The 60948-nt window shown below is 40.3% G+C and overlaps 1 protein-coding gene across 2 annotated transcripts; it reads left to right on the plus strand.

The window, feature by feature from the left end:
* Window positions 1-37586: 37586 nt before the first annotated feature.
* On the plus strand, window positions 37587-55514 carry PRDX4 (peroxiredoxin 4). 2 transcript variants are annotated; one of them, XM_080794820.1, is made up of 8 exons: window positions 37587-37951; window positions 41726-41843; window positions 45000-45116; window positions 47154-47276; window positions 49518-49648; window positions 50645-50679; window positions 54552-54598; window positions 55402-55514. In XM_080794820.1, exons 1-8 carry the CDS (start codon window positions 37708-37710, stop codon window positions 55403-55405), a joined length of 819 nt encoding a protein of 272 aa, XP_080650946.1. In that variant the 5' UTR covers window positions 37587-37707; the 3' UTR covers window positions 55406-55514. The 2 variants fall into 2 exon arrangements, with proteins under 2 accessions (XP_080650946.1, XP_080650945.1); XM_080794819.1 differs by lacking the exon at window positions 54552-54598.
* The last annotated feature ends 5434 nt before the right edge of the window (window positions 55515-60948 follow it).

Consider the following 60948-nt stretch of genomic DNA (forward strand, 5'->3'; position numbering starts at 1 on the left):
GATCTCAAGTGAAGACACTGATCAAATTCCAATATGACTATGCTCCAAAGTTCTTTGAAAACCCAAAAGCAGGGATCCAACCACGTTTCCACTATTTGATACTACAAGGTGGGAGACAATGACACACTGTGACTTGTCAGCTCTCCATAAATATATTTTTCCAGTGTTTTTTTAAGACCTATAAAAGAATGAAAGAAAAGACCTTAAATCCCAACAGGTCACATTATGACAGGTGAAAAGAGAATAAATATGCAGAAACTGGTATTGGACAAAATGAAGGGCTTCCCACACAAGCAGGCCCAAATTGACTAGATCCCTGAAGCTGTGATAAAATCAGCAACCAATAAATACCAAGTCTTTATAAGGGGCCTTTATATGTCACAGACATGAGGGGTTTGGATGCACCCTGAAAACTCACAGAACGATGGGATGAAAGGGTACTGCCTTACCCAGTGTTTGAAATATGAAAAGTGGATAAAGAATTTACCCATAGAATCTATGATAAAGAATAGAGTGAGGGAATGTGCTATGCATCAGACAGATCCCTGGAAGTCTGTCTTGAACAGGATGTTGAACCTTGGATAGGCGTTTGGCAGAGACCCCAAAGGTCAGAACAATAAATGCCAAGGACCCCATATTCTAAGGTAAAGTACCGTATTATCTTGCTAAACATCAAACCAAAACTGGCCAACAACAATAACCCACTGCCCCCTGCTGACAGATGAAGAATTGAGGTGGAAGAAGAAAACATTGGAGGGAGTTATCAGCATGATAGCCACTGTTGGGACTCATCCCTTTTACTTAACCTTGTAATTAAGGATTCTACTTAAATGGGAGGCACCTGCTATAGAAATGTCACAATTAAAGTCCAGACTGACTTTCATAAAGCATATGCTCCACTGAGAGTTGAGCATTGGTTGATTGGTTGTCCTTGTTCATTATTATTATTATTATTATTATTATTATTATTTAGAATCTAAGCAATCTTCCAATAGCATTTGCCTTCCTGGGATGACACGAGAATGAGTGGTCCATTGAATGTCTCTTGAAGTTTCCCACTGCTGCGTACTTTTTACTGTAAAGTTGGCACTATTGTCTGATTAGATGTGGTTACCAAATACAAATAGAAAACTTAATCCAACTAACAGTCCTTAAAAACAATTTTCCATCTGCTGTGCTCACAGGATTGCTAGTGCCAAAGTCAGAAAAGGAATCAACAGCAATTCATGCCCATCATAACCTTAACAGGACAATATAGCACCAGGTCTGGCACATCAGTTTATGGACCCAAGAATCCCCTCCATAGTTAACTGTAGAGCTAGCATTCTATAAGCACTTTTCTCAGGCTTCCTTGGCCCCATGTGTTAAATCTTGTTTTCAGGCCAGATCCTGAATAGAATACAGATCATCATGCCCTATGCAATAGTCAATCCACTTGACCATGGTCCTTTCCTGGTCAGTTCAGATTGATGAGCTTCTTGATTCAACCGATTTTCATCCTAAGAGTCCCTATTCATGAGCAAGCACATGGAACACAAATAGGAATTGTGCGTCTTGTGCACTTGGCTCATCATGTTCAGCTAAGCAGAGATTGGGCCAAGCACCAGTTCACAATGTCAGCCTAGAGGCAGCTACCAAGGAGTCAGTCAAAATATAACAAGATGCATTTGCAGGAGGGGAGGGTGGTTTCCAGTTAAAACACCATAGACTGAATCTTCACCCACTGAGAATTCCTTTTCCATGCAGAATTGGTTTTATTTGGGTTGTTACAGTCTTTCAATTTTCTGCATCTTGCTACACTCCTTCTACCTTTGTTAACAGATTTATCCACTAAGATCCAATCAGATCCAGGCATCTTCAAGAATTTGGGTGTATCCAGACCTTTTTTCTTGTATCTTTGAGTCTTCTTTAACACTTGGTTTATTTCTTCCTTGTGTACACTACTCTCCCTTAAAAACAGATATTTCTTGGGGAATAAACACATTTTTGGGATTCTCATTTTTAACCCATCCCATGATAGGGAAAACAAGGCTTAACAACCCTTGATCATGCTTTGTCACTCTGTTAATGTCCATCAGCACCCACTAATAAGCCAGCAATAGCTTTTTAAATGGGGTACATTGGGTAGTAGTTTTAGGCAAGCACCATGAACAAACCCCAGGGGTGCTATTGCCTAATGGCCGTATCTTTTTGCCCCAAGTCCCACTCGGCATAAATGTCAGTCATTGACACTTTGGTCAAAACACAATGGAAAGGTAATTGTCCCTAAAAGAAAGGTGATCTGTACAGCTTTTGTATATTTTCTAAGGCAGGTTGTTGGTGAACGCAATGCCTTTCCAATAATTTTATGTAATGGTCTGGGTAGGATACCTATGTGATGCACAAAGTCTGTCCAGTACTGAATGAATGTATCATATTTTCTGCCAAATTTAATTTTCTGGAGGGTTAAGGACACAAATACTATTGAATAAGCTTGGGGTTTTTATCTGGGCATCAGTCCCCATGGTTCACCAGAACTTATCTGGGTTGCTGAACACTAATTCTTGGCAGAGTTAATCTTCTGGCTTGATTCCTTAGGTAATAGACAGTTTGTCTAACAAGGACAATCCACTGTCCTTAGCTCTTCCAATCAGAATAATGTCATCACCTAATAGTACCATAAATTGTCTGGTGAGAATTCCCGTTTTGTAGATCTCAGCCTATCAACTGGTGAGATGTCATGGAAAAGTTTAGGTTGCCTTGTATTACAAGGTAAGCTCCATGAAGGCAAATTGGTTCCCATGACGTGGATGCAGATAAGTGAAGAAAACAGTAACAGGTCCACCAATGCCACTTCATTAGGTGCCATGACCTCCATAATCTGGAAGTGGAGGGCTGAGTAATATAGCTGCACTGAGCTTGCATTCCAGCATAGTGACACATGGAGTACCAGAGGGTTTTTTCACTACCCACACAAAGCTATTTTGAAGCACAGTATAGTGTTCTTTGCTTTTTTTTAATAAAGATTTTATTTATTTGACAGAAAAACAGCAAGAGAGGGAACACAGCAAGGGGAGTGGGAGAGGGAGATGCAGGCTTCCCATTGAGCAGGGAGCCTGAGGCGGGGCTCAATCCCAGAACCCTGGGATCATGACCTGAGCCGAAGGCAGACGCTTAACAACTGAGCCACCCAAGTGCCCCATGGTACAGTGTTCTTAAACATCTCTGCAACTATCAATTTCTTGATCGTTGTAGGGACCTCCTTTCACTCCCCTGCCCTATATTCCCGTATCCAACACTATCTACTGATAACTCGTGACTGTGCTGAGGAAATCTGGTGGGCTTCCATTTGCCCACTCACCCCACTATCACCATTCTATTGTGGCATTTCCCCATTGGGAACAACCCTTACAATCAAAAGAAGTACACCTAATACTCCTCTTCCCACAATATATTCAGCAGTGTAAGTGATAGCATCTTCTATGTGTATTAGCTCAAAAGTACCCACACTTCAGCACACATCAGTCCACAGTCCAATCTGAGAGTTACAGCCACATGTAAGGTGAATTTTTTACCACAGCTATGGAAGTTTCCACGAATCATGGTGACCCTTGCCCCAGTACCCATAACAGCTGAAAGGCTAGACAACTTTGAGTGCCATGAATTCTCCAATACACCTCAACCAGTGGATATGGCCTCTTGTTCCAGTAAAAGAGGGATGGCTCTCAATCTCTACCCTAGACCTCCTTGTTCATAAAAGAAGAAAGCTCCAGGTAGAAAAGTGGAATAGAATAAATTAGATAAACAACAGTCTAATAAGCACAAATCTGAGCAAAGGGTTTATAGGTCTCTTGCCCTCTTCCTATCATCAGAAATTCTCCCTCCTGGGCACCTGGGTGGCTGAGTGGATTAAGCCTCTGCCTTCAGCTCAGGTCATGATCTCAGGGTCCTGGGATCAAGTCCTGCATCAGACTCTGCTCTGCGGGGAGCCTGCTTCCCCGCCCCCTCTCTGCCTGCCTCTCCGCCTACTTGTGATCTCTTTCTGTCAAATAAACAAATAAAATCTTTTAAAAAGAAGAAAAAAAAGAAATTCTCCCTCCTACAGAAGGAAGGTGTCTGTTCTTCATGGAGGACATGTGATCCTGAGAGACTGTGGTGAGCTTTTGCTCCATCTTAAGCAAATAAAACACACCTCATTTTCAGGTGTTCGAACATCACATCCTCAGGAAAACCTTTCCTGACCACTCACTCACCCACCCCAACACTGCACTGGGCAAAGTCCTGTGTAAAGTGATAGAAAATACAGACCACGTGTCATTTCACAGTTGCATATTTATATGAGCATTCCCTCAATTCCTGATAATGCAACTAAAATTTTAGCTCTTAAAAGGCAAAAATACATCTTTTTGGTTAATAAAGTCTCCCAAATAACAGTGCCTGAGACAGAGTAGGCACTCAAAAGTATTCCTGAAATTAAGCAGTTAATATAATATGCACTTCCAAGGTCTTAATTTCCATGATTATGAATAAGATACAGCATGGAAACATAAAAATATATCATAATAAATAAATGTGATAATGACAAAATTCTGGACCATGGCCAGGAGATAGCAGAAGACACTCAGGGATGTACAGACCTTCCTGGGGCTCATGGAATTACATCCCCTTAAGTGACTGTCTACATATGGATGAGCTCTGTTCCATCAGTCAAATACCAATCCACTCCACCCCGAAGAAGGTTTCGCACCAAATGGAGGTGGAAGCCCCATGAGCACCTGCTGATTTTCAGCAGTACACAGGCTCCACCACTAGGAAAGACAATCAAGTATTTGATTTCAGATCAGGGAGAATGTTTCAAATATGTAAAGAACATATGGATATGCACCCACAGTGCAAAAATTAACGTTGCAATGAATGCAGGTGCTGTGAACACATTTCTGAAAGCCTTTATTGAATGAGAAGTTGAACACACACCCTCCCAGGTAAGATACTGGCAGAGGCTACAAAGGCCAAGATGAAATAAATAAAGGTAACATTGTGTGTCAACTCTACTCAAATTTTAAAATTTGATAAACAAATAAATAATAAAGTGATAGGCCACCCTGCAAAGAAATGGATCCAAATGAATTAGCCTATCACTCAACCCAAGTATAGAAAAATCTTTAGTGGGAAGGAGAAAAGAGTTTTCAGAGGGAGTTGTTAACATGCTCGGAATTTTCTCCACCGTCATGAGGGAGGGATGGGGATTGTCTCCCAGTTGCTACAAAATCATTGATAAAGCACTTCAGAAATACTGACTCATATCCATGAAGGTTGAAAGAGAAAGGAAGAACTGGTAGGAACAAAGGATCTGGCTCTGATACTTTCTAGCACAGTACCCTTCCCTAAACTGAATTTCCAGATCTCTAAATTAAGGTGGGCAATTCATATTACACATTTTCTGGGTCTCTCTGGGTCCTGGGGTTTACATTACTCTTCCAGTATCAAGGTCTTCCATAATGTTGTTTTGTGGACCACTGGGATGTTCATTCATGATCCTTAACTCTATCTTATACTCAGGGGATTTCTTCAGCTAATGACAACCACATTATCAGTGCCTCAAAATTACACTCTTAGAAAAGTAACTTACTCACCCACTCTGACCCCACTATAGAGTATACCCTGTGTCCTTGCTATGGACCCTCATTAACAGTCTGGATTTTTCTTTCAGAAAAAGCATCTTACAGTTTTATAAGTATACAATATTTATTAGTAAATTACTGATAATGCCCTAAAAATTGCTCTTTAAAAGCAGAAACACATCCCTGTGCTTAGTGCTTCCTCCCAAATAACAGTGTCTGGTAATGAGTACATAATAAGTGCTCAAAAGTATTCTGGAAATGACATACTAATATAAGATCAAATATTGACTGATCAATTTCTATCAGTGTGACCAGGATGGAGCATTAAAAGGTGAAACGCATCCAAAGAATAAATGGGTCTATGACAGATCTGCCCATCATGGAACAGGTAATAGAGAAAGACATTTGGAGATGGATGAATTTCAGGGGTTTGAAGAATCACATCTGGGGCACCTGGGTGGCTCAGTGGGTTAAAGCCTCTGCCTTCGGCTCAGGTCATGGTCCCAGGGATGGAGCCCCACATCAGGCTCTCTGCCCAGCAGGGAGCCTCCTTCCCCCTCTCTCTCTGCCTGCCTCTCTGCCTACTTGTCATCTCTGTCTGTCAAATAAAATCTTTAAAAAAAAAAATCACATCCCCTGAGTGTCTCTTCATATCGATAAGGCATGTTCCACAAGCCATAAACCAACTCGCACAACCTTGAATTTTTAAGACAATCATAACATATGCCTGGTCAACGAGGAACACTAGAGAGAAAATATATATAAGTTGGAACTGTCACTCAAGCTCTTTCCCCCAAATATAAATGACAATGTTTAGCATCTTCCCCCCTCTCATTCTTAACTCATTCTCTCATTCTCATTCCCTTCTCTCATTCACCCAACCTTGACCACATGTACAAGTGACACACCATCAAAACTTGTCCATATTCAACCAGAGGCTACTTTCAGAGTTCAAATGGGTGCAAAACACACAGGTCTGGGAGACACATTTGTGAATTCCAGCTGGATGAGCCTTACCACACATCTTTTACTTTGAACTCTCACATTTTTACTGAATCTAACATTTTATTTCTATGGTTAATAAGATGTAAATTTTAAGTCTCAGGATTTGTACTAAAATTTTATATTCATCATTTGTTTCAGCTTCAATCCATAGGGAAGGTATTGAAATATATCTCAGATAAAGGTGAAGCAACTGAGGTCTTTCCCACAGCCACCAGGACAATAAGCAGAACCTAAAACACTGATCCCAAAATATATGCTCTTCAGCAAGAGGAAGAGGAGGTTTCACACCATATGAAAGCATTATTTCATGTCCTAAGCAGATAAACCTCCCCTTTCAGGGTTACTCTGAGAATATAGCAGTACCTAGGCATGATCACTTTACTTAAAATAAGCACAGTACAAAAGGAAATGCACCCACAGTGCCTACAATTAAGGATGCAGTGAGCGAAGCTTCTGTGAGACAGACTTGACCCTAAAAGTATGTACTGAACAAGACGTTGAAAGCAGCCACTCTTCTCTTGTAAGAAATATGGCAGAGACTCAAAAAATAAACAAATACCTAGTATAACCATATTCTAAAGGGAGGTGCTGGGCTATGTTGAAAAAAGAACCAAAACTTGTTCTGCTGACATTATCTTATGGCCCCTCCCAAGTTCAGTTAAAAGGAATATAGAATTTCTGGTGAGAGTTGTTGTGGTAGGCCTATATTCAACCATCATGACTCTGGGTCTCCTCCCCCCATTCCCAAAGACATAATTAAACACTCTATGTAAATGAGAATCTCCCTTCTGGGGAACTGCTACATTTAGAACAGAAAGTGACATGTGTTCTACTGAGAACTGAGCAGCAGTCACCCCTTTCTCTTTTCCAGTTTCTTCTATGAGAATCCAAGCAATTCTCCAGTGAGCAGTACATGCTACCTGGCTATTCTACGGAGCATGAACAGCCCAGAAAACATCCAGGGAGCGCAAAATGCTGGGCATGTCTTTCTACATACCAGGCAACGCGGCCTGACTGGAAGCAGTCAATCAACGCAAATACAAAGCAAAGTCCAATTCTGTTGCAAAAATTCCCGTCTGCTCCAAAAATGGATATGGCAATACCATAGTCAGAAAAGGTATCTACTATAGTCCATGACCAATGGTACACTTGAAACAAAAACAGAATACCAGCTCTAGTGTTTCTGGCTATGGGACACAGTGATCCACTTTACTTGACTGCAGTTGGCGCTCTACACGTTTCCAAGATTCCATGGCCTCGGGCAATGGAATCTCTCTGGGTCCTGTTTTGAGCCAGGTCCCAAATTATAAATTAACATGCCTTGTTGCACAGACTCTCTGTTTAGCACTGGTCCTAATCTGGGCATGACACAGTTGATGAGCTTGTTGGTTCTACAGAATTTCCCTCAAAGGGTTCTTATCTATGGTCATATAACACATGAATAGATGGTATGCATTTTTAGTGTTCTGCTGATAATGTTCTCTCCAACAAAGGCTAAAAATTGATCATCTAGCCTTTCAGCTGCCAGCCACCAGCCCACACTACCAGAACATTACCAGCTGCACCTAAGTCAGTAAAAATGCATCAAGATTCCTTTGGGTACTTATTCTCCAAGACAAGTCTCATATCCTAAACTCCACTAACTGAGCAGAATTCCCATTCCAGACACAATTGTAAATGGTTTTCTTTGGTGTTATGCAGCTACACTGGCCCACATCCCTCACTGGATTTTAATTTAGTTGATAAATCCACAAACCAAGCCTAGGCATCTATAAGAAACTTGGTGTACCAAAGACACCAAGAAGCCTGACCTGATGTCCCAGCCCCTGCATCTAAGACAACCATACCTGGAGAGTGACTGGGTACATTTTCCTGGAGCTGTGAGACACCATTAAAGCCCAGTTAACTTCTTTCCTTGATATAGTGCTTCCATGTAAACACGGAGACTCACTGAGCATATGGGATTCTCATTTTACCAATCCTTTGATAGAGATGTGGGGGTATAAAAACCGCTGCTCTTGGGGCACCTGGGGGGTTCAGTCATCAAGCGTCTGCCTTCGGCTCAGGTCATGATCCTGGAGTCCTGGGATCGAGTCCCGCATGCGGCTTCCTGCTCAGCGGGAAGCCTGTTTCTCCCTCTCCCACTCCCCCTGCTGGTATTCCCTCTCTTGTTGTGTCTCTCTCTCTGTGAAATAAATAAATAAATAAAAATTTTGGAAACCTGCTCTTAATGTGTTGCTCTCTTATTGACCATGATTACTCACAAAAAGCCAGCTATCATCTCTGAAATGAAGTACACCCAGTGGTGCTGTCAGGCAAGCAGCAAAAATCAAAGCGCATAGCTACACTTGCAGCGAGCACAGCATAATGCACAGACTTGTCAGAATCACTATGTTGTACACCTGAAGCTAATATAACACCGTGTGTCAACTTCACTTCAATATAAATAAATAAATAAAAACAGCAAAAACGAAACAAAAGCACAAGCAGCACCATTGCCTTGACATACTCAAAGACATGGAGCTGCCAATACTAGACGTCATTTTAATGACTTAATCCTAGGAACACTTCTGGGTGCCTAGTGGCATTAATAGACTATATAATCCATTACTTCACAGACGTGAGAATGTGAACAGTTAAGTCCTAGGAAGGGAAAACAAAACCCCAAACTATGTCATTTCCTTACCTGTGTGGTTGCCGTTCCTTAATATGTAATAGGTTTATCTCCTAGTGCCAATTATAAGGAAATTGAACGCACTATCTAAGATAGACCATCCACTCTCTTGTCACTTCCAATCAAAATAATGTCATCCACAAAATGGTACTGGAACACGTCTGGTGAAGTATTAATCTTCTCTGGGTCTCGACCTATCCACTGGTGAGAAATTATGGGTCTTAACTCCAAACTATGTATAAAGTAATCTGACCCATGAAGGCAAACAGACTTCAATCACATAGGTTTGGTGGGATCTGAAAAAAGCATTAACGTGTCCCACCACTGCACACAAGACCCTTCAGTATGCACACTGAAGTCCTAAAATGTTATGATACCTAGGACTACCAAGGCAAGGAGGTCTGCTTATTGTAATCTATAATGAGGTCCCAAGTACCCTTTGTTTTCTTCTCCAGCTGCCTAGGGCTACCATAAATGTCACAGTCTCTTTAATCACCTCTACCTTCTTTGGTTCTTTGGGCAATGTAGAGGCTTCCTGTTATACTCACCTACACTGCTATCCTGATAGCTCATGGCTGGGCTGGGGAAGTCTAGTGGGCTCTCAGTTGTACTCTCATCCCACTACCACTATTCTATTATTGCATTTGCTACTAGTAACATCTCTTACAATCAAGAGAAGAATTACACATACTTAACTCTTCCCACAATACACTCAACAGTAACTGACAGCAGTTACAGTAATATGTGTGTGTACTGATGAGCTGTGTATTGGGATCAGGCTGGGGAGTGGCCTATACCTCCATCTACTACAGAATGAAGTTTTATGTTCTCCACGTTCTTCACCCTGAAGAGTGAGGAACAAAGATTACTTCTCACTTGCTTCAAGCAAATGATGAAGAGCTTCAGAAAATTCGTCTGACGTCCTGTGGAGTTTGTGAAAAACAGAATAATTAATATCTGGCTCATGCAATCAAGTCAAGAACCTGAAACTAAAACTGTACCTGCTGAAAGGTATAGTGAGAGTGCTGGTTTGGGAATGAAATGCACTTCCATCACATGCAAAAGAAAGGGCTGTGTTTTTTGTGTCCACATGACAACTCCAATGGTTGAGTGGCCCCAGATTGCATTAAAATGAAAGCAATTAAAAGTGTATAGGGGGGGCACCTGGGTGGCTCAGTAGGTTGAGCCTCTGCCTTCAGCTCAGGTCATGATCTCAGGGTCCTGGGATCGATCCCCCTATCAGGTTTTCTGCTCAGCGGGGAGCCCATTCCCCCCCCCCCTCTGCCTGCCTCTCTGCCTACTTGTGATCTCTCTCTGTCAAATAAATAAATAAAATCTTTTTTTTTTAAGTGTATATGGAACATTCTCCAAAACATGTCACGTATTAGGCCAAACACAGGTTTCAACATTTTCAAGAAGATTGAAGTCATACCATGCACCTTTTCTGTCTACAACACTATAAAAGTAGAAGTCGACCACAAGAAAAAATCTGAAAAGATCATAAACACATGGAGGTCAAATAACATGTTACTAAACAATAAATGGGTCAACTAGGAAATAAAGGAAGAAATTCAAAAGTATATGGTAACAAATGAAAATGAAAGCAAAATGGTCTAAAATGTTTGGGATGCTGTGAAAGCAGTTCTAAGGGGGAACTACATAGCAGTACAGGCCTACCTCAAGAAGCAAGAAAAATCTCTAATAAACAACCTAACTTTACCCCTAATGGAGCTAGAAAAAGATCAACAAGAGAAGCCTAGTGCCAGCAGAAGGAAGGAAATAATAAAGATTAGAGCAGAAATAAGTAATATAGGGGCGCCTGGGTGGCTCAGTGGGTTAAAGCCTCTGCGTTCGGCTTGGGTCTTGATCCCAGGGTCCTGGGATCGAGCCCCGCGTCGGGTTCTCTGCTCAGCGGGGAGCCTGCTTCCTCCTCTCTCTCTGCCTGCCTCTCTGCCTACTTGTGATCTTTGTTTGTCAAACAAATAAATAAAATCTTTTTTAAAAAAAGAAATAAGTAATATAGAAACTAAAAAAATAATAGAATACATCAATAAAACCAGCAGCTGGTTCTTTGAAAAAATTAATAAAATTGATAAAACCCTAGCCAGACTTATCAAAAAGAGAAAGGACCCAAATAAATAAAATCACAAGTGAGAAAGGAAAAATAACAACTAACACTACAGAAACATAAACAATCATAAGAGATTATGAGAAACTATATGCCCACAAATTGGACAACCTAGAAAAAATGGATAAATTCCTAGAAACATATATATTGCCAAAACTGAAAGAGGAAAAAATAAAAATTTGAACAGACTGATAACCAGCAAAGAAACTGAATCAGCAATCAAATAATTCTCAACATACAAAAGTTCAGAGCCAGATGGCTTCACAGGTAAATTGTACTAAACATTTATTTTCTTAAGATTTTATTTATCTAGGGACACCTGGGTGGCTCAGTGGGTTAAAGCCTCTGCCTTCGGCTCAGGTCATGAACCCAGGGTCCTGGGATCGGGCCCCGCATTGGGCTCTCTGCTCCATGGGGAGCCTGCTTCCTCCTCTCACTCTGCCTGCCTCTCTGCCTATTTGTGATCTCTCTTTCTCTGTGTCAAGTAAATAAATTTAAAAAATCTTTAAAAAAAAGATTTTATTTATCTATTTGACAGAGAGAAAGACAGCAAGAGAGGGAACACAGGCAGGAGAGTGGGAGAGGGAGAAGCAGGCTTCCCGCAGAGTGGGCAGCCCGATGCAGGGCTCAAACCCAGGACCCTGGGATCATGACCTGAGCTGAAGGCAGATGCTTAATGACTGAGCCACCCAGGCACCCCTCTATCAAACATTTAAAGAAGAGTTAAGTAACTATTCTTCTCAAGCTATTCCAAAAAATAGAAAAAGAAGGAAAACTTCCAAATTCATTCTATGAGGCTAGCATTACCCTGATACCAAAACCAGATAAAGACACCACAAAAAAGAGTACAGGCCCATATCTCTGGTGAACATAGATGCAAGACTCCTCAACAAAATATTAGCAAACTGAATCCAACAATAGCTAAAAAAAAAAATCATTCACCAACATCAAGTGGGATTTATTCTTGGATTGAAAGGGTGATTCAATACCTACAAATCAATCATTTATAAAAGAAAGGATAAGAACCATAGGATAATTTCAATAGATGCAGAAAAAGCATCTGAAAAAGTACAACATCCATCCTTGATTTAAAAAAAAAAAACCCTCCAACAAAGTAAGTTTAGAGGGAACATACCTCAACACAATAAAAGCCATATGAAAAACCTACAACTAATATCATCTGAAATGGGGAAAAACTGAGAGCTTTCCCTCTATGGTTAGGAACACAGCAAGGATGTCCACTCTTACCACTTTTATTCAACATAGCACTGGAAGTTCTAGCCACAGCAATCAGACAACAAAAAGAAAGAAAAGGCATACAAATCAGCAAGGAAGAAGTCAAACTTTCAATATTTGCAGATGACAAGGTATTATATATATAAAACTGAAAAGATTCCACCAAAAAACTGTCAGAATTGATATATGAGTGCTTCAGCAGCACACATACTAAAACTGGAACAATACGGAGAATATTAGCATGGCCCCTGTACAAGAAGGACATGCAAATTCATGAAAAATTCCATATTTTTGAGGCTTTGACACCTCTAGACAGACTTAGGTGCTCCCTGGAGATAAACTCTTAAATGTTTTGTATATTTTCTCAATTAGATCCCTTTTTGGAAGTGTCTGTAGAACAATAAAAATATTTGGCTTGTGAAAAAAAAAAAGAACAGATAAATGAATTCAGTAAAATCACAGGATACAAAGTAAATGTACAGAAATCTGTTGCATTTCTATGTGCCAATAATGAAGCAGCATAAATCAGCTGTAGCAAATTCAGGATACAGCCCTGACTGTATCCCGAGGTATATTTTATATATATATATATATATATAATACATATACATAAATATATAATCAGCCCTTAACCTGTGTTAAATTGGCTGTAGCAACTTCTTTGAAATTACATATATTTTATATATATAATACATATACACAAATATATATAAATATATAATCAGTCCTTAACCCTTTATCATAACAGCTGTATGAAATGTGTAAAAGGGCAACACTCTAGACCAGTCTGGACTTCCACCACCTGTAGACAGTCACAGATGGGTTTTGAGACGTCACTTTCTTCATCTGCAAAATGTGGGTAACAATGATAGTGATTTCAAAAGGTGAATGTAGGGATTGAAGGAGAAACTACACTTGAATGTCATTAGCATAGTGCCTAACCCATAGTAAGACAAGTTGCCATGGACAGGAAACAACAAATGTTGGAGAGGTTGTGGAGAAAGGGGAACCCTCTTACACTGCTGGTGGGAATGCAAGTTGGTGCAGCCACTCTGGAAAACAGTGTGGAGGTTCCTCAAGATGTTAACAATAGTACCCTACCACCCAGCAATTGCACTACTGGCTATATACCCCAAAGATACAAACGTAGTGAAAACAAGGGGCACATGCACCCCAATGTTCATAGCAGCTATGTCCACAATAGCCAAACTGTGGAAAGAGCCAAGATGCCCTTCAACAGATGAATGGATAAAGAAGATGTGGTACATATACACAATGCAATTTTTTAAAAAGATATTATTTATTTATTTGACAGAGATCACAAGTAGGCAGAGAGGCAGGCAGAAAGAGAGAGGGGAGGAAGCAGGCTCCCTGCTGAGCAGAGAGCCCTATGCGGGGTTCTATCCCAGTACCCTGAGATCATGACCTAAGCTAAAGGCAGAGGCTTTAACCCACTGAGCCACCCAGGCACCCTTACACAATGCAATATTATTCAGCCATCAGAAGCAATGAATACCCACCATTCACATCAAGATGGATGGAACTGGAGGCGATTATCTTGAGTGAAGTAAGTCAAACACAGGAAGACAATTATCATATGGTTTCACTCATATGTGGAACATAAAGAATACCACAGAGGATCATAGGGGAAGGGAAGGAAATCCAAAGGGGGAGAAATCAGAGGGAGATGAACCATGACAGACTATGGACCCTGAGAAATAATCTGGGGGTTTCAGAAGGGAGGAGGGTGGGGACAGGAGGTAAAAGGGTAATGGCTATTGAGGAGGGCATATGCTATGATGAGCACTGGGTGTTATACTTAACTTATGAATCACTGAACACTGCATCAAGGACTAATTATGTACTGTATGGTGGCTAACTGAACATAATCTTTAAAAAAAGAGGGGCACCTGGGTGGCTCAGTGGATTGAGCCTCTGCCTTCAGCTAAGTTCATGATCCCAGGATCCTGGGATGGAGCCCCACGTCGGGCTCTCTGCTCAGCGGGGAGCCTGCTTCCCCCTCTCTCTCTGCCTGCCTCTCTGCCTACTTGTGATCTCTCTCTGTCAAATAAATAAATAAAAATAAAATCTTTTTAAAAAGATTAACAGGGGGCGCCTGGGTGGCTCAGTGGGTTAAGCCTTGCCTTCAGCTCGGGTCATGATCCCAGGGTCCTGGGATCGAGCCCCGCATCGGGCTCTCTGCTCGGCAGGAAGCCTGCTTTCCCCCCTCTCTCTCTCTGCCTGCCTCTCTGCCTACTTGTGATCTCTGTCTGTCAAATAAATAAAATCTAAAAAAAAAAAATAATAAAAAGATTAACAGAAGGTGATATGGTAGATTTGTAATTACTTCCCTGATAACACTTTAAACATGAATTACTGTAAACACAAAAAAATGAATAAATAAAGCAACACAAGAAACAACAGGTGTTGGTGAGGATGTGGAGAAAGGGGAACCCTCTTACACTATGATGAGTGCAGAACAAACTGTGCAATCATTCTACAAAACAGTATGGAGTTTCCTCAAGAAATTAAAAATAGAATTATCCTATAGCCCAGCAACTGCACTACTGGGTATTTACCCAAAGGATACAGAAATACTAATTCAAAGGCATACACACACCCTGATGTTTATAGCAGCATTACCTATAATAGTTAAATTATGGAACCACCCCAAGTGTCCATTGACTGATAAATGGATAAAGAAGATGTGGTAGACAGATATGATGGAATATTACTCAGCCATAAAAAGGAATGAAATCTTTCCATTTGCTACGACGTGGATGGAGCTGGAGAATATTATGCTAGGCAAAATAAGTCATTCAGAGAAAGACAAGTACCATATGATTTCACTCAAAAGTGGAATTTAAGAAATAAAACAAACAAGCAGAGGGGAAAAAATAAGAGGCAGACAAATCAAGAAACAGATTCTTAATTATAGAGAACAAACTGATGGTTATCAGAGGAAAGGTGGGTGGATGGCGGGTGTGTAGACTAGATGATAAGGATTAAGGAGTGCACATGCTGCAATGAGTACAGGGGATGAACGGAAGTGTTAAACTACTATATTGTATGCCTGAAACTAATGTAATGTTATAAGTTAACTAACTGAAAATAAAATAAAACTTTAAAAAAATTTTAAATAAAAAACAAGGTGAAATAGAGGTGCCTGGGTGGCTCAGTCGATTAAGCATCCAACTCTTGATTTCAGCTCAGGTCATGATCTCAGAGTCATGAGATCGAGCCCTGCATTGGACTCCACACTAGGTGTGGAGCCTGCTTAAGAGTATCTCTCCCCCTAATGATGCACTATATGTTGGCTCTCTCCCCCTAATGATGCACTATATGTTGGCTGACTGATCATAATAATAAATAAAAAATAGGGGCACCTGGGTGGCTCGGTGGGTTAAACCTCTGCCTTCAGCTCAGGTCATGATCTCAGGGTCCTGGGATCGAGCCCCGCATAGGGCTCTCTACTCAGCAGGGAACCTGCTTCCCCCTCTCTCTCTGCCTGCCTCTCTGCCTACTTGTGATCTCTCTCTGTCAAATAAATAAATAAAATCTTTAAAAAATAATAATAATAAATAAAAAATAAAGTTAAAAATAAAAATAAAAAAATTTTGTAAAGAAGATTCTCTCTCTCCTTCTCACTGCCCCCCACACGAGCATGCTCTCTCTTAAATAAATAAATAAATAAATATCTGGGTATGTAAGAGTAACCAGAAAAGCTATGGGACTACCTGGGTTTTCCTCCCAGACCTAGGAAGAAGAGGTCCCCAACATAGTTTCTATAGGAAAAAGGTAAAGAATAAAGTTGCTTTCTTTTAGACCCCATTTATTTCGTATCAATAGAAACTAGAATTAAGAAAACTGATCAAATTCCAATTCAATAATGCTCCAAAATTACATGACATGCCAGAAGTCACAGTGAGGACTTACAGGAGAGCCATAAAGCCATCCATGCTGTAATATTTGCCACAATGTGAGTGAAAATGACACATTGTGACTTAGCTCTCTACGGATATATTTTTCTAGTGCTTTCTCAGAGTTCTCTGAAATGACAAAAAAAAAAACACTTGGAACCCCAATATGTCTCTTTAACATAAGGAAAACAGAGTACAAATGTGGAAAACTAGTATATGACAGAATAAAGGCCTCCTTACAATGGTTGGCCTGGTTTGACTAGGTAGCTGAAGCTATGGTGAAATTAACAGCCCACAAATACCAAGGTTTTTTTTTTTTTAAGATTTTATTTATTTGACAGAGAAAGAGCGAGCAGGCAGAGGGAGAGGGAGAAGCAGGCTCCCCACTGAGCAGAGAACAGATGTGGGCCTCGATCCCAGGACCCTGGGATCATGACCCGAGCTGAAGCAGACGCTTAACCGACTGAGCCACCCAGGCACCCCATACCAAGTCTTTTTAAGAGGGTTTTAAATAGGGTGCCTGGGGGCACCTGGGTCAGTCACTAAGCAGGTCATAATCCTGGGATCCTGGGATCAAGTCCCCAATCAGGCTCCCTGCCCAGCGGGGAGCCTGCTTCTCCCTCTCCCTGTACCTGTGATATTTAGTATCAGGAGTTGTACTAAGGCTTTATATTTATCACCCCATTTCAGTTTCACACATAGTGAGGGTCATGAAATACCTCTCGCCTATGCTAGAGAAAACTGAGAGTCAGAGAGATTAAATATCTCTCCCACTGGCACAGAATCAATAAACAGTAGGTTTCAACTGGGACTAAGAAGAAGTTTTTCAATATTCAGGAGTTGGGGGTTATGATTATTATTCTAGATTGGGTTTTTAACCACTTGGAAGTGACCATAAGATAGGTTATTTAAAAGTAAGCAAATAACTGCTGGAATTTCCTGAGACTTCTTCCCATACATAAGAAGAACAGATCCCCAAGCCAGCTTTCACACGTAAAGAGAAGTTACTTTCCCTTTATGCCCATGAAGGTAACCTCAGCAATAACACAATTATAGTCACAGCGAACAAATTCCCATCAGAATACACTCCCAATCAACTGGACAGGGGGGCTATCATTCTGGACTATTTGAAAGCCCAAGGCAGGAGGTTACATTATATGGTGACTTCTCACCTATGAACAAACCTACTGTTCTAGTATCTTTTAATTAGACATTGAAAATATGAAAAATAAAAAGGCCTCCTGAGAAAATCCATTGGTACAACAAATTCCCTGGCTTGACACTGGGAGGAGAATTTCACACTGGAGATGATCCTTCAAGAATAAACAGAGGGCTTCTAACCCAGAGAAGAGCTGAATGCAGCCACCTATGTCACTGGCTGTGCATGCAGCCTGGTGACCCAGAAACGGACAGAGTGTAGGGATGCTGTGTTACATCCATAGTACACCCACTGTGTCTTCCTGGATTTCTCCCAGTTCAACCCACTTTTCTCCTGCCCTTCCCCTTTTTGCTTGTTGTCTCTTTTTCCCTATGCCTCTTGGATACTCATTCATTACGTTGAGTAATAGCTACCAAAAAATTCAGTGGTTCTCACACTGACAGCTGGATTCCAATCACAACGACACTTTTCTAACAATGGCTGGGCTGGGAAAATCCTAGTGGAATCTATTTCCACATACTCATCTTCTGTACATGTCATTTCCTAAGTTAGATCTGCCCTCAAACGACCATGGAATACATCCAGGTTCTCCTCCCATCCTTTTCGCTATCAACTTGTCCCATTTTAGCCTGCAAAATCAACTGTATTTTTCCAAGAATCCACTCCGGCCTTAGAAGCCTCTGGAACTAAGAGGTTAAAAATTTCATCAAGTTGAATTTGGCAAAAGCAACTGACATATTGAATGCCCACTCCATGCGGGAGCAGACACCAGAGCCCAATCAAGAGGTATCTGACATGCCACCACCATTTCATTGCAAATTTGGGATCATACTTCCTACCTGGCTACTGGACACCTAACTTGTCATGACCCAGAAGGCAGTACAAGTACAAATAGGGGGAAATGGTTTTTGCAAAATTCCAAGACCACACATGGATTGACTAGACGCTGGAAGCTACAGTGAATTCAAAAGCCAACAAATACCAATCTTTCCAAGGGCTCTTAAAAATATAAAAGATGCTCTCAGAGAATATTCACTAGTCTAAATACCTAACTTGAACATTACTGGAAAGGAGATAATCCAATATAAAATTCTGACAACAACCAGAAGACTTCTAGTCCAGGGAGAGCAGAAGGAAGTCAGTATGTGGCAGGGTCTGTGTACACGCTGACATCTCACAGAATTATGGAGTGAAGGAACACTGGCTTGCCCCCACTTTTGAAATATGTAAAGTAGGTAAGGAAATATACCCACAGTACCTACAATTAAGGGTACAATGAAAGAAAGAGCTATGGGTCAGACACATCTCTGAAAGTCTGTCTTGAACCGAATATTGAAAGTAACTCATCCTGTGATAATAAACATTGACCGAGGCTCCCAAACCCGAACAATAAATGCCTAGAACTCTATATTATAAGGTGAGGTACTATGTTAACTAGATAAAACCTGACCAAAATAAGGTCTGCTAGCATTAACCTACTAAGTGGAAGTGGAAGAAAAAAAGAAAGATTTTGGGAGTTATTGGTGTGACAAGCATTATCTTCATCATCCTGAATCTGGGCCTCCTCCCACTTTCCCCAACCTCATAATCAAACATCCGGGAGACACCTGCTGGGGAAATGCTACATTTAGAGGCCAAACTGATTGAAAAGAGAAAGGGCTGGGTAGAAAGGTGATGCTGAATGTACTAGAAAAACAGTCTGAAGAGCACAGATTTCAGCAAGGGGGTCTCAGTCTCTTGATCCTCCTCTCGTCATTAGCAATACAGATGTGACCAGACAGGCTTGAAACATGGGGCTGGTCATAGATAACCAGGTGATCTTCATTCCTTGTCCTCCAGCACAGCTGGCAGGGTGAAGGAGCTGAGCGCATATCCTCCCATTGGGCATTTTCCCAAATGCAACTGTCATATCCTTTCTTCCTGTTCACTGTACTTACGGACCTCAGTACATTCTACATAACCTACTGCCCCTCATCACCAAATACTTTATCAGTGAGGTACGCTACTGTCCCTACATCCTGTTCCATACTTGACTAGCCAACTTGACTAGTTTTCCGAAAGAGCACTGTGACCTTACCAGCCTCCCGGAGAAAGGAGTTTAAAATCCCATGGAGTCAGTCTGCCAAAACCAGGTGGGACAAAGCCTGATGTGATTTTTCCTCTTTTATAGTAAGACACACTGATGAACTGCTGCAGCCCTGCTGTAGCAGCAACAACTGCTCTCTCGGGAACACAGAACACTTAGTTCGGGAAAGCCATTAGCTGTCCTTTGGCTACATGGGACACAGTGTGTAAAACCACCTACCTGCTTCAAGTATCATAACTGGCAGGTAAGCCCTGAACTTTGCTGCAGATTGTAAGTCTCTGAACTGGGATGGGGGGAGAGGGGGATCCAAGGCCACAGAGAATAACACCTTCAACTTGCCAATCAACAAGATATCATAATACCATGAAAGTGTTGAACATCAGGGAAATTCTTTCCCTGATACCATGTGAATATTCACAATTCAACACAGAACACATTGTAATACCGGTTACATATTAGTACACAGAGCAGATGGTGAATCGGCTGGGCTCACAGGCCTCTCAATGACAAAACCACTTTTAACTTTTCCTCTTTTCACAACAAGTTCTCTCAGATGCTTTCAGACACTCTCTGCAGAGAAAGAGACAGGAGATACTTCTACGCAGACACCACAACACCAGCCTCCTGGAGCTCAGCTGGAAGGCCAGGAGATAAAGGGGGAGAGGGTCATGCGGTGGGAGCAATTGGCCTTAGTAAACACCGATTTGCACATACTTTCAGCCATCTCTGACCCACAAAAAGGTACTTCTAAAAACAATTAGACATTAATTGGATAGGTGATTTTAATTCCACCTCTACCTGCCTAACCCTCCAAACTGTTTCAACAGGTAGCATATGCAATGGCCTCCCTGAAAACCTGTCTTATTCCTAAACTGGCCCAGACACCCTAGAAGAGGTTGGACAATGGGAGGACCATTATGCTCCCCGTCACCCACCATGTAGATAAGGAATGTGTGACCAGACCCTAGGGAGCCACACCTCTCGCAACCTGGATCTCTTCTGATCAGGCCTTACTGTGCTACCACACAGATGAGGAGAGTCTCATCTCATCCACTTATCCAACCAGGGTCAACCCAGGTGCCATGGATCCCTGGCACCTCATCCTTTCTAACATAAAATGCACAATCCCCTGGGGGGAGACCCTACTGACCCTCTCACTCACCTGGATTACAGGATATACTACCAGATCCTAAGGAATCTATCTGAGGCACAAACCAGGCCAGATTGGCCTCTTTTCTAATAAAAAGGCATCATAATTTTGGGGGCCACACATTCCAGACCAAATCTGTCATTTCATGCACAGAGACATGCAAGGCCAAGGCCAGAGCCCAAATTGTTATTCCACTAAAAACACAAAAACCTTTTAATATTTTGACACTTTAATACTTTAAAAAAGAGTAAAATGAAGAATGAGACAAAAGTGCCAGCTTCCCATGATTCTTGTCCCACACACCAAAACAAAGACTGGATAACAAAAGAGTAACTTAAGATCTCAGTGTGAGTTGTAGGATACCCCCTTGTGGAGAACCACCTCTAGGCTGCAGCCAAGCGCTTTTCTATCCTGCAGCTCTGTACTCATATAAGGGCACGACAGAAATTCCCACATCTCAACAGACCCGAATATGATGAAAAAACGGCCTCAAGAAGACGAGGGCTGGAACAGTTGACTCAAGTGCAACCTTTCAGAAAGCTTCACTTGTGTTCCCTGGATTCCTGTAGGAGTAGGAGGAGCTAGAATTGTCCCTGGCAATAAAGGCAGAAGGAGGCTGACATGGGAGAGAACTGCATGTCCCCCAGCTGCGGAAGAAAGAAATATATTTTCCAGAGTTCACATGTAGACCCTGAAAAAAGAACAACACTAGGCATTTTCTCAACCCTCATGAAGAGGGAACAAAGATTACTCCCCCCCACTGCCTCAAACAAATAATAGTTTCAGAAAGCTTGATGTATGTCCCCTGGAGTTAGGGGGACAGTGGGACTAGTGTGTCACTCACAGAAATGAAGTTGAGAACCTGAGACAGGAACCAACTGGCTGTGAAGATACAAGAGAGGACTGGCTTGGAGCAAACAGCACTTCTAATGGCTGCAATGAGAACAGCTGTGTTTTCTGTGGTCCACGCATGCACTCTGCACAAGTGAAGGGACTAAGACTGTCTTAAAAGTAAGGCACCCGAGAGGGACACTTGAAGAGAAAGAAAACCTCAACCCAAGGGAGGCCTACAAAAGCCGGAGTGTTTAGGGAAGTCTAATGTCCAGAGAGAAGCTGCACCCATGGTGCCTTCAGATAAATGGACACAGGCACTAGTCTCTGACACAGGATGAGAAGATACGAGCAGAGCTGCCCTGCAGAGGAAAGGTCTGTGTTTTCCAAAAGTCAGTATGTGCACCCTGAGAAAGTTATAATAGTGGGCATTTTCTCCACCTTCATGAGGACAGGACAAAGATTATTTCCTCTTACCTTAATCAAATATAAACAAGCTTGAGAAAGCTTGACTCGTGTCTTCCTCAGTTAGCCGGACACCAGAACTAATGCCTGACTCGTGCAAAGAAGTCAGGAGTCGAGGGCTGGAAATGTCCAGCTGGAAGCTACAAAAAAAGGGCTAGACTGAAGGAGAACTACACTACGACCGCATGCACAGAAGGATGGTGGTTTCCATGGCTGACATGAGAACCCTGTACAATTGAGTATACCCGGCTGTCTTAAAAGGAAGGAACCAAGGTAGAACACCTAGAGAAGTAACGACCCCAACACAAATGTGGGCCACAAAAGACTAGGGGCTAAGGTGAGTCTAGGGGCCAGTTAGAGCAAAGGCACCTGATGAGGCAGGAGCCAGCAGTTTGAGGTCCCTTTAAGAAGCTCTGAATGTGGAAAAAAAAACAAAACAAAACAAAACAAAGAAAGAAAAGAAAAAGAAGCAGCAGCTCCAAATGTGCCCAGGAAAATGTCAGCTCAGGATTTCACTGTTCACAGCCCCCAAACCACATTACAACTCTACAGACCATGCCAGGGTGTGCTCTTCTCCACACACCTCTCTCCCTGGAGATCACATCTAGAGTGGTGATCGAGGAGTGGAGGGAGAAGTGAAGAGAGAAAAGGCAAAAAGAAATACTAAATCCATCCTATGAACACATATACACACATCACTAACAAGATGACAAAACCCATGAAGGAGCTAGTTGTTTCAGAGAGAAACTCCCAGTATTCAGGATCATAGTGTTTCGTGTTACAGTACACTTCTAGCTGCTTGGAAGTGATCACAGGATGGTTGGTTATTTAAGAGTTAAAAGCTGGCTGTGGGACCTTCTGGAAATTTCCACCCAGACTAGGGATAAGCAGATCCCCAAGGAAGTTTTCATGCATAACTAGAAAGAGAAAAAGGTTATTTTCTCTTTATTCTTGTCAAAGGATATTCAACAGACTGTTGATGAAGACCTATTCCAGAAGAAAGCCTATTTTTTTGAAAAGTTTATGCTTTCCCTCCAACAACTGTAGGAAAACAATATCAAAAAAGTATCTCCAAAAAGAAACATTCTTGGAAAGGGCTGTGCAAATGTGAATAGATAACTCTAGGAAAGGTCACCTCATATGTGAAACAGGAAATGAGGAGGTCCCACTTCACAGCTATGATGCTCAAATGAGAGCATGCCATTTCACCCTTCAGGATATCACCTATATTTTTCCAATAGGATATTATGGCCTTAGCCTCCAAGTGGAAGGAGTCAAAAATTCTGTGGAATCAATCTGTCAAAAGTTTCTGAAAGCTTAAGAGCTTGGGCCAGGGACCCACATGAAGATAGGTCACTTCAAGGCACCTTCACTGCCATGTGCCCAAACTTGGGCTCGGGCTTCCTGGCCTGGTGAGGAGCCCATAGAGCCTGGAGGACTAATTGGTGCTATTCAAATTGCAGAAGGAACATAAAGGCGAGAAACTGGTGTTCACTAAAACAAAGCACTACCTACACTGGCCAGCCAGACTGACTAGACCCATGAAGCTACAGTGAATTCAACAAACAACAAAGACTGAGAATTTTTAAGGGGCCTTTAAATTTACAAAACAGGCTCCCTGAGAGACCCTGAAAGGCTAAACACTGAGGCTTGAAGTGCAGAGACGACATTACAATGGGGATGTTCCTATATGGAAATTTTCTCTGAGAACAATCAAAAGAATTTTGGTCCAGAGACAGATGAAGGCGGTCATATATGTGAGGGGTCTCCATGCACCCTGAAAACTCTTACAAGGATGGAATAAAGGGAGATGGCCTTCCCTCAGTTTACCCCAGCGTGACTTCCCAGTACCCTCCTAGGCCCCTGCTTTTCTCTCGTTTTTTGCCATATTTCAACCTTGTGTTGCATATCAGTTTCTTTAGTATGATGCTGATAGCACTAGCAGCCAAATTAAAAGTAACTAAACAGTAAATTATCAAAATTTGTGAAATTTTATGTCAAAGAACAGTATCAAAAAGTGAGAAGATGATCTGCAAAGTGAGAAAATATATTTGCAAATTATATCTGATAAGGTTGTAATACCCAGACCACACAAAGAACTCTTAAAACTCTACAAACAAAAGACAACCCAGTTAAACAATGGGCAAATATATGAATGGACTTCTCTGAAGACAATATACAAATGGACAAAATGCACATGAAAAGGTGGTTGACCTCGTTAGTCATTAGGCAAATGCAAATCAAACCACAAGAATTACCACTTCACACACACCAGAGTAGCTATCGAACACATGGACAATAACAAGTATTTGCAACCATCTGGAGAAATCAGAATGCTTGAACATTACTAGCCTGCAATGGTGTCACTGCTGTGGAAAACACTTGAAAGGGGCCTTAAAAAGTCAAACAGAGTTATCATACGGTCTAGCAATTCCAGTATACATATACCCAAGACAACCTGGGGCGCCTGGGTGGCTCAGTGGGTTGAGCCTCTGCCTTCGGCTCGGGTCATGATCCCAGGATCCTGGGATCGAGCCCCGCATCGGGCTCTCTGCTCAGCGGGGAGCCTGCTTCCCCCACCTCTCTCTGCCTGCCTCTCTGCCTACTTGCGATCTCTGTCAAGTAAATAAGTTAAATCTTTTTAAAAAAAAAAAGACAACTAAAAAATATGTTCACACAAAAACTTTTCCCCAAATCATCAAGGCAGCATTATTCATAATAGCCAAAAAGTGGAAACAACGTAAATGTCTGTCAGCTGAAGAATAGATAAACAAAATGAGCTTTACAATGGAACATTCTCACCCATAAAAAGAGTGAAGGCAGAGCACAGAGGATTTTTAGAGCAGCAAAAATAATCTGTATGATATTATAATGATGGATATATGTCCTTATTCATCTGTCTAAACCCATGGAATGTACTACACCAAGCATGAATCCTAAGGTGAACTAAGGACTTAGGGTGATCATGATGTGTCAGTCTAGGTTCATACTCAGTAAAAAATGTACCCTTCTGGTGAGTCATTTTGATAATGGGGAGGCTATGCACATGTGGGGGTGGGCAGTATATGGGCAATCTTTGTACCGTCCTCTCAATTTTGTTATAAACCTAAAACTGCTCTAAAAACAAAATCTTTTAAAAAGAGAAATGAATGATTGACTCATGCTGCAACATGGAGGAACCTTGAAAATGTTACAATATATATGTGAAAGAAGTCATTCCCAAAAGACTACATATTGTATGATCCCATTTATAGCAAATGCCCACAACAGGCAAACCCTTAGAGTCAGATAGTAGATTCATGGTTGTCAGGTGACACAAAGTAGAGTGAACTAAGAGTGACTGCTAAAAGGTATGGGGTATCATTTTAAGGTAATAGAAACATTCTGGAATAAGATAGCAGAACCAATTGTATAAAAATAAAAAATCTTTGGATGTATGTGAATTATATTTCAAAAAACTGCAAAATTAAACAGTCATGAACATTTATCAAACTCACTGTTTGTGTGGGTCACAAATTTGGGAACTGCTGAGCTGGGTGGCTCTGCCCAAGGGTATAGCACAAAGCTGCAGTCGAAAGGTCACTTGGGGCTGCTGTCATCAGAATCTTTTGGAGCTGCAAGATCTGATTCCAAGAAGGTGCAGTCACAAGGGTTGCAAGGTGGTGCTGGTAGTTCATGGGAGGCCTCAGTTTCTTTCCACGTGGGTCTCTCCACAAGCTATTTGAGCGTCCTCATGACTTCATGGATTACTTCTAGAATGAGAGAGGGAAAAATGTTGCTACCTCAAGCAAATGATAAAAGGTTTCAGAACGCTTGTGTCTCCTATAGGTTGAAGATCACAGGAACTAGAGTCTAACTCATACAAGTAAAGTCTAGAGGCTGAGGCTGGAACTGTCCTTACCAGATGGCACAATAAAATGGCAGCATTAGATGTAAACTGAACTGCCAGAAAATGCAGAAAAACCTATGTTTCTAGAAAACAAATGTGGACCCCACAAAAGACAGTGGCCTTATTGTTATAAAAGGAAAAGCAGGGGCACCTGGGGGGGGGTGCTAGGTTGATTGTCTACCTTCAGCTCAGGTCATGATCCCAGGGTCCTGGGATGGAGTCCTGAGAAGGGATCCCCACTCAGCAGGAAGTCTGCTTCTCTCTCTCCCTCCGCCCCTCCCCCTATTCTCTCTCTCTCTCTCTCTCTCTCTCTCTCTCGCTCACCCTCTCAAATAAATAATATTTTTTAAAAAATGAGTGAATGGGGGAGGAGCAAGATGGCAGAGGAGTAGGAGACCTAAATTTCTTCTGGTCCCAGGAATTCAGCTAGATAGTTATCAAACCATTCTGAACACCTACAAACTCAACAGGAGATCAAAGAGAAGAAGAGCAACAATTCTAGGAACAGAAAAGTGACCACATTCTAGAAGGTAGGACATGCAGAGTAGTGAATCAGAGGCGATATTTGGGAAGACAGATTACAGAGGGAGGGATCCTCCATCAGTCGGCTCCTCGCAAATGACAGAGCTGCAGGGCACAAAATCAGAACTTTTAGAAGTTTGCTCTGCGGAGGGACATCCCTCCAGTGGCTATGTGGGGGGAGGGGGGGGAACACTCATTTAGACAGTGTGGTCTCAGGACCCTCAGGGTCACAGAAAGACCGGAGGTGCTTGAGTGTGGCAGAGCTCCCAGGTATTGGAGTGGGGAAGCCAACTGCAAAGATGGAGTTGAGAAGGGGCTCTCAGCTTGGGGTTACCTTGAACCATGATCCAAGGCACATTTGGGCCACTGTTCTTTGAGCAGGGACCACACAAGTAGCAGATCCGGAGAGACCCCCTCCTTCCTCCTTTGAGGGGAGCAGCGCACCAGTGCACTGCAGGAATCTGCTGGGTTTGGAGACTCCAAAAGGGGCCACGTGCCAGAGAAAGAAACTCTCAGTCACCAGCCGAGTGAGCACAGAGTGCAGCCGGAGACCAGGGAGACGGGAGGGATTGACTGCTTTTCTCTGAGGGTGACTGAGCCTGGCCCCTGGCAAGGACGGTGCAGTTCTGCCTCAGGCAAAGACATTTGAGAATCACTGCAACAGGCCCCTCCCCCAGAAGATCAGCAAGAACATCCAGCCAAGACCAAGTTTACCGATCAATGAGAACTGCAGAACTCCAGAGCTAGGGGAAAGCAACACAAAGAATTCACGGCTTTTTTCCCATGATTTATTAGTCTTTCAAAGTTAAACTTTTTAAATTTGGTTTTTTTTTAATATTACTCGGTCATTTTCTTTAATTTCCTAATAATGTCCATCTCAAAAATCTCAGAAGTGGTAAAATTGCTTTTTTCCTACTTACAAAACAGTTGTTAATTACAGTTATTAGTGCTATTTTGGAACATCTTTTTTTTTTTCATTTTATTTTATATCTTTCCAGTGTTCCAAAATTCATTGTTTATGCACCACACCCAGTGCTCCATGCAATTCATGCCCTCCGTAATACCCACCACTAGACTCACCCATCCCCCCACCCCCATCCCATTCAAAACTCTGTTTGTTTCTCAGAGCCCATAGTATGTCATGATTTGTCTCCCCCTCTGATTCCCCCATCTCACTTTTTCTGTTTTTTTTTAAATGTTTCCTCTTTCCTATTTTAATCTATTTTAACTATTTTATCTTAATAATACCTTTTTAAAAATATTTTTTAATTTTCATTTTGTACTCATATTCTACCCCTTCATTGTATTTAACCTTATTTTTTTATACATATAAGTTTCTCTTTCTTTAAAATTTTGGGATATGATTTCCTCTAACACACCAAAATATACCCTAAATAAAGCATATGGCTTTGTTCTAGTCTCCAGCCTTGCACTTTCTCCTTTTCTTTTTCTTTTTTCAACCAGCTGCTCATCTTATCAATTCCTTTTTTAAAATTATTTTTAATTCTCATCTTTATAGTCATAGTCTATCCCTTCATCATGTTTATCCTTACTCTGTGTGTGTGTATACATACACACATATGTATATATATGTATGTATGAATGTATATATATAGATAGATAGATATAGATATAGATATGTTTTCCTTTCTTTAAAATTTTGGGAGGCAGTTTCTTCTAACAGACCAAAATACAACCAAAATCAACTGTGTGACTCTGTTCTATTCACCAGCCTAACCATAAATTTTTTCCCTTTTTTCTCCCCCTGCTTTCAGGTCTTTCCCAGTTTCATTAGTGTATATTTTTCTGGGGTCGTTTTTACCCTTTTAGCACTTTGTCCTCTCATTCATCTATTCTTCTCTGGACAAAATGACAAAACAGAAAAACTCACCTCAAAAAAAAAAAAAACACACAAGAGGCAGTACTGACTGCTAGGGACCTAATCAGTAGGGACGTTAGTAAGATGTCAGAATCAGAGTTAGAATGACAACTGTAAAGATGTTCACTGGGCTTGAAAAAAGCACAGAAGATACTAGAGAATCCCTTTCTGGAGAAATAAAAGAACTAAAATCTAACCAAATCAAAATCAAGAAAGCTATTAATGAGGTGCAATCAAAAATGGATGCTCCTACTGCTGGGATAAATGAGGCAGAACAGAGAATTAGTGACATAGAAGACCAAACGATGGAGAATAAAGAAGCTGACAAAAGAGAGATAAACAACTACTGGATCATGAGGGGAGAATTCAAGAGATAAGTGATACCATAAGACGAAACAGTATTAGAGTAATTGGGATCCCAGAAGAAGAAAGAGAGAAAGGGGCAGAAGGTACACTGGAGCAAATTACAGCAGAGAACTCCCCTAATTTGGGGAATGGAACAAGCATCAAAATCCAGGAGACACAGAGAACCCCACTCAAAATCAATAAAAATAGGGCAACACCCCATCATCTAATAGTAAAACTTACACGTCTCAGAGACAAAGACAAAATCCTGAAGGCAGCTTGGGACAAGAAGTCTGTAAACTACAACAGTAGAAATATTAGATTGGCAGCAGACCTATCCACAGAGACCTGGCAGAAAGGACTGGCATGATATATTCAGAGCACTAAACGAGAAAAATATGTAGCCAAGAATACTATATCCAGCTACGCTGTCACTGAAAATAGAAGGAGAAATAAAAGCTTCCAGGACAAACAAAAACTAAAACAATTTGCAAACACCAAATCAGCCCTATGGGAAATACTAAAAGGGGTCCTCTAAGCAAAGAGAGAACCTAAAAGTAACAGACTAGAAAGGAACAGAGACAATATACAGTAAAAGTCACCTCAGAGGCAATACAATGGCACTAAATTCATATCATTTAATAGTTACTCTGATTGTAAATGGATACATGCCCCCAATCAAAAGACAAAGGTTACCAGAATGGATTAAAAAAAACAAGACCCATAGATATACTGTTTGCAAGAGACTCATTTTAGACCCAAAGACACCTCCAAATTGAAAGTGAAGGGGTAGAAAACAATTTGCCATGCTAATGGACATCAAAAGAAAGCTAGGTAGCAATCCTTATATCAGATCAATTAGATTTTAAGCCAAAGACTATAATAAGAGATGAAGAAGGACACTGAATCATACTTAAAGGGTCTGTCCAACAAGAAGAGCTAACAATTTTAAATATCTATGCACCCAACATGGGAGCAGCCAATTATATAAACCAATTAATAAGAAAATCAAAGAAACACATCAACAATAATAAAATAATAGTACTCCCCTCACTGAAATGGACAGATCATCTAAGCAAAACATCAACAGGGAAATAAAGGCTTTAAATGACACACTGGACCCGATGGACATCACAGATATATTCAGAACAGTCTATCCCAAAGCAACAGACTACACATTCTTCTCTAGTGCACATGGAACATTCTACAGAATAGATCATGTCCCGGGTCACAAATAAGGTCTCAAACAGTACCAAAAGATTGGGATCATTCCCTGCATATTTTCTGACCGCAATGCATTGAAACTCAAACTCAAGCACAAAAGAAAAGTTGGAAAGGACTCAAATACATGGACTCTAAAGAGCATCCTACTAAAGAATGAATGGGTCAACCAGGAAATTAAAGAATAATTAAAAAATTCAAGGACAAGTGACAATGAAAACACAACTGTTCAAAATCTTTAGGATGCAGCAATGGGGATTCTAAGAGGAAAGTATATAGCAATATAAGCCTTTCTCAAGACAGAAGGTCTCAAATACCAACCTAACCCTACACCTGAAGGAGTCAGAGAAAGAACAGCAAATAAGGCCCAAACCCAGCAGAAGAAGAGAAATGATAAAGATCAGAGCAGAAATCAATGAAATAGAAACCAAAAGAAGAGTAGAACAGATCAATGAAAGCAGGAGCTAGTTCTCTGAAAGAATTAATAAGATTGATAAACCCCTAGCCAGACTTCTCAAAAAGAAAAGAGAAAGGACCCAAATTAATAAAATCATGAATGAAAGAGGAGAAATCACAACCAATACCAAAGAAATACAAACAATTATAAGAACATATTATAAGCAACTATTTGCCAGCAAATTAGACAACCTGGAAGAAATGGATGCATTCCTGGAGAGGTATAAACTACCAAAACTCTACCAGGAAGAAATAGAAAACCTGAACAGATCCATAACCAGTAAGGAAATTAAAGTAGTAATCAAAAATCTCCCAAAAAACAAGAGCCCAGGGCCAGATGGCTTCCCAGGGGAATTCTACCAAACGTTTAAAGAAGAATTAATTCCTATTCTCCTGAAACTGTTCCAAAAAATAGAAATGGAAGGAAAACTTCCAAACTCATTTTATGAGGCCAGCATTACCTTGATCCCAAAACCAGACAAAGACCCCATCAAAAAGGAGAATTACAGGCCAATATCCTTGATGAACACAGATGCAAAAATTCTCACCATAATACTAGCCAATAGGATCCAACAGTACATTAAGAGGATTATTCACCACAACCAAGTGGGATTTATTCCTGGGCTGCAACGTTGGTTCAACATCCACAAATCAATCAATGTGATACAATACATTAAAAAAAGAAAGAACAAGAACCATATGATACTCTCAATAGATGCTGAAAAAGCATTTGACAAAGTACAGCATCCTTTCTTGATCAAAACTCTTCAAAGTGTAGGGATAGAGGGTACATACCTCAATATCATCAAAGCCATCTATGAAAAACCCACAGTGAATGTCATTCTCAATGGGTAAAAACTGAGAGCTTTCCCCCTAAGGTCAGGAACATGGCAGGGATGTCCACTATCACCACTGCTATTCAACATAGTACTAGAAGTCCTAGCCTCAGCAATCAGAAAACAAAAAGAAATTAAAGGCATCCAAATCGGCAAAGAAGAAGTCAAACTCTCACTCTTTGCAGATGATATGATACTTTATATGGAAAACCCAAAATATTTCACTCCAAAACTGCTAGAACTCATACAGGAATTCAGTAAGGTGTCAGGATGTAAAATCAATGCAAAGAAATCAGTTGCATTTCTATACACCAACAGCAAGACAGAAGAAAGAGAAATTAAGGAGTTGATCCTATTTACAAGTACACTCAAAACCATAAGATACCTAGGAATAAACCTAACCAAAGGGGCAAAGAACCTATACTCAGAAAACTACAAAGTACTCATGAAAGAAATTGAGGAAGACACAAAGAAATGGAAAAATGTTCCATGCTCATGGATTGGAAGAACAAATATCGTGAAAATGTCTATGCAACCTAAAGCAATCTACACGTTTCTCTACCAAAATACCATCAATTTTTTTCAAAGAAATGTAACAAATAATCCTAAAATTTATATGGAACTAGAAAAGACCCCGAATAGCCACAGTAATGTTGAAAAAGAAAACCAAAGTTGGTGGCATCACAATTCTGGACTTCAAGCTCTATTACAAAGCTGTAATCATCAAGACAATATGGTACTGGCACAAAAACAGACACATAGATCAATGGAACAGAAGAGAGAGCCCAGAAATGGACCCTCAACTCTATGGTCAACTAATCTTCGATAAAGTAGGAAAGAATGTACAATGTGAAAAAGACAGTCTCTTCAACAAATGGTGTTGGGATAACTGGACATCCACATGCAGAAGAATTAAACTGGACCATTTCCTTACACCATACACAAAAATAGACTCAAAATCGATGAAAGACCTCAATGTGAGACAGGAATCCATCAAAATCCTTGAGGAGAACAAAGGCAGCAAGAGATTTTCATAGACTTTCTCCAAAGACAATAAACAAACCACCAATAAGCATGAGAAAAGTTGTTCGACATCATTAGTGATTTGGTAAGAGCCAATAAAAACCAACATGAGATACTTCTCACATCCACTAGGACAAATAATGTAAACTACCAGCTGTTGAATACGATGTAGAGAAACCAGACCCATCACATATTGCTGCTATGAATGTAAAATCATACAGCTGCTTTGGAAAACACTGTGGCAGTATTTTTAAAAGCTTATCATAGAATTACCATATAGCCCAGCAATTTCAGTCTTAGATATACACCCAAGAGTGCTGAAAGCACATGTTCCCATAAAAACTTGCACGAGGGACACCTGGCTGGCTCATCTGGTTGAGCACTGACTCTTGATTTCGACTCAGGTCATGATCTCAGGGTTGTGGGATCGAGCCCTAAGTCGGGATCCATGCTTGGTGCAGAGTGTTCTTGAGATTCTCTCTCTTCCTCTCCCTATGTCTCTCCCCCCACTTGTACTCTAAATAAATAAATTAACAATATCTTATACTAAAGAAAACCTTCAAAAAAACAAAAAAACTTCACATGAGAATGTTCATAGCACCATTATGTCATAATAATCTCAAAGTATAAATGACCAGGACACCTGGCTGGCTCAGTCAGTAGAGCACGCAACCCTTGATCTTGGAGTCATGGGTTCATGCCCCCACATTGGGTATGGAGATTAAAATACATAAAGGAATGAATGAAATAATTAATTAATAACAGGATAAACAACCTAAAAACCCATCAATTTATGAATGGGTAAAAAAAATTAGTACATCCATACAATGGAATCGTATTCAGCCATAGAAAGGAATGAAGTATCAATGCATGCTACAACATGGAAACCATTATGCTTAAATGAAAGAAGCCACACACAAAAAGACAAATATGTGATTCTACTTTATAAGGTGCCAGCAGTAGTCAGATTCTGAGATGAAAAGTAGAATGGTGGTTTCCAGGGGCTCAGGGAAGGAGAGAATGGAGAGTTATAGTTTAATGGGTATGGTTTCAATTTGGGAAGATGAAAAAATTGTGGTGATGAGTGCATAACAATGTGAATGAGCTTAATGTCATTAAACTATACACTTAAAAATGGTTAAAATGGGATTATAGTATGTTACCACAATAAATGGGATTATGGTATTTTACCACAATAAAAAAGGAATTTAGTACCAGTACATGCTACAACACAGATGAGCCTTGAAAGCACTATACTTAAATGAGAGAAACCAGACACAAAGGGTCACACATTGTAAGATTCCATTTATATGAAGATGAAATGTCCAAAATAGCAAATCTATGGAGAGAGGAAGCAGATTAGTCATTGCCAGGGGCTAGAGGGAAAGGAGGAATCAACCACTAAGAGCATAAAATTTCTTTTGGGGGGTGATGGAAATGTTCTGGAATTAAATACTGGTAAGCACAAAGCACAGCATGATAACTATGCTAACAACCACTGAATTACACATTTAAAAGTTTTAAATTACATTTTTTATGAATTTTCCTTGAAAAAAATAAAAGTTTGGACAGAAAGTCTTCCCCCAGCATGAATAGTCTAAATGCAAGACAGAAACTATCCTTTTTATGACCAAACCTCTGAAGTCACAAAGCATTTCTCCTGTCATATGCTTCACAAGTGAGTCCTAAGACTGGCCCATAGTCCAACTCGGGTTTTACATTTATACCATGAAACTTGTATCTTATCCGTTTTACAGCATAGGGAAGGTATTAATGCCTCCCATCTGCAGATGCAACTCAGGCTCAGAGAGGTTAAATATGGTTTCCCAAGACCACAAGGCCAATAGGTGGCTGAGTTCAGACTGGAACCTAGACACGGCTGACTCCACAATCTGTGCTCTTACCCTCCATCGGTTACACCATTTGTGAACCCATAGCTGCCCGGGACCCCCCTCCAAAGGACCTCTTAAATAATCACTTCTAGGGTGCCTGTGTGGCTCAGTTGGTTAAGCGACTGCCTTCAGCTTGGGTCATGATCCCAGCATCCTGGGATCAAGCCCCACATCAGGCTCTCTGCTCAGTGGGGAGCCTGCTTCTCCCTCTCCTGCTCTACCTGCCTGCGCTCTCTCACTCTCTGTCAAATAAATAAATAAAATCTTTTAAAAAAATAATAATCATTTCTAGGGCTTGGTCGGTACACCTGAACGTGTTTAAGCTCCTCAGGTATTTCTGAGAGTCATCCTATATATAGAACCATCCCCCGTGCCTGATAATTTTGCATTATTAATATAGACAGCTGACTCCAGCAAGATGATCAGTGCCCTGGGGGCAGGGCCCCCACCTCCAGCTCCTTTGTGACTGCCACTGTGACAACACAATGTCTGCCTACCCGAGGCAGGAGCTCAGGAGAGATCATTGGCCAGAAGGACTCAGAGCAACTGCCACCCAGAATGTTGGCTGCCAAGGAGTTCCAGGAGAGCTAAGGGGAGTTTGTGCCTGAGAGCTGGCCGACCTGGCCACTCTCTCCAGTGGGCAGGAGGGTCACTGGGCCCACTTGGTGGGCAGCCCCAGCTGCCAACTGGGGCACCTCAGCTCAGCCTAGAACAGAGGTGTCAGGAAATAACATTCTCCCCAAGCCTCCTCTCCCAGTTCTCAAACTTAGAGGCCCAGCCTAGGGCCTAGAATTCACTGAGGCTTCGTGACTGTTTGTCTAGCAGTCAGGATGGAGCACAGAAGCCGACCTCGGGGCATAGGCCTGAGCCGAATCCCTGGGGCTCAGTCCCGAACCTCTCGGATCCCACTCCCCTTCCATGTGGAACAGGAGGCCAGGGAAGGAGAAGAATGGGAACAACGAGAGCAACCTCGTCAGAGGACTCCTACCTACGGGCCTCCTGAAAGTGAAGAGCTGTCAGACAACGTTATGGGTAAGGACAAGCTTCCCCCCCACCTCAGGAAAGGGAGATAGCGTCATATTTTCCTCCTCTGCCCACAGGAAAGAGATGTCAAGAAACAAAAACCAGAGCATAAAATGGGCAGGGCTGGGGTGAGAGAGGAGTCCGAAAGGGAGGTTTCCTATTGTCTCAAAGAGCTGTCACAAGGAGCAAGGATATAATTTGTGAAAGCAACTGGAAGCAAAGACAGGCTGTTGGGAACATTAGGTGTCATTTAGAAAATCAAGTGCTTGCGATAGCAAACACAGAGTGCCGGGTGCCTTGGGAAACAAAGATGAATTACACATCTATTCCAACCCCAGAGAGCTGTCTAGTAGAAGAAAAACAAACTGTTAGGTTGGCTTCTGCAGACTTCAGAAAAATGACAGCAGTTCGGGAAGATAGAAAGGATGGGGGTGGGGCATAAGGGCTGCCAGTGGCCGCTGTCTTTCCGGTGTGTGTGCTATCTCTCCCCCCACTTCTCACCTGCCATCCTACCAAATGGGCAAATGATGGGGTTAATTATCAGAAGATGAACAACACTGTGCTGGGAGAAAGGGTTCTCCGGGAACTTATCAAGTCTTAATTTTTAAAACTTATACACACCTTGAGACAGTCTTAAGTCACGGAACTGATTTTCCAGCTGGGAGAGTCCCTTCTCACTGGAAGAGAATAAATGGTCTCCAGATACTGCTTTTCAGGTTAGACCTTTCCTCAAGTTTTCCCAGGACTTAAAAGGGATGCAACGGGAGAGGAGACTCGTCGCTGTTCACCCGCCCACTGCAAGGAAAAGGAGAGTAAATGTTAAAGGTATAAAATGCAAGCCGTTCTCGGGCAGGATGGTTTGTTTCAGCGTTTGGTGTGGGGGCAGGACGGCACGCAGTAGCCAGGCTTCCGTAGAGAGCTGGGCACCCAAGGGTGAGAGGATCTAAAACAGTGATGAGTGCTGAATACCAGTCACCAGCAAGGGTCGGAGGCCATCTCTAGCGAAGCTTTGTAGAAGAGATGGGCCTGCGAGGACCCGCAGCGTCAGAAACAATGCTGAGGGCGGGCAGGACACGGTGGACCCCACGAACTGGACTTCCTGGAGTTAGCAACCACATGGCAGCCAGGGTCTGGCCTTAGAGCGCAGGCGCAAACACTCGCAGGGCGGAGGGAGGACCTGGGGGCCTGAAGGAAAAAAAAAAGGGGGGGGCGGGGGGTAGGGTGCCAGGGACCTTCAGCCCTATTCCCACCAAACTCTTCCAAGGTATACAATGGGCTGGACTGGGGTTAAGAGTTGAGTTTGGGAAAACTCAAGTTTCCTATATGCTTCAAAGAGTTGTCACAGGAGCAAGGATATAATACGCAAAAGCCACTAGAAGCTAAGACAGGGTGTTAAGAACACTGGGTGCCATTTATAAAATCAACTTCTTAGGATAGCAAATGCTCAGAGTGCCAGGTGCCGTGGGGGAAAAAAGATGAATTACGCAGCGATTTCAACCCCAGGGAGCTGACAGTCTAACGGAGGAAACAGGATGAATTTTGCGGGGTTCAGAAAGAAGAGCTCACAGGAAGCTAGAAGGAATCCTGGGGAGCATAAGGGCTGCCGAAGGCTCCCATAATGTGAAGGGGTAATTATCAGAAGATGGAGAAACGCTGTGTTGGGAGAAAGTCTGGTTTTCTGGCAACTTCTCAAGTTTTAAGTTAAAGAAAAAAGAAAAAAAAAAAAACCTTTGAGACAGGCTTAAGTCACCAAACTGCCTGTTTGCTCTCGCCTGCTTGAGAAGAGTAAATGGCTAGACCTTCCTTCTCCCAAGTTTTCCGGGGACTTAAAAGGGCTACATCTTGAGCAAGTAGTCCTGGCACTTTTCACACATGCCGCTTTGAGGAAAAACCGAGAGAAGTACAAAAATTCAAGCCACTCAGAGGCAGCTAGGTTGGTTTCACTTCGGGGCTGATGTGCGGTGGTGAGGCTTTGTGGAAGAGATAGGCGTGGAAGGATACCTCAAACTTGAAGAGATAGGCGTGGAAGGATACCTCAAACTACGGCGGTGGGGGCGCCACTCGCGCAAAGCCACTGAGCAGCTTCCGCTCCCAGAGTTGGGCTAAACTCCGCGGCCCTGGTCCGCCCAGGGCGCAGGCGCAAAGTCCGGCTGCGGGCGAGCAGGCGGGGCTGGAGCCCACGTGGCGGGGAAAGGGGGAGGAGGGTGGAGCAGGGAACAAGGCGGGGGCCGGGGCGGGGTGGGGGCGGAGCAGGTCTCGCGAGGCCGCGCCCCGGCTCACGCGGGCATCGGGCGCGCGGTTGTAGCTCCCTGACGGCGGGAGAAGTCGCGCTTGCGACAAGGGACGTGTGTTTGCAGTCGCGTGGTCATGGAGGCGCCGCTGCAGCCGCTAGCCGCGACGACTCCGGCCTGTGGCCGGAGCCGAAGGCTGCTGCTGCTGCCGCTGCTTCTCTTCTTGCTGCCCGCCGGAGCTCAGCGAGGCTGGGAGGCAGAAGAGAGGCCCCGAACCCGCGAAGAGGAGTGCCACTTCTACGCGGGTGGACAAGTGTACCCAGGGGAGGCGTCCCGGGTTTCAGTCGGCGACCACTCCCTGCACCTCAGCAAAGCCAAGAGTAGGTGGTGCCCCGCCAAGAGGGAGGGTGGGGGCTGGCAGAGGGAGGCGGGAGGTGGAGAGGGCCGGAGACACGTGTACCCTGATAGTACCTGGGGGCCTGGCTTGGGCGGCACCCTTGGGCGGCCTTAGGCCCTTGGCCAGGCCTGCCTGGGGGTGGGGGTAGGGAGATAGAGAGGGGTTCCAGCTGTGAAGAAAAGGATGGGTTCCACGAATCCGATTTTGGAAGAAGTAGTGGTTACCGCAAAACCGCAGATGAGGGTAAGAGGGTGGCCCCGGCCCCGAGTTTGTAAGCATCAGGATGTTGTGCAAACTGAAACACTTCCTCAGATATCCAAAAGTGCCTGCAGCACATCGCCTCTATTTTCAAGTACTATTACAGGGAAGAATACATTGAAAAGTTGAATAACGTTTCACAGAAAGTTGAATTAACCAGGAAAGTGGCTAACCAAAATGCTCCCGAGGGCAAACTTTCATTTTTCTTTCTTTTGTTGTTGCTTCTGATAAAGACTATTAGAAGCCACCTTCCCCAAAATCTGTATAGTTAATGGGTATTCTTTGTGTTTCTCAAAAATGAAGAACTTCTTACAGGGTGTACTTGCGAGGCTCCTTGTGAGAAAATGGGGGGGGGTTGAAAGTAATGCATTTGGGTTGATGATAAACCTTGTGGCAAATTTGATTCCTGCCAATTTGGCCTTCGGTTATTTGCATTTCTGTCCAGTGTACATAGCTAATGGCCACTTTCAGGAAGGACACGTCAGACTAGATACTGAGAAAGTTGTGGCCTCCTGCATCTGGATGTTAAGATTGGCCAAAAAGAAGTGGCCAGGGGCTAAAAGATAACGATTACCACTTTGCTTGCTTTTAAATAATCAGCTTTTCCTATGGATCATTTGGCATTCTGTAGATACATATTTGGTTCAATCACAGCATGTTCCCTGTGTGTATTCAGTAACAAAAGTAATACTTCACAATTACGAATCCCCAGTGTTAAACAGGATGTTGTTATAACTTAGGATGGAATGGGAGTGATAAATAAGAAAAACTGTTTTGCCTCCTTACACATTGGCAGTTCTTTCCTACTGAAAGTTAACTGGAAGTTACTCTTAGATTTTTGTTTTTAAAGAGTCAGTCTTGCGCGTTTAAAATCATAGTATTTCCAAGTCCCATTGTTTTTCCTTGGCTTGGGAAGATACTTTGAAATATGGCAGCCAGTTAAGTATTTACTGGCATGACATAAATATCCCATAAGAAACAAATTCCATCCAAGTCTGCTCATGGAAGCAAAAAAATAGTAATAATAGATTTCCCTTTACCAGCAAACCTTTTCAAAGTTTAGATATCTGCTGCATTTCTGTGTCACATGTAGGCTTATCTAGAATTAAAGATATGAGGACTTTTATTCATAAAATGGAATATTAAAGAACCATTAAATTTTAAATAAATTTTAGAGACATGAATAACTGTTCATGATTTACTCTTCCCCCCCTTTTTTTCAACTTTAATTCCAGTGTAGTTAACATACAGTGTTGCATTAGTTTCAGGCGTACAATACAGCGATTTAACAGTTCCATATATTACTCAGTTCTCATTACTGTTCCCTTTTTAAAAATGGGTGCAACATGATCCAAATTTGTGTGTTTAAGAAAGAATGAAAGGAAAGACATCAAAATGTTAACAGTAGTTAAATTGATGGGAGGGGCAGATACAGGAAGAAGGGATTTAAACATTCTTTACTGCTCTGCATTTGCCAGAATCTTTGTTAACTCTGCTATTTATATTTGGGACAGTTGTTATTTATTAACAGATGCAAGAGGTTGCTTTGGGAATTCCATTTATAGATCTTAATAAAGTAATTGCAGTCCTTCTACCTTATAATTGATGAGGTTTTTTTCTTTGAATAACACTTCCAGTATTTGCAGGTAACATAAATCTATATATAGAAAACCCTAAAGACGCCATCAAAAAAACTATTAGAACACTGCAGTTCTTTTTTTTTTTTTTTTTTTTGACCGAGATCACAAGTAGTCAGAGAGGCAGGCAGAGAGAGAGGAGGAAGCAGGCTCCCCGCTGAGCAGAGAGCCCGATGTGGGGCTTGATCCCAGAACCCTGGGATCATGACCTGAGCCGAAGGCAGAGGCTTTAACCCACTGAGCCACCCAGGCGTCCCAGAACACTGCAGTTCTTAAGTCAAAACCCCCAAATTTCCAAAATCACAATTTTCAGAAAAAAATTATTTTTCAGAGTTGGATTTTCCTATATGCTAAAATCACTAAGGAGTGCCATTTTAACAGATCATTACAATTATAACCTCACACTTGAGTAGCATTTTCAGTAATGTATATAAAGCATATACAGTTCAGTTCCCCTCTGTCCAGTTCTCCCTCATGGCCTTTACCTAATTAGATCAGGATATTTATATGAGGCAGGCTGCTGGCTCAAGATACATAATCATGTGTTATATATTAGCTTCACAGAAAAATTCATCTTAACTTTGTCTTATTTTCACAGTGATCAAAAATGCTAGCTATTGTAAACCTTACTTTCTAGGAACCTTAAATTTGGAATTGGGTGTTGGCTTCAATATATGTAGACTCTGAAAGTTTAAGTGCTATGTGAACGTGTTAACAGAAGATCAAGCTACATTATAATGAAAGTGTGTTGGCTAGAATTACAGCATGCCCATACAAGAGAGCAGCATGAACCATTCAGTTTCCATCAGGTCACTTGAAACCTGTTCAAGGGGGTCTCCTCTTTCAGAGCCCTCGGGAAAATAATCCCATGGTCTGGGATTTTAAACTTCTCACCTGACATTTGCAGATTTCCTACTCCTTGAGCAGGTCTTCTGTGTGAATGTGAGAAACTGGACAAACATTTAAATGAGTACATCTAAAAGACTGTTAATAGAAAGGGAAAATCTTAATTATTTGAACTGTAGGAAGTTCATTAACTTGGAGGGGCTATTGTATCCAGTAGGATTTAGTGCAGGGATAGAATGTAAAGGGGTCTGTGAGCATGCAGAGAAAAACAAAATCTTTATTTTCACTAATCTACAACTGAAATTTAGAATTTCCTTCCATTATGAACATCAGCAACAAATCACACTAGCTTCAGCAGTACTTGCTTATACCTGTTGCCAAGAGAATCACAGATATTTTTATGCCACATGATTGCAGGTATCCTGCAACAAAATTTACACTCATCACTGTCATGGACAGTTGCTAGACCACTGCTAGATCTTGCAGTTTTAAAGATTTTATGTATTTATTTGAGAAAGACGGAGAGAGCACACATGCGCTCACGTGCTTGCCTAGAGGGTCAGAGGGAGAGGGACAGGCAGACTCTGCACTGAGGGCGAAGCACGAGAGAAGTCAGTGAGGCTTCACCCAGGGCTCCGTCTCATGCCCTCAAGCCCAGAGATCATGACCTTCCCCAAAATCAACAGTCAGCTGCTCAACTTAACAACCGAGGCACTTCATAGATCTTGAAGTCTGAAAGTTAATAAAAGGGCAAATGCATTACTATTATCACCAGTTTTTTTTCTATTACTTTGATAATTACATTTCAATATACTTGGCTTCCTTTGTAATTCTATATATTTTGTTTTATGCATTCAGTAACACTATCCATAGAAAAAGTCCATAAGCTTCATCAGATTGCTGAAGAGATCCAAAGGTTTAGAATCCTTAATTTTTAGTGATTTCCTAAAGGTGTCTTTCTGTAATCCTACCAATTTTCTCATTGTTGTAGAACATCATATATTTCTCTTTCTTAGTTTCCAAGCCAGCACCTTATTGGGAAGGAACAGCTGTGATAAATGGAGAATTCAAGGAGCTCAAGTTGACTGATTATCGTGGGAAATACCTGGTTTTTTTCTTCTACCCACTTGATTTGTGAGTAATACATGTACAGGTCCTAAAATGTCGGCAGTCATTATCAATCATTATTCAAGAACATCAAGTACAAATTATTTTATTTAGTTCTTGGTTCCTAAAAGGCAAACTGATACGAATTTTTTCAAGAAGGTAACATCTACCATATATTTCAGAACCAAAACCCATTGTCCCCAATACCTTATACTTGAATCTACATGATTGTGTTGTAATGTCATCATCAAAGAAAGGAAAGCTACAATTATATTAAGCTATACCTGCTAAGGCAAGAAAATGGATATTTTAGAAAGCATTTAATAGCAAGACTTATGCCACAAATCTATTTCTCTCTCTTAACTAGAAAATTAGCTCTTTACACTTTTATTCTTTGCTGCATCTATCGCTTTTCTGTGGTTTGAACATTTTCCTGAAAATACTGCATATGCTTAAGAAATAATGCCTATTTATATAAATTATGCTTGTTGGGGGGAATTTTCTCTTTAACTCTGATAGCACTTCAGATAAAAAGTTGACTCAAATAAATACTCTTGCAGCTTTAGTTTTATCGAGGATATATATATATATATTTATTTTAAGATTTTATTTATTTATTTGACAGAGAGAGATCACAAGTAGGCAGAGAGGCTCCCTGCCAAGCAGAGAGCCAGATGTGGGGCTCAATCCCAGGACCCTGGGATCGTGACCTGAGCCGAAGGCAGAGGCTTTAACCCACTGAGACACCCAGGCGCCCTGAGGATATAGTTTTATCTGGAGTGTTTTTCAAATTCCATGGAGGTGAAAAGATAACAAAAAGAGACTTAACCTGACTTATCTTTTTTCTATTTGAATATATTTTTTGGCTATAAAAAAGAGAACTTTCTTCTATTTTGCCACTGTATATTAAGGTCTTTTTTCCATTAGGACTGTCCTAGAACTGTGTAAATAAAACCTTAAACTTACAAGAGAGTATACTTAAGCTCATCTCTATAGATTATCTCTGGGCCAGAGGTAAGCAAACTTTTTCTATACAGGGCCACATAGTAAATATTTTTTTGCCTTGTAATCTCTATTGCAACTATTCAGCTTTGCCACTGTAGCACAAAAACAGCCAGAGACTATACACAAATGAATGAGTATTGTTTTCTATTGAAAGTTTATTTACAAAAAATAAGATAGGCTGGATTTGGCCTGTGGACTGAAGTTTGCTGACCCCTACTCTACTCCAAATAGGAAAAATTCTCAGAAAAATTAGTTCATTGAGAGTAAACCAAGTAATAAATGTGGATAATACATAATCTTTTAAATTAGCAAGAACTTCCTTCTTTCTAATCCACTTGTACTGTGGCCTGACAAGCTGAAATGTATGATATAACTTAATTTCTAATAGAAACAAGAAGTGCAAATTTTAATATATAAAAATGATAGGCCTTCTAAATTCATGTTGTTATAAAATCAAAACTTTAACATCTTTTAAATATACAGGACGCTAAACATGAATTTTGAGATTGGTCTAATATAGCAGACAAATATCCTGTTTCTCCCACTATTACTTTAAACTCCATAATGAATAAGACATATCTAAAGAATGATGTCACCAATGGCCTCCTGGGGCAAGAAGCTAAGATCACTTCTTTCTGTTTCTCTGAGATGCCAGATTGGGCCTGGTCAGAAAGGAAGAGTTCTGAGGCATTTGCCACTGCATGTGTGAAAGTCAAAAATGTCAAAAATGTAACCCTTTAGTTTTTTTTTTTTAACAGATTTTATTTATTTATTTGACAGACAGAGATCACAAGTAGGCAGAGAGGCAGGCAGAGAGAGAGGAGGAAGCAGACTCCCAGGGGAGCAGAGAGCCCAATTCGGGGCTCGATCCCAGGACCCTGGGATCATGACCTGAGCCGAAGGCAGAGGCTTTAACCCACTAAGCCACCCAGGCGCCCACCCTTTAGTTTTCTACTAGAACTTTTTTTCTGTCTTCACTAAGAAGTTGGATAAATATGTCTCTAGGTAGCATTTGTTGGAATAACAGGGAGGCAGGCGGGGCCAACCATTCCTACGTTTGGAAAAATATTGAAAATACATATTGTAGCCCAGGTTTCCAGGGATATAATCTAAGATTAGAACTGTCTGCGTGCATGTGGCAGTCGTACATTTGAACAACTGAAACCTTCAAAAAGCCTGTATTGGGCTGCAATAGGAATTTGTCCCCTAAGTCTGTGTTCTTCTGACTTTCTTGACCATGACCTGTACACAGTACAAAACCATTTTTTATTGCCACTCAATACACTTACATATACATACAGGGTATCATTCAGTCTGTAAGCACCAGTACAGCCATGATCATTAAAATCCTGAAACACTTCCATACCATATAGTAAATAGCCAATTTCCCAATCTCCTCCCCAAGTTGCCCCTCCCACCCAGTCCCTTTCAGAAACCTCCAGAGGTAAAGCCAACTTTGAGTTAAGGTTGTTCAATATTTTTAGTATCACTCCTGAACACACACACACATAGATATGCATGTGTATGTACACATATGTTTCATGTCTTAACCTTCCTGTATATAAAGTATTCTTGTATTTTTTACTCCACTTGTTTAAAATGTTTGTTAGAACTCCTAAACTAAAGCAGCTTAAGGAGTCCCTACGAAAATACCACCCTAAGGTAATATTCTCTAAACATGCCCTTCTGACAACAGGACTGGGAGACAAGGTAGAAGAGGACCTATCAAGAAAGGGAAGGGGTATGGAGGAGCATTTTCTCATCTCTGAAATAAAGATCAGTGCATCTAGCTCATAGGGGTGGTATAGGAGTATAAAAAAAGAGTGGAATGATGGAAAATTTGTGTAGATCCTTTGGAAGCTGTAAAGATCCTTTGGAAGCTATATAAATATAAAGCATTGTTATATAATGGAGAAGGGAACATTGGTTGACCACAGATCCATTAAGTTATAAAAATAAACATTTATTGAGATGTAATTGTGAACTCTGTAATATACATTTTTAATTAAATGATATTTGATCAGATCTTCTAGACAGCTACATCATGACCATGCTCATATATATAATTGTTCTTAATATGCATTTTTATATACTAAAGGTGTTTGTAAAAACTAAGTCATTTGAAACTTCAAGCATATGCATATTTTGAGAATACTGAAATTTTTTTTTAACTTCCAGCACTTTCGTGTGTCCAACTGAAATCATCGCCTTTGGTGACAGGATTGAAGAATTCAGATCTATAAATGCTGAAGTGGTAGCATGCTCTGTGGATTCACAGTTTACCCACTTGGCCTGGTCTGTATCTTTACACTTAAGCATTTGTAGGAAAAAAATGGATTCACTTTTCGATTATAAGCAAACAACTCTCATTGTGATAGGAATATAGGGTTTTTTTAGTTTTATTTTAAGTAGGCTTCACACCCAATGTGGGGCTTGAACTCTTGACCCTGAGATTAAGACTTGCGTGCTCTACCAACTGAGCCAGCCTGGCGCTTTAGAATATAGTTATCAGACAGTTGGGAATAGATATATCTGAGAGCTACCAGTTCAATGAAGTTACGGCAAAAATGCTTAAGGATTTTTATAGGACATTTCTAAATTGGGAAAAAAGCTCACTGCAAAAAGACATAATATCCATAACAAACACCACTGAGTTGTATGATTACTTCATTATGATAAATTGGGTAGCCTTAATCTGAAGGGAAAAAATTCTTTAAAATTCCATTTCTCTGTTACATAGTTGTCTAGTATTAAGTCAAACTCAAAATAGCTTTTATAGTTATTTTTCAAGACACATTGATTTTCTTAATTTCTAAATGTTTTTTAAACTCATTAAACATGAAAAGATGTTTCACCTGATTAATTGCCAAGAACTGCAAATTAAAATGACAAGAGACACCATCTTTTCCCTGTCTGATTGGCGAAGATTTCAAATATTGAAAAATTTCATCCAGTGATGACAAAGGTCTGAAGAAATGGTCTTCTCATACATACAGTTGGTTAAGCATTTCTGGAGAGCAGTTAGGCAGTATGTTTCAAAATCTGAAATGTGTGTGTTGATGTGAATTTTTCATGTCCACAATTCTGTGCATAAGATTTTATGCATAATAAAGATGGTTTAGAATTATCTTAGTTTTAAAAGTTAGTATTCATTTCATTAAAGTAACAAATTCAAAACTACTTTATCCATTTACAATTATATATAGATATAGGTATAAAACAACAATTTTAACTGGTAAGGATCTACAATTTAATTTATGTTCTCAAGTAATTGATTTTCTCAAGTATTTTTAAATGCAGTTATATATTTATTTGATTTCCTTTAACTATCTCCATTTTCAGATAAAACTTCCAAGAACTTAAGTAATTCTTACAAATCTAATAGACAAATATGGTATGCCTTAAGTCCTTTAAAAATGTTTCCTTACTATTTATAAACTGAATAAAATTTCACATTATACATTTTAAATTAGAATCACAAAGTGAAAACAATGAGTTTAATTTGCTTTGTCACTTCCATGAGTAATTCTAAATCTTTGTAGGATTACAACATAAATCCACTAGGGAAAAAGTTATATCCTGCCAAATAATTTGGGATTGGCTTCTCAAGGAATTTGGGGAGATACATTCTGAGCTGGATAGGTTACATATCAACCAGAGATTTCTACTTGGATATCAGAACTAGGGCTGCAGACATCTGGAGCAGTATTTCCTTGTTTGCTAGCTGCTCTGTCAGTACCCTCCCACTGGGACACCCACATTCCCTGGTTTCAAGTAAAAGAATGCTTCAATCTGAAGACTGGTGTGTCTGAGATTATACCTAACTTCCTTCCCTGCTTCAAGTGGACTTTGCATTCCTTTGTCTCAGAATATTAAAGTATCATCCAGTTGTATTCTATCTCTCAAGCCTTGTCTTGTGACCACAACTCTAAGGTTATGGTTATGACAGTGCGTATCCTTTGATCCATCAGTTCCTCTTCTAGGAATTAATCAAATAAGTATGCAAAGTTGAGAATACATCGATGTTTCCAGCAGTGTTGATAAAAGCAAAAGAAAAATGGAAATAGTTTAAATGTCTAGCAATAGAGGTTGGCAAAATACAGTATGTAAATACTTTAAAAATGTGATAAGTCTCTCCATATTTATTTAAAGGAAATGAATATACAGAGTCTGGAGTAAAGGAGAAAAATAGAATATGTATTATCCTGTTTTTTGTTAGAGAAAGAATGTGTGTGTTTTGTGTTCATTCATATGTGTGTGATGGAGACTAACAGTGCTGTTTGGATCCATACATTTACTTCTTTCTGAGTGGTAATGTTTTGTTTGTTATAGGATTAATACCCCTCGCAGACAAGGAGGACTCGGGCCAATAAGGATTCCACTTCTTTCAGATCTGACCCATCAAATCTCAAAGGACTATGGCGTTTATCTGGAGGACTCAGGCCATACCCTTAGGTACCTTCCAGTGGTTTTATATTATGACAAATCCAAATATATTTGTAATCCTCCCTGAAATGGAGTTAAAAGATAGAAGGTTTGATCAAGAAGAATTATTTGCTCTATTTGCAAAAATGTAGATACTGTTTAAAATAATTGGTGAGTGCCCTACTAAAATGAGTATTGTAATCTGTTAAAGCTGGAAGATTATTTAGAGGTCTTTGACCAACCTTGTCATTTTACAGATAAACAGATTCATAGAATTCCATGAATTTAGCCAAAGTTATGTAATCAGTTAATGGCAGAGCCCACACTTGAACCTAGTACCCAAACTCCTTGCCTATTTCTTTTTCCTCTTTTCTAAAATGACTCCAGTAATGGTTTTTCTAAATACAGATATCCTAATATTTAGCAAACTTGTGCCTTGGGGATTGGGACAAATTAAGGAAGTGCCATTAGACATCTTTGATAAAAGGAAAACTTTAACTTAAAAGAATTGTAATTTTTTTATAATTATATTGTCAATTTGCTTTACAGTGCTAATTGTTTCTTCCGTAGAATGTTTTATGTGAAAGTGCCAGTATTTTATAATCCTATGTTTTTTAATAACAGCTTTATTGAGATATAATTCACATACAACTTACCCATTTAAACCATACAATTCAGTGGGTTCTAGTATAGCCTGAGAATTGTGCAACCATCACCACAATCAATTTTAGAATATTTTCATTACTCTAAAAAGAAACCCCATACCCATTAGCAGTTCCTCTTCCTTTCCTACAATCGCCGTACCCTTGCCCTGGGCAACCACTTATCTACTTCGTGTCTCTCTGGTTGCCTATTCTGGACATTTCATTTAAATGGAATCCTACAGTATATGCTTTTTTATGATGAACCTTTTCACTTAGCGTGATGTTTTCAAGGTTCATTCATATTGTATCAGGTGTCACTACCAATAGTTTCTTTTTTTTGTACTTGCTAACTCTTTAATGTTTTCTCCTTTCATAGAGTTTATGACTAAGTTAATTCCCAAAGAGTAAATATGCCACTATAAAGACTGAAGCTATTTTAAAATTTGGAATTATTTGAGCATTAACCAAATAAAACCAAGTAACCCCGAGATCATGACCTGAGCTGAAATCAAAGGTCAGCTGCTTAACCAACTGAGCCACCCAGGCACCCAAGGCATATTTGTTTTTGTTTGGTATGTGATGGTATGATGTGTGTTACCAAAGTAAGTTCAGATTGTCACAACAGACTCACTTACTTGAGAACAGACTTCATCACCATTAACAACCATTTTCTACTGTAAAAGTAGCTACATGAAAGAACACCCATATGAATAATAGTTAACAGTTTTGCCTGAGTTTGGCCAAGTTGACCTAGTCCAAGGAGAGTGAGCGCTAGTTAGTTCAGACATCATGGTGCTCATTAAAGAAATATATTGTAAGATAAGCAGGAACATTTTGGTAATGTTTAATATGACTATAAAACAAAATTTCATATAATAGATAAGTAATTCCATGTATTTCTATTAAAAATAGATCTCATTATTATGTATAATACTTGTACTCAAGCAATTAGCCCTAGTCCCTGAAATCTTTTTCTAAACCAAGTATTGGATTGAAATATCCATATTGACTGAAATAAAGATGGTAAAGTCCTTTGGAAATTTTCATTTTTCTCTGGTCTGCTTTAACTCTTGCAATGCCATTCTATCTCAATAGCAGGTCTTTTAGATTAAACTATTCCGTTATTCCCTAGGCCAAAAAAGTGAATCACACATACACAGATTTAGAGGGAAAGGTAACTTTGCTTGTATTGAGAACTTTGTCTTTTCCACCTCTGGAAAAGGAAATACAAAGAGTTCTAAACAGCCAGTGATAAGACAGATCACTCCTTCACCCAGAGGAAGACTTTGCTATGTAGATTCATAATTTCGTTAACAGTGCAGTAAAATTCCAAACATAGTGCTCATAAAGATTTAAATAAAAATACAACAGTACATTGCTTAGACAAAAACAGATTTTTAAAACTACCATTTGACAATGATAATCCCAAATTATACAGCAGATAAGCGTGGGTATGGGGAGGGGGTGTGTTTGCATATTATGTGTGTACACCAGTCAAGCAGGTAGCTAGTGTGTTGTTGGTTCTGTGGAACATCCTTCTGTGTGGACGGCACAGGGATCAGGTTAACTAATATTTGTCTTAATTGAGATGAAATGACTTCACCTGTACCACTCTTGTGTTTTACAGGGGTCTCTTCATTATTGATGACAAAGGAATCCTAAGGCAGATTACTCTGAATGACCTTCCTGTCGGTAGATCAGTGGATGAGACACTGCGTTTGGTTCAAGCATTCCAGTATACTGACAAACATGGAGAAGGTACCCTTTCCTTCTAAGCATCTTAATCTTTTGATTTTTTCATTTGAGAGATGATTGCATGATTAATTTGGGTTCTTAGTCAAAAAGTAAATTGGGTGGTTCCAAAGTCCTCTAATTATTTTCAGATTATTACCTGATCTTCTTAGCAGATCCAATTATTACTTAAAGTGCTTTTAACAAAGTATCACTAATATATTCTATTTACAGAATAAGATGCAAAAATAGTCATTATTTGCACAGTCCACAGAGAAAAGTTTCTGCTACTCTAATTTTTCAAATTATGTTTCTGTAAACTTAAAATGTGCCAGTCTGGCAATATTTAGTCATGCAGTGTTTATTCGCATGTGTACATTATTTGACTTAGCTTTTTTCCTCAAAGCTGTTCCTTATCACACTAGTTATCTATCAGTTCATCATTTCACTCCAACTTTTTTCAGTAGCTAAATGGAAAAGGTCAGATTTTGCTAAAACAGAACATATATATTCCTTTTAAAAGTATAACTCAGTGCCTGAGTAAGGGTTCATTCTAAATAAAGGGGAAATGCCACTCTCCTAGCAATTTTAAACTCTCATTTGACAGACAGCAAACTGTGGCATCAGTACACAGTACTGCAGAAAACAGAAGATAAGCTTATACTGCAAGTTTACATAAACTCAGAGAAGTTTTTGCCATGCCCTGACCTGTCAATTCACCAGATTCCCAAACCTTCCAACTTTATTAGGCGGACACTCAACTTGGTTTCTTCTATTGTAAATGTAACTAAATGTAATTGGCAACCATAGACATAGGTTAGCTGCCTGCTGATGAACTCCATGACGGGAATTCTTGGTGCAAGCAGGCAACTGAACAGTAGTCAAGTGTTCAGTGGCCTAGAAATGTTCTCATTGTTATAGGCTCTTTTCAGTTTCATTTTGGAAAAAGAAAAACCAAGAGCTGCTGAAGAGAACTGAAATCTGTTTTTTAAACTGTCTTTTTGCCAATTTTGTTCCTTTCAGTCTGTCCTGCTGGTTGGAAACCTGGTAGTGAAACAGTAAGTCAAACTGATTTTTCTGTCAACGGGATAGCTGGGGCCAAAAAATGCCAACCTTAGAATAATCTTTCTTTGTAACAGAACCTTGATTTTGTAAAGGAAGTGAAGATTACTAAACAGAAATCATAAGAGTACAGGCATTCTTTGCACCATAGAGAGGGTAGCTGAAACTGGAGAAAGCAGAATATGAGACTTAATGCTGTGAATTTTAAAACCAAGTATTAAAAGAAAGATACCATCAAAAAAAAAAAAAAAACAGAGGAACAGTGGAGACCTGATAAAATTAAGTCAGAGGTCTTAGAGATCATGTATGGAATTCCTTCCTATATTGTGGGCCAAAAAAAAAACTTACAAGCAAAACCTTTCTGTATGTAGTAAACTTTTGAGAAAATCTGGCTTAATTAACATTGAGGCTAATGATTCTCTCCTTATCGTTTGAAGGAAGATTGAAACAGGTATATCCTTTCATTTAGGGAGTTGTATAATTTATAGCCAATCCCTGAAGTAGTCTCTGGCCAAAATACATTCAGAAACTTGCTTGAACCTTTTTTAAATAACGTGTTTATCTTCTAAAAATCAACAGTTCTATACAAACTGTAGTTAGGAAATTGACAAATATTAGAGCATTGGAGGAAGAAATCATTATCTTACGATAAAAGAAAAATACAGATCCCTAAGACTTTCTTCTTTAGCAAATCAACAAAAAATACCATTAATCATAGACAATGAGAGGTAGAAATTCACTCTGTAACCTAACTCAGATTGGGGATTGGGTAAAGTAACATTTCACTGATTCTGAACCAGTTTTTGATGAGTTTGCAAAACAGCTTTGCCTTTGTGGGTCAGAGTTAAGGTTACAGTACAAATTTATTTACTTCTACATAGATCTGATGGATCTCAAAGATAGATATGAAGGTAGACATTAAAGGTGCTTTAAGCATTAAGTACTTTAAATTTATACATGAATCATTAGGTTAGCCTACAGCTACTGACTGTGAGGCTTCCAGATAGAAATAGGAATCAGAAGCTGCAGGCATCGCCTGAGAAGCCTTAGAAGGCATTTCTGGATGGGCCTTCAAAGTCGGGGGATGTTCCCCCAGAGCTGTAGCAAAACCAACAATGAGTGATGAATAACGTCACATCAGTCACATGCTTGTACTGAAAGAAGAGCCAGAGCTTCCAAGAGGTACAAAGTAACTACAAACGTATTAGAGGATGAATGTTTAACATTTCAGAAAACATATTGACTATCCATTTGATTAACTTTTAGAGGGGTCAAAAACCCCTTTGAGAATCTGATAAAAAAAAAAAACATGAATTCTCCCACCAAAAAAATTCACATATGTAATCACATACTGTGTTTGGGCATTCCTTTTCTTGTTGTCAGCTTTATTGAGGTATAAATAGATAAACAGAATTAAATATACTTAAACTAAACAGCGTGATGATTTGATCTATTGTGAAATGATTACCACAGTCAGATTAATTAACAAACCCATCACCTCACATGGTTACATTCTTTTGTGTGTGGTGAGAACACTTAAGATCTACTCTTTTAGCAAATTTCAAGTACACAAAACCGTATTATTGACTATAGTCACTGTGCTGTACATGATATGCTCAGAACTTACTCATCTTAAAACTGAAGGCTTGTACCCTTCGACTGGCATCTCCCCATTTCCCCCACCCCCCAGCCCACAATTCTACTGTTGCTGTGGGGATACTTTCAACAAACATTTCTTGACCACCTGCTATATGGCAACTATTCAAACTCTTACGATAGGAAGATGGTATTTATTAGTGAATACCACAGCCACGGTCCCTACCATCAGAGTTACATTCTCATTCTAATTTTAGATTGTGGCAAATGGTTTTAGAAACAGGTTGATGAGAATTGGTGGGATAGTGCCTGGGGTGAAGGATTAAGTGGTCAGGAAAGACTTTTAAGATGACATTTAAGTTGAAACCTGAGTGAAGAGAGGGAACAAGTCAAGCACAGAGCAGTGCAGAAAGAAAAGCAAGGGCAAGGTCCTAAGGCCAGGAACCAACTTAGCATGTTCGAGAAACATCAAGAGGGCCCATGTGGCAGGAACAGAGCGAGCTATGAGGAAGGGAACAGGGACACCAGTGTCATGTGGCATGAAGAATGGGAATACAGTGAAGTAACGGAAATGAGAAGTCTTTGGTGACTATGCTGAGGGCAGCAGCTAGTTTGGAGGAGTTTGAAAATAGATCTGCCTCACTTCTCTCCTGTATATTGCACAGGCCTCCTGATTTGTTGCCCCGACCTCAGCTTCTCTCCTCTCTACCGCATGTCACTCTCCAAGCCAGGACCTTTTAGCAGCCCTCCAGTACTCACACGACAAAATCCAGATACCTGGCACAGCTTTCAAGCCTTTGCACTGTTTCTATCAACCAATCTCTCCCAGGTCACCTTTCCTACAATTTACACACGTACACACACTGTGTTCCCTCCAAGTCCCTTGACTCACTTCTCCCCAAAATAAGCCCTGCTTTGTCACAGATTTGTGCCTTTACTTGGGTTTTTAGCCTGGAGTATCTTCCCCTTTCTCTAAATTCTACTCATCTTTCAAGACTAACTTAAATGTCACCTCCACTCTGAGGCCTTCCTTGATGCCATCTCAGCCTCCATTTAGGCACAGCCTGCATCATACACGATCATATTGTGCATTGCGTCGAAAACTTGTGTACACACACATCTTCCCCACATGGTTGGACACGTCTCAAAGACAGGGACTTGAGTGTGGTTATTCTTGTACCCCCACTGCCCAGCACACTATTGGCACACAGTGCCGTGTTATTCCATAAGTATTTGCAAATTGAATTTCAGTGCAGAGAGATTATAAACTGGCAAAGACAGAATACTCCTTGAAGTGACCCCTGAAAATTATGTAATATTTTTATATGCTGAAGACAAATTCTGAAGAAAATGCATAGAGAACTATCATAAACAATAGGTTACTGTTTATGTATAGGGCAGATGTACTTTACCTGTAACTATCAAATAATGTAGTTAATGTGAGCTCAAATCATATTGGAAATTTTTAAAAAATATAATAGGGTTCTAAGGCTGTGATCCTGTTAAGGAAGGAGCATTTTTTCCCCAGAGTGTTTGTTGATTCACTAAATAGTGATTGAACGTACTACTCCATGTATGTTAGTATTTTTTTACTTCGTAGTTTGAGATGAAAAGGTTGCATTCTGGACCTCCAAAAAATCCATTTACTGGATAAAGAAGATATAGTATATATACAGTGGACTACTACTCAGCCATAAAAAGAATTAAATCTTACCATCTGCAGCAACATGGATAGACCCAGAGGGTATCATCCTAAGTGAGATAAGTCAGAGAAAGACAAATACCCTATGATTTCACTTATATATGTATCCTAAAAAAAAAGACAAAACAGAAACAGATTCATAGATACAGGGAGGTATAAATAGATAAACAATATTGCCAAATATTGTTTGCCAAAGGGGATGGGACCAGGGGGATAGACAAAATACATGAAGAGATTTAAGAGGTACAGTCTTCCAGTTATAAAACGAGTAAGTCATGGGGATGAAAAGTATAGCGCAGGGAATATAGTCAATAATATTGTATGGTGACAGATGGTGACTGGACTTATTGTGGTGACATTTCATAATGTATATAAATACTGAATCACTATGATATATACCTGAAACTAACACAATATTGTAAGTCAATTATTTTTAAATAAATAAAAATCGATTTGAACACACTGCTGCCTTTCAGGTTATTGTGGCATACCAACATTTCATCAGCAGATAACTTTAAAAATACATTAACATCTGTAGCCATGCTCTCTTAATGTGTTTGACTTAATTAGATCAAACCTGAAGATGTCATGAAAGCCTGGTGGCCAAGAGAAGAGCTGTAAGTAAATTTTGGGATGCTTGAATACAGATGTTAATTTATTAACAAAATTTGCCTTTGGGATAGGTGAGATTAGTAGGTAGGACAAATCCAGTTTTTCCTGTATTTATGATGTAATTTGGCACACAAAAATCGTCTTTATCTTATTTAGTCAAGAGATGGGCAACCGATATCAGACTACTACCCATGTACTTTGGCTTTTAAATAATTTGCAAACATCAGTTTGAAGAGATATGTGCACCCCTGTGTTCAGTGCAGCAACCCAGGTGTCCACCAAGAGATGAATGGGTAAAGAAAATGTGGTGTATAAACATGATGGAATATTACTTGGCCATAAAAATGAATGAACTCTTTTCATTTGCAACAACATGGATGGTCCTAGTGGATACCATGCTAAGTGAAATAAGTCAGAGAAGGACAAATACTATATGATTTCACTTATATGTGGTCTCTAAAAAACAAAACAAATGAACTAACAAAATCAAACAATATTAAATATAAACACTGGTGGTTGCCAGAGGGGAGGTGGATTGAGAAAGCACAAAATAGACGAAGGGGATTAAGAGGTACAAACTTCCAGTTACAAATCAATCACAGAGATGGAAAGTATAGCGTAAGGAATATAGTCAATATTGTAATAACTTTGAAGACAGATGAGAACTAGACCTATTATGGGGATCATAATGTATAAAAATATTGAATCACTATGATATATACCTGAAACTATTAAGATATTATATGTCAATTATACTTCTAAAAAAATTAACAATTTTTAAAAATGAATAATTTGTTTTTTTTAACAGATAATTCCAGATCCAGCTGGAAAACTGAAGTATTTCGATAAACTCAACTGAAAAATACTTCCTCAGGTTTCAATGCTTGAAAGTCCTCAATAAAGTTCACCGTTTTAGTACCATACTGTGTTACAATAGTAATTTCTTTTTTTCTTTTTTTATAATAATAATTTCTTAAATAATATTAAAGAATAAAGAATGTTCTTAAAGAATATAAAACTCCCTAAGGTATTTAGTGTTCAAGTTAAACACCGATGCCAAAAGATAGGCAGTTTCTCTCTTCCCAAAGTAAGAAATGTCAGATTGAATCAAACTAGTAACAAGAGTAACCAATATTTATGTAATAATACATCTCAGGTGCCAAACATTGTGTCAGGTGATTAGCTGCATTATTAGATTTAATGCTCAAAGCAACTCTTTGAGTTCTTTATTTTTTAAAAAAAGATTTATCTAATTATCAGAGAGCATGGAGTTGGGGGAGGGGTGGATAGTCTCAAGCAGGCTCCATGCTGAGCATGGAGTCTGATGTAGGGCTCCATCCCATGACCCCAAGATCATGACCAGACCCGAAACCAGGAGTCAGACATTTTGCCAACTGAGCCACCCAGGCTCCCCAGGCTATATCTTCTTGATTAATAATTTCCATTCCATTCCATTACTAATGTTCTAGTCTCCAGTTCAATTTAGGTATGTTATGCTCAGGTTCATTCCAAAAAGCCAGTCGTTAATGTTTCATTCAGTATTCAGCAACTTTTGATCATCTCCTCTAAATACCTGACATTTATCAAGTAACCAGAGACAAATTTTTGCCCTCAAGGAGCTTAGTATTTGATTATTGAGGCAGGTGCTGATAGTGTAGTAACTGGGGGTGGGGGAAAACCTAAAAATAAAAACAATACATCCTGAGTCACCACTTTCTTATTAACTGGATAATGTAAGTAGCCTATGAATAAAATAGCATTAAATACACTCCTCCTCAGTGCCTTTTATAAATTATCCCTTTAAACAACTTACTTCTGAAAGTCCACAGATCCAAAATTATATCCTAAAGATGATCTCATGTGGCCAATTACAGAAGACAGGAAAAGTAGTGTTTAGAAAGGAGAGTCCCATATCCTGGAGAGGGTGGGCCCTGGGCCTAAATGGGGTGCAGCTACAGGAGACCCATTCCCAGACCTCTTCCCAGAACACCATGACCTACCATAATCTAGAGCAGGAGCTCTCAGCTGGCAACGGTTTGCCCCCAGGGGACACAGTAATGTCTACAGATATTTTGGGTTGTCACAATTGCGGGGGTGCCACTGGTGTCTGGTGGCCAGGAGTGGTGTTACACATATTACATTGCACGGGGCAGTCCCCACAACAAAGAATTATCTGGCCTAAGATGTCAATAGTCGTAAGGTTAAGAGACCTTCCTGTAGAGACAGCTGCCAGGTGCTTAAGGAAAGGCGGCCAGTGTGGTTTAGTAGCTGCGCGCCAGCAGAACAGACCGTGCCCCCACGGCTGCATCTTCACAATAGTACGTCAAGAGGGAACTTCAAGCTTTTACGGAGTACACCAGGCACTGCCTTTCAGGGCACTGGCACATAGAGGACATCTATAATTCCCTGAGTCTCCCTCACATGTGTGCTCTTCTGTTCACTATTTCCCAAGTAAGCCTTACTCGTGTTCTGAACTTTACAATGGCAGTGGCAGACTGCTCTGTCAGGGACTGTGGTCTCCAGAAACTCATGCAAGGACTCCTTCCCTACTCCCATCATTTCTTCTCTGACCAAGGACATCTCTAATCCTACATCCTAAACTTTCCACCTCTCAGTAAACCTCCAGGTTGTATATTTTATTGTCAAATACATTAACCACTATTTTATTATTTAATGATTTTGTACCCTAACCCCCTATCTGATAACATGGAATGCATCCTTGAATTTTGTTACCCATGAACTTGCTAACAACACTATTTCAATGAAATGTCTTTAAAAAGAGTTACTAATATTTGACTGTGATAAAATTTGAGGTAACTTGCTCTACAAAGGTCTCCATGTCAGGGGAGATGTGTGTATATATACATACCTATGTAGACATACACATACATACACACACACTGCTGTAATTAAATCTGTACCTGGCTCTTAAAAGGAAAGAAAATGTTTATCATAGCTACTATGTATTTAGCCTTATATAGCAAAGCAACTTTTACCAATTCCATTATTTACATAATAACACAATTTGGGCATAATGTTATACACTTAAATAAAATCCTAAGAATATATTTTTAAAGATCCATCTTCCTAAGGCTTAAGCTTACAATTTTAACAAAATCTAAAGCCAAGTCAAAACCCAAATTCACCTAATTCATGCATTTGTTCATAGAGAAAATATGACCTACACATGTGCAAGGTGCTGTGCTGGCGAAGTGGATAAGATCACATGAAACAACCCCATCAAGAAGCCCACAGTCTCCCGAATGAAATATAAAAAAAGAGTGACACTGGGAGCCTGGGGGCCTCAGTCAGTTAAGCGTGTGCCCTTCGCTCAGGTCATGATCCTAGAGTCCTGGGATAGTGCCCCACATCAGGCTCCCTGCTCAGTGGGGAGCCTGCTTCTCCCTCTGCTCTTCACCCTGCTTTTGTTCTCTCTCTCTCTCTCAAATAAATTAAAAAATCTTAAAAAAAAAAAAGAAGACCAACACAATGTAATAAACTCTAAAATAACCAACACTCATGGTGGTAGCTCTAAGGGGAGAGTGAGTAACTAGAAGGATAGACAGGGATGCGGGAAAGTGTCCCACCAGCAGGGAGCTCGCAAGGGACCCTGCTTCTTGCTCTGCCTACTGCTCATTCTCTCTCTCTCTAACAAGTAAATAAATAAAATCTTTTTTAAAAGATTTTTAAAAAATAAACTAAAACACACACACACACACACACACACACACACACACACACACACACACACACAGAGTATTTATGACCCAACCTCAAAGAGGAAGCAATAATTGGTTTTCCTCTCTCATGATAATCTACTGGGAGATAGCATGTACTTTAAAAGTTGATCTGTTGGGGTTAGAGGTTTGTGCTCAAGGTTACATGGAAGTAAAAATTGAATCTCATTAACTTCAAGCTCTGGCCATTTGTACAGCTCAGTCAGGACATCAGAAACTGGATTTACAAGTTTTCCATCAAAGGTAGTACACTGTACTGTAACCCAAAGGCCACAAGATGGCGCCAGGCACCCCAATGTGGGGTAGGGATTTGTTGCATCCTTGAACCCTGTCAGGCTAAACCAAATGGGTTTTTTTGTTATTGTTGTTTTGGTTTTTTTACAACTCTAATTTAAAAACAAAACTTGAGCATTGGGTGTTATATACAACTGATGAATTACTGAACACTACATCTGGAACTAATGATGTACTATATGTTGGCTAATTGAATTTAAATTAAGAAAAAACTTATAAAGTCCGACCAATTCAGAGGTGCCTGGGTGGCTCAGTGGGTTAAAGCCTCTGCCTTCAGCTCAGGTCATGATCCCAGGGTCCTGGGATGGAGCCCCACATCGGGCTCTCTGCTCAGCAGGGAGCCTGCTTCTTCCTCTCTCTCTCTGCCTACTTGTGATCTCTGTCAAATAAATAAATAAAACCTTTTAAAAAAATTCTGACCAATTAAACATAAGTACAGCTCAAGCAGGCATCTTAATGTGTACTAAGTGTACTCCCTCCATCAGTTACCATGGCCCAATGAGTACATTTTACACTGTGACCTAGTACATCTGTAAAAGTATGCACCATGAACACACATGAGACCTACCATCAGTGGGCATGATGCATTCTGATCTTTTAGTTTTGTCATGTTGGTCACAACCCACTAAATGTCATGACCCAGAGCTTACAAATTAAATAAATACATACATATATACACAGTTTTCTTATAAATATATATGACCGAGATACAGATACATATAAAATCAGGACAAAATAAATGCCTGGTATAGCAATACCTTGCCACATGTAACTTTCATTTTACTTCCATTACGGTTTTATTCATTTGTTTTAGTCTTACTATTCCCTCTATTAAAGGTGCACAATTGGGGCGCCTGGGTGGCTCAGTGGGTTAAAGCCTCTGCCTTCAGCTCAGGTCATGATCTCAGGGTCTTGGGATCGAGCCCCGCATCGGGCTCTCTGTTCAGCGGGGAGCCTGCTTCCCTCTCTCTCTCTCTGCCTGCTTCTCTGCCTGCTTGTGATCTCTGTCAAATAAATAAATAAAATCTTTTTTTAAAAAAAGTGCACAATTTCTGTGACACAAACCAAAATATGCTACCCTTTTTTTTGGTTCTCTAAACCTTTCTCTGAGGTGTTAATTTCTCAATACCTCTGGATTACTGAATGGTTTTCAGAAGAGCCTGTTTTATTCGAAAGGCTCTATTTTTTTTTGGCATATACATCTTAAATAGAACTTGATTGTTAAGATGATATGCAATATATTCATTAAAATAGTTCACTGACCGAGGAGCACCTGGGTGGCTCATTTGTTAAGCACCTGCCTTCGGCTCAGGTCATGATCCCAGGATCCTGGCATCAAGTCCCGCATCGGCTCCCTGCTCCGCGGGAAGCCTGCTTCTCCCTCTCCCACTCCTCATGCTTGCGTTCCCTCTCTTGCTGTGTCTCTGTCTAATAAATAATCTTTTTTAAAAAATAGTCCACCGGGGCGCCTGGGTGGCTCAGTGGGTTAAACCTCTGCCTTCAGCTCAGGTCATGATTTCAGAGTCCTGGGATCGAGCCCCACATCAGGCTCTCTGCTTGGCAGGGAGCCTGCTTCCCCCCTCTCTCTGCCTGCCTCTCTGCCTACTTGTGACCTCTCTCTCTCTTACTCTGTCAAATAAATAAATAAATAAAATCTTAAAAAAAAATTAAAAATAGCCCACTAACTGAAAAGCTGAATCAAGTGAAAGAATAGAGGCTAAACCAGGGGACTGTGGAATAAGGAGTGTCCCTCCTTTTAGGAGTAGGAAACAGAACTCAAAGACATGAATCCCCCAGCGCACTCCCAGAAAAAGCCACTTGCAGACCTGTAGGCAAGAGCTCACAAGCATGCACATTCAGGCCAACACCTGTGTTGTGGTGAACCACATCACATCACACTGTCTTCTGAAACCCACACAATGGATATAGTGTGGCTATATCAAACCTCAAATATAATGGATATATCTTACCTCAGATTGATCTCCTTGGATCAAAACAATTTTATGACAACAGTTTTGTCTAGAAGCAATGTGATGAGTCAAGGACCCTTAAATCCATTTTTGAACTTCCTAAATCCTTATTTTCAGTTCCTCGTCTCTCGTAGTTGGAGACCTGACTGTATCCTGAGATATATTTTATATATATAATACATATACATAAACATATATAAATATATAATCAGTCCTTAACCCTTTATCATAACAGCTGTATGAAATGTGTAAAAGGGCAGCACTCTAGACCAGTCTGGACTTTCACCACCTGTAGACATTCACAGATGGGTTTTGGGAAGTCACTTTCTTCATCTGCAAAATGTGCGTAACAAT

This window comes from Martes martes, assembly GCF_963455335.1.
Source record: "Martes martes genome assembly, chromosome: X".
Classification (NCBI taxonomy): Eukaryota; Metazoa; Chordata; class Mammalia; order Carnivora; family Mustelidae; genus Martes; species Martes martes.

Bases quoted from the DNA above. Each gene is read 5' to 3' on its own strand.
- PRDX4 (XM_080794820.1), top strand. From the start codon at position 37,708: ATGGAGGCGCCGCTGCAGCCGCTAGCCGCGACGACTCCGGCCTGTGGC. The intron at 41,844-44,999 runs GTGAGTAATACA...TTTAACTTCCAG, and splicing joins TTCTTCTACCCACTTGATTT to CACTTTCGTGTGTCCAACTG. The intron at 47,277-49,517 runs GTACCTTCCAGT...TGTGTTTTACAG, and splicing joins GACTCAGGCCATACCCTTAG to GGGTCTCTTCATTATTGATG.